The sequence below is a fragment of the Corvus hawaiiensis genome, chromosome 8, assembly GCF_020740725.1.
Source record: "Corvus hawaiiensis isolate bCorHaw1 chromosome 8, bCorHaw1.pri.cur, whole genome shotgun sequence".
Taxonomy (NCBI): domain Eukaryota; kingdom Metazoa; phylum Chordata; class Aves; order Passeriformes; family Corvidae; genus Corvus; species Corvus hawaiiensis.
In genome coordinates this window covers 26,351,660-26,405,557 of record NC_063220.1, presented here as the reverse complement: position 1 = coordinate 26,405,557, position 53,898 = coordinate 26,351,660, and the positions used below count along the sequence as shown (strand labels likewise).

The following is a 53,898-nucleotide window of genomic DNA, read 5'->3' as shown; positions in this document are numbered from 1 at the left end:
AGCCTAGATCACAGGCCCTCTGCACCTGGGCCCTGCACTTCCATACTCACCTCAACAACTGATCTATGCCTCAACACCTTTGTCCTTGGTGGTGTGCCCACAGATGCCAGATTAATTCCTGCAGCACTGTTTGAGTGCCCTTGAGTGCACCAGCCCTGTGAAAAATAAATAAGCAGCACCCAGTTGTATTCACCTTGACAGAAGAGGGCTGTTTTAAAATTGCAATAGTAACCTTTGGTTAAAGTTTCTGGTAAAATTTCAAGTTTCCTAGCTTTTGAGTGGTTGACTTAATGCTTTCAACATTCTTCTGGCAGAGGATTTTTAGTTGTTATTTTTGGGAAAAAAAGCCCCACCATAATCAAACAGAGAACATGAGACAAGCCATTACCTGGGTTCTAGATGAGCCCTAGAAAAGGTCACAGGCAGACCCTGGGCCTTTGCATCCATGGTGAGAACAACTTTAGCATTTAACTGCACCTGGAAGAAACTACAAGTTAGGCAAGTGTGACAAGAGGAGGAGGTTTGGCATGCAGTTGTGGGTTTCACATGCTGACTCAGGGCCTGGGAAACCAGGAGGGAGACAGAAGTTTTCTTGTGATAGACTCCTAGGAAAAACTGATGTAGATTTGATAAACTGCAAACCTTTCTTGTCTTGATTTTCATCAGCATATTAATAAGATGGAGCAAGTTAAATAGATATTTAAATACATCTTCAATTCTAATAAGCTTGTTTATGATTGCCTAATAGAATATTCTATATAACTACCATAGCTTGTAAACTATTTTCTGATCTTTCCTTGAACCACATATCACAGAGGTCTTGCAAGATCCAAGGGCACAGATCTGACAAAGAACAAACTATATCTGAGTATTGAGGTAACTTTTCTTCTGTTTCCACATCTATCAGCAAGAGCTTTCATAGTTTCAGTGGCAGTGAAGCAAATTAAATATGTTGTGAGTAGGCTGTGTTGTGCAGTGTACATAGGTAAATGCAAAACCTGCTAAGGACAAAGGTTGTTTAATGCTGCTTTCTTAGCTGCATTAGCTTTCTTAGCTGTACAGATGTGGTGTAATAGTTGAATGGGGTGTGCTCCTTCCATAAGCCTGTTTGATAGTCTTTCTTTGGTATACTTAATCTCCTGAAAGTTAGGTTTTTTCCTTCTATAGTGCTATTTACACTTCAGATAACCTTAAAAATTGTTTTCTTATTCTCTGTTTGTATTTAAATGCCCCCAACCCCATCTATATTTTCTATTTACATTGATTTTGTTCTGTTCTGCTTTTTTTTCCACTCTACCTTGTTTCCACCTTGTCCTGTGCTTTCTGCATTCCCTTTTCTCTTCCAAATAATTATCAGACTGTCCCCAGCAACTCCATTATGCCTGGGAATAGCAGAAAGAGCACAGATTATGGGGAGACATGAGGTCCCATTTCTCAGAGGAGGGCTGAGGCTATTTTTGCTGAGCATTAAAGACAGGAAGCAATTCAGGGAGATGTGGACACCTGGGATGGCAGACTTCAATACACATTTTTTAAATTAAATTATGAGCAGCATTTTAGAGCAGGAAGTCTTCATTTTACCTGTGATCTGTGCACATAAATGCTGCTGCCATCTTGCCCCACTGACATAAGTTACATGTGAAGGATCCAGGTGGACATCTCTAGATATCTCTGTCACTTGGTGCAGCTCAGCTGAGAAAAAACACAGAAGCTGTATAGAAAATAGAAAGCAAGACAATATTTCATCTCTTCAATAATTGTTAACAGCAAAACAGTATTCCAAGGGAAAAAAACCCCAAAATCTCTTTTTATGACCCAGATGAACTATTATTCCATATAGTCTGCAGGTGTTCTCCATTATCTGCAGAAGGAGGATAAATTCACTGAAGTCTTTACCATCATAACCAGTACTACCACATTTAGCCTCCTCAAGCCTCCTTGCTCTGCAGTGCTGTTCAGCTCCTGAGCCACAAGGGCAGAGATGGGTGAAAGCTTCATTCCAGATTTCACCTGGCATCAAACCTGGATTGTCACCCTGGAGGAAAATTCTGCCAAACCCTGGTTTCCTAGGAGGGGCTTAAAAAAACAATCCTAGTCCTTTTACCATTTCTTAAGAAGGTGCTACTCTAATTTTCAAGAATCCCGTATCTACTGTGTTTTAAAATCAGGTATGTTTGTGTAACTGTGGGCTAATAGGACTTTATAACAGTATGTTTCAACTTCTGGTAATGAAAAATCCCTTGCAATCTGATACTCTGAGGTACAGCTCACAATTTATACAAGATAAGGTAGCCCTGGCAGCCTGTGTCACATCCTGCCACTTAGGTTCACAAAAGGTTGAATTTGAACTCAGTTTTCTTGAGAACCATGGGCCTTGGTGGTTTTTTAAATCAAATTTCTACAAAATTCAGGAATCCACAGAAAAATTTGTATTTTCTGGAATTGAAGGTCAATTTCTTCACGTGTGGTAGGGATTGCTGGGGGCTGGTGTGAGGTTTTTGAGTGCTCAAAATTGATAATACTATTTCTAAACTGCAAAAATTAATTAAATTATACCATTTTAAAAGAGGATATCACTCTATACCAGAGACAATTCTTTATGAAATAAATATCCATGATTTTTATGGCCAAAGTCTTACTGTTAAACACACTGTAATAACTGTATTCAATTTCTCTTATGTGAGACATGGTCAATTTGCCTCAAAAGGCTTGGAAGTTTTGCCATCTTTTTAGTTGTACTAGGATCCTAATTCTTAAAGTCAACTTCTACTGCATTGGGGGAGCGACTAATTTTCTGATTTAAAGATCTTACCTTTATGTTGCACTTCTTTAGCAAATTGTTATTAATTAAATTATAATTCATTAAATTAAGAAAAAAAGGACTAACTTGGATTTTTCCTGGTCTGGTTGTTATACATCAGGAATTAGTGTTGCTCTTTGCACTTTTAAGGAAAGATCTTACCAAAATTATTTATAGTATCATAGCAGAACACAGAAACAATTTATTTTGTTTCTTCATGTTCCCAATGTCTCTGTCCATTAAAAAAATTCATTAATATATAAATGGAGAATTCAGATATTTCACAAAAAATTGACTGAAATGCTGTTGTTTCTAATAGTATTTGAGGGTATAACACCAAAACGCAAAAAAAAGCCGTATAGAAATAAAAAATAACAATTTCTGGATACTTTTTCTCTGTGGAACTGCAAAGAATAATCAAGCAACACTACAGATCAAGTGTGAACCATAAAGGGAAAAGTACTGCCTAGAAGTTCTCTGACTGGGTCTGAGGAACTTTTATTTTTCAGCAGCATGTATGAGTTTGAGTTGTTTTTTTCTCCTTTTTTTCTATAATAATGGCTAAAGCTGAAAGAAATTGGCCTCTCAGACCAAGGCTAAATGTTTTGCTTTTTGATGTAATAAACACTAGCTTGTGATTGGAAAACAAAAACCTTATTAACTGGATAAAAAACACCTGGGCGTCTTGAAGTCTAGATCTGTTTAGATATAGATGCTATATTGTGTTAAAACACTGGCAATATTTACTCATGAAGGATCTTAACGAGAGATGTCTATAGTCATTTTGTAAATCCCAATGTGGTAGAAATAAATTTTTCATTAGCTAAAGGAATAGGATACCCCAAAACTAGTTGGAGATCTGTGTAAATGAATATGCTTTTTCAGTTTAAAGAGCAAAAGATGATGTTGGTAGGGATTTTTTGGGGGGAGGTTTTTTCTGTAACACGATGCCTCTTTGTGAAGAGTAGTCCCTTTGTTCTAATAAAGAATCTGCATGGTTAAAAGACTAAAAAAATGCTAATGACGTTTACTTACTAAAATTCCAATAATTAAAATTTAAGAGGTAGTTTTAAGCAAACTTTCAACTCTTTCTAGCAGATTTAGTGTGGCTGGTCAGAGTTAAGCCTCGGAAAACAAAACGGCATTAATTTAGTCTTACTATTTCTCAGTGTAACCTTCAAGTCAGAATTGATGGCTCTATTCCCTTCCCATTTGACACTTTTAGCTAAAATGGTGTAATGGTCATAGGAATCAAAACAAGCCTCTTTGGAAAGCAGGTTCACACTTTGAAATCTGTCCAACGTGGTCCTGGTGTACTTTTTCCATTTCCAAATCCTTGTCTGCTCTCTGATGGTTGCTGCATGCAACCTGGAGGGGAATCACCCCTTGCCAAAAGTGTGCAAGAGGCTGAACCTTTCCTATTTGCAGGGCTTGAATTGAATGGGAATAGATCCCATCTCTTTTCCTCAGGGAAGGCTTGGGAACTTCACTGCCCAGAGTCAAGTCCAGCTTCCCAGGGGCTCCCTGCACAGAGACAAATGTGGGGAAGGAGGATGTGTTTAATGCATGTATTTTAAAGCTAATGCTATCTTTTTTTTTTTTTTTCTCCCCCCTTACATAGTGTGAAAATGACAATGGATGAGCCCAGGACTTCCTCACTGCAAGGTAAGAATGTGGGAATTTGCTGCTCATGGTACTCTGCTCAGCTGCCCCTGCTCACCAGCTGCCCGAACGGAGAAGCAGTGAAAATATTTTGTGAAAAGGTGCTTCTTGGTCCTACTGGATTTGAGTTGAGGTCTGTCTGTGCTGCTACTTGGTATAACCTCAGCAGACACGTTTGTGTTTGAACTGATTGAAGTGCCACTCTTAGCAGGCTTCCCAAAATATTATGTGCTTTGCTTAGTGTTTTGGGAAAAGACAGGTGACCTTCTAACACTGCAATCTCATGGTTTTCTGAGGCAATGTGCTGTTTTAGCAACAAAATGCAATCTTTAGCATTTTATACACATCTCTGTCTGCTGGAATCTAGTGCAATATTTCTCTCTGTGTTTTATAGAGAGTAGCTTCTGAAACTAGAAAAATTAACTGTAATTGGTAGTATTAATATTTTTATAAAACAAAAGTTAAATGTGGATGCTGATGAACCAGTGGGTAGTTCAATGTGACACAATACAGGCTCTGTAATTGAAAGCCCTGTCCGAAACATGAAACCATAATTGCTCCAGTGAAGTCAACATCTGTGCATCTCTTTTAAGGCAGGAACTATTAGGTACTTCAAAATGCTTCCAACTATGAAGCCATGGGCAAATTTTAACTTCAGCATTTTCAATATCCAAAGTCAAACCTCAGAATTTTCCTCTAACCTTCACAAAGTATGGAGACAGGCTGACATGGAAAAAGAATTCCGGGGTATTTCCAACCCTCCAAAAGAGACAAACACATCAGTTCAGGCACACTGTAATCACTTTAATCACCTAGCATATTTGGCATTTTCCTAAGGATAAAAAAAATCATGATTCATTTTATATTTTAGAATACAGAAAAATTGCAAATTTAATCAACCTGAAGCACAGAATATTTCATTATCTCCATGCTCTGAGATGGCTGAAAGGCCATTCTTTAAAATTCGCAGATTGTGAGACGATACATGTTGCATTTTTTGTCATTCCAGGTCCCATCAGTGTACATCTCCACACATTTCTCTTTCCCTTTGCCATCAGGCTCATGTTGGTGCCAGTTGCTATAATTCAGAGGCATGCCATTTATATACTTAAATGGACCTGAAGTCTCCCCCTTCCTAATGCCCAAGTATGCATATTGGTTATACTGTTTCACAATGTCCATAATAGCTATATTCTCCTCCTCATTCTTGGGAGCTGCAAGAGTTCCTCCAACCTCTTCACAGGACTGTAGTGCTGATGCAAAGTCAACTTTCTTCCCATTGCTGGCAAGCATTTTCTCTCCTACTTTTCTTATTTTCCCATTCAAAGCAAGCACTGAAACATGAAAAGAGTTAGCTTTGTAAATTTTCTATAGCATACTGATGTAAAAGCAAAGAGAGAAATCAAGAGAATACTAAAACTATTAAGAGGAACAGAGGGAAAAATTGAGAGCAAAGGATGAAGAGGAATAAAGAGCTTTAATTTTACCCATTGTTGTTTATTTACACACTAGTTGTTCATGAAATATATTATTTTGCTGCCTGTGACCCCCTGTCCTTGTCTCCAAGACAAGGATGTCCCACCAACAGCTGCTAAATATCAGCCCTGTTATACTTTGTGTACTTTCTAAAGAAGATCAGTTTGCTTCAGATTTGAGCAAGGGAAACAGGGAAATGATAAATTGTTATGTAAATCCCTTTTCAGCACAAAACAATTCATCACCTTTAACATTTGACTGCTGATAGATGAAAGTGCAATGTGGTAAAAACTGAGTTCCCATGAACCCTTCCCCTGCTTTGAATGAGAAAATGGGGTTTGGGGATGTAGTATCATTTTCAAATGCAGTTTCTTTCCTGCAAGTTGTGATTCTGTAACTAACTTTGCCTATTGCACTTAAAATTGACTATGAGCTGAAAAAGTAACAAGGGGAAGAATTACCAGCCTCAAGTCGGAAAAGTCGGTGTTTCAAATTTACTGAAGCATTGGGGCGTTCGGCGTCCAGAGAATCAGGTAGACCTGTGCAGATAAAAATAAAAGTTATACAATCAAGCAAAACTAGGCTCTGCTGATAGGAACAATCCCCTGGACAAAACCATTTTCCAGAACTAACTTGAAAATGTATTTTTAACATCAGCAAGTGTAAAATAAAAATTTTTCCAGTATGTTTTCACATTGTTGTTAATCTATATTAAAGCAAACTACCAAAAACCTCCAATCCTCTGAAATGCTGATAATTCTCCTCTGCAGAGAAGAGACTGAAACTTTACAGGTTTGAAGCCTTTTGTTATTTATATCTGTGACACTGGCTTTGCCAAAGAGAATTAGTTTCATTCTACTACTTGGTAGTGAACAGGCACAAGGGATACTTTGATGAGGAAAAAGTTTCTACGGCACCATACGATTTTCTTTTTAATGTGCCGGGTGTATGCTTTATGTTTATCTTACTTTAATGGGAGCCATAAACAGTGGTAGAGGGAGGTTTCTGAATAGACTGTGTGAAAGAGAGTCCATGCAGCACTGGTTGCTAAAGATGGGCACCCACTCTAAAGGTAGATTCTTTTTTCATGCCACTTTCCATAGGTACCAGAGGTCCCACATGTAGAATAGAGTCACTAATGTACTCCCATGATCACGATCCACTATTCACAGCTGAAACAATCAGCCATGTAGAAGCACAGAATGTTGCTGCATTCCCAAGCTACAACACTGCAACGCTTACTGCACTTCACAATCCATTAAAAAAACCCATATTTGACCTAATAAAGGGAGTCTGGGAATAATTTTGATAGTGCTTTAGCCTTGTATTGAAATAACATTATCTTCATACTTTAAGAAAAAACTGCTGTGAAAGAAGCAATTCCCTTGGTATTCCCAAGCTATTCCCTTGGTAAGTCAATGGAAAAGCACTACAAAGACCCAATTATATTTATATAAATATATAATATTTACATGTTAGTGTGTTGACAACCTGTTCAATTCCCCTCTTCCCCCCAAAGAGAGAGGAGACTGGTTTTTTAGAAAAAAAAATTAAACTGTCCATTTCCGCCGTTGTGTTTTCCTCCCTCTGCTTAACACAGCTGCTCCCTTGAGAGCACGTGTCCTCCTGTGCTGTCTGTTTCTAGTCATGCAGCCTTTGTAACAAGGATCTGTTGCAAAAAAGGCAAGTTTGCTTACCTTTCAGCTCGTCTCTTCCAGGGATACCAGGCAGCCCAGACATTCCTGGACATTTACTCAATGCATGGCAGGTCACTAACAAAGCAGCCAGTGCTATGAGTATGTAGGATGAGTAAGACAACATGATTTCTCAGGCCAGCTGAAAAAAACCCACACATTTGTCAGGCAGTGATTCTGTAAGAAATTGTTGGCATTATTTATACAGTTGCACGCTCTCCCCCACTTCATGCCTTCTTGAAATTTACATTATTTCCTTGTTTAAATAAAGTCTAGAGTTTGGATGTAAGAGATTTCCCAGATTTATTTTGCAACCATTGTGTAATTTATACACAAAACTCTTTCTTGACTGATAAAACTTGATATGCTTATTACAGGATGATAGCCACACGTTGGGGAGTAGTGAAGATAAATTATCCCTTTCACTGTCACTGACTATTTGTTGGATTAATCCTTGAGAAATGATAGGCTCAACTGTAACTGATCACACTTAAGGCATTAGTTGCCTGCAAGGACTATAACCACTCAATGATGCAGATGATATTAACCTGAAAGGCAAATCTGTTATAGTGGTAGTTGTAATGTTTTGGAGCTTGTCAAAGCACAACACTATCTAAGCACATTTATTTGGCATAAACTGATACTGTTTTACATGTGGGAAAAACTTTATAGCTCAATTGACATTCCTATCCTGTTTTGAACAAAATTCCACAAGCTTGAAAATGTCAGAGTTAATCTTGTAGAAAATGCAATTTTGCTGGTTGGTAATAAGCTTATTCATCTTATTTTATCCTTACAGCTAAAACAATAAGTAGGGTTATAATCTTAGTGCTGAGATAGCAAGACTAAAAAGCACTTTAAAACTACACATCGTGGGTTTACAGCAGAGCAAGTGGGTGTGCTGTGCAGCTGTTAAACCTGAAGGACTATGAAATACTATGGCATGGAGACACCCAGTTATTGACATCCTTCAGTTAAACGAACAGGAGATATAAAGAAAGGTTTAAGATGCCAGAATGGGTATCCATTTCTCATGTGTTGACTCATACAGAACAAATAACTCAATATCCATTACTTCAATTTTCTATTGGCACAAATTAGAGAGGACCCTGGACTGCTCTCTCTTAAAAAATTTCCATCTTTAAAAAAAAAAATCAGCATTTATACATAGTATTTTCTAAATCTAACTCCACTTAAAATTTAAAATAAAAACTTGGTTGGCTTGAATGCTGTAAGATTATTAACACCTAGGTTCATCAGCTATAACAAGGTATTTGTTCCAAAGTATATATGCCACTCAGAATCAAAATACAAGTTTAGTGCCATTCATTAAATGGGGTGAGCTTTTAAAAGAAAAAAACATTGTTTATTTCTTCCAGATTGACTTTGTTTTAGAAGACTTTTGAGATGCTTCTTTATCTGCATCAACACCAGCTTGTTTTTCTAGGGGAATGTCTCATCAAAGTCAATCCAATGGGACATACCCTTGAATATAAGAATATTCAATTACATCATAAATTTGCAGCATATGGAATCTGTGTAATTAATAGCAGTATCTATTCCACATGGTCTAGAATTCCACTTTAAAGAGTGTAAAATCAAATCCACCTGAGAACACATGTGCAGTGTTAAAGGTGCTGCTGAGCTTTGTTTGTTGAATCTGAAGCGTCTCAAGTTGTTTATCCTTTACTCTATTGAAGGTCAGCAGATGCCTCTGAAAATGCTGGCCAGTGACTCAGAGAGAGCAGATTATTAAAGACCCTAACAGAAACCTATCTTAGGTGGCTAGGAATACTTACATCCTTGAGATAAGGAAATGCAATTACAACATGTACCCTTTGCCTGGTGATGATCATTCAGGGAATTACATTTGAATGGACTACTGCATCCAGCTCATAATTGGATTATGATGCAGAGTCAGACTCTTGATCAGTTATATAGCAAAATGGAAAAAACCACAGCTCTTCAGTTTTAATCCAGTTTTAATGACCTTCATCAGTCATTACTATCTAGTGTCCTTCAGGCATCTCCTTATCTACTAAAATTGCTAGTATAAGCAAAGTAAAAAAATTACTAATAAAGGGAAATTTAATTTTAGAATGTAAATATGACCACAGAAATGAAAAGGAACGGGTTTGCCTTCTAGCTGAAATTCCTTGTGATTTATTAAAAGGAAATTCAACTTACCCTTCTGCTTCAAAGTGCAATGAAAAAGCAGTTCACACAAATCCCCTTTATATAGTGTCATGTTTGTTAAACGATATGGCTGAAGTGGAGACTGCATACTGAGGCCACGAATGAGCTTTTTTAGTTTTGCTCACATACTTGTTATGCAAATACTGAGTTCAGTTTTAAGGGTTGAGAAATTTCTTTTTCTGATGAGAAAGCCAAAGTTGTAGAAAACACAACCTAGAACTAACAGATAACCCCACATTTGTAGACACAAAATATATAAAAAAATGTAAAGTAACTTTCGGCAATTCTAGGCCACTTTTAAAAATTGCTGGTTTTACAAAAGCAAAAAAATGGCAGATGACCACCAGAGGCTCTTGTAAAAAGACAGATACTCTCATGGTAAACCTTAGGGAAGCTTGGTACCTTCCAGATAGTCTGAACCAGTAATCAGAATTCTAAAATTTACCTCCCCTCTCTGTATCTGATGTACTCACCTTACCTTAATATAATTTTCTGGCTATGTGCTAGGATACTCAGTGTTTCCAGGAGCTTCTGGTCTCTCTTGCATGTAGGGTACAGCTGATCCTCTCTTGGTCAGAGATGGATCTTGGAAAAAATCTGCATACATGCACAAAATTCTCAAATGGATATAATTTCAAGAAAAAAAAAGCAACCAGAGGTTTTGCTCCTCTGGTTTCCCAGAAATAAATATTGGGGTCTTTTAACTTCTGGTTCAGATGCCTTCTAGAGTGTTTGATCCTAGATAGGGTTTGTTTTATAAACCTCAGCAAGCCAACACATCAATTCCTTAACTAAGAGATAGAAGAAATACCTCAGCTTTACAGCTTTTCTGCATTCTGTCAATTTATACTGGGGTCTCTTAAGGATAGGATGTTTTCTATTTTTCATTTGCATTTTACAAAAACTGTTTTGTTGTAATCCCTAACTATAGTGTTATTCTTTCTGAATAATTCCAGCAGGATTCACAGCTTCAAGCTAACATCTTTAGGCTCCCTGTTCAGTAGTTAGGGAGATGTTTAATATCAACTGGCTGACCTAGCTAAGATAAAATACCAAAGGAGAAGATACACTTAGGATTCCCCTTAGAAGTAGTGTAGGCACTTAAATCCACTTCCATTCACAACTCTGAGCCTTGTCCTGTAGTTAAAAGTGCCCAGCATGGCCTGTTCATCAGCTCAAAACACCCCACAAATAGCAAACTGAGACATATCAGGCATCCTTTTCAGCAAATGATCAATTAACACTCACAAATTTACATTATAGACAATCTAACTTCAAGTCCTTCCTCTACCAGAGCTTTGAATGCAGGTGACTCATTTTACAAAACCTCTCACCCCACCAATGGAAACTATTTCTCCCTGTAGTCCAGATGAGGTAGGTGCAAAAAAAATGGTGTTGAGTGCATAAGATGTGGATTAGACAGTACTCAACAGATAAAATATTTTGTTCCAATTCCTGTTGCAGAATAGCACAGATACCAGACAGTTCAGCACACTGAAAGACAAGGGTAATTCTGTTTCTGGATGGCAGCAGACCTCTGGGGTACATAGGAAATTTCTTCAGTTCCAGGATAAGATGGAACTTAATGGATCCATATTTTGAGAAGCAATATTTTAAACTACTAGGTGCCCAAGTTTTTGGGCATGTTACCAGGACACAACCTCATAGCAATCTAATTTCTAGGCAACTCTGCAACAGTTGTAAGGGTTTCTGCTGCATCACTGAATATACAAGCAACTTTAATACATGAACGTGATAGGTCTCTGAAGATTTGTACTGTTTCTTCCACCTAAGACAGTTTATATTATGAAACAACTAAATAAAGAATTGAAAACATTAAACATGGAGATCAGCAAAGCCCCACCAGCTGTTATTTCTGTCCATTCAGGAAAGTGTGGCATGAGCAAAACATGGCTTATGATCTAGGAAAACCTTATCAATTATTTTACCAAAACTTTTGAAGAAAGATACATTTGACAACAGTTGTTCTCCCATGAGCCAGATTTTACTTACACAATGGAATCTGATAAGAAGTCTAAAGCATAATCCAATGTGAGAGATTACTTAGTCATTAGATATACTTTCCTTAGTTACGCAGCAGAGAATGAGAGAAAACAAACATACTCAAACAACGAAGAAAGAAAGTAAATATTTTTTCTGCAACCTAGCATCCCTGTAGAATAGCTACATGGATGGGAATCCACAATTTTGCAGGTAAACCTGTGTGGTAATGGCTGAAGGCCTTTCGCTGGGAAACACCCACAAAACTCAGCCAGGGAACTTCAATGGTTTCAGTGGACCCCAGGTACTGCATACCTCTTTCTATCATTAAGAAGAGCCATAATAATATGAAATATGCTGTGCTGCCAGTGAATTAAACCCAAACCCTGCAATGGCCTGCTCAACTATCAGCAAAGGAGAACTTGGGGGGAAAAAAGGACTCTGATTTTCAAGATGTCATGTACCCAAAAAGACTGCTTCTTTATATAGCAGCTCTGCATGCTACCTTCAAAAAACTAACTGGCAAGGGGGTTTCAAAACCAGAATTAATTTTATACAGCCTTCAAGCCTCTCATTTTCAGAACACAAGGTAAACACATTTTGCTGTTTTGAGGGGAGCTGATAACTAACCGATTATGATAACTTACCATATCCTGATCTGCATAAAGTTACACCGTGCTTTTTCACATAAAATGGTGCTGCACAGCCTTGCTAGTTTATTTTAGCAATTTGTGAGACCATAATCTTAAATGTGTCACTGTGCTGCGAGTTCCTGATAGAGACTCTCTGTGTGTGTCCTTGGCACAGCATCTGTGTGGTAAGCAGGTGTGGTCAATTCTCCATGTTTACCTCTTTCAAAACAACAGTCATTTTTTATATTTGTCTAGTATTTCCACTGTATCTATTTCCTGAGATTTAAATCATACAGAGTTAAGTGTCTATAATTAGTTTTAAGAGTGTTCATTGGCATCAGCTTAAAACCTCATCAGAAATACAGGGCACTAAACATATGTCACCTCTTAGGTCATGAAAAAATCCAGTAGGTGAAGTGCTACTTCCTTCCCACCTGCAATTTAATTATTGACAAAAAACCAAACAAGAATATGTCAAGTTCAACAGTCCCCCACCTTTGGAAAAGAAGAAAGAAACACTGATAAAATAGTTTGTATGCTTATTTACAGTGCACGGATGCAGGAATGGGAGGAAAAAATGTAGCGAGTGTGGCACTTTACCATGCTGCTAATACTGAGAGAAAATTCTGCATGTGTGTCCTAGACTTTAACTTGAGGATAAGCATCTTACAGAAAGAATGCAATTGCTGATGAGACTTATTGATATTTATGAGAAAACATGGCATCAGACAAATGCTGTCAGCTTAATAATGCACTGTTCTTTTGGGAAGTGGATCCCAGGGAGGAGATTTCTAGGTTTAAGTGTACACAGATGGATGGAGAAAAAGGAGGAATAATGAATATAGATCCTGAGTTTCCAAAAGGAAGACAGCAGAGATGGGGAACAGAGCTTGGAGTATTGGATTTTTAAAAGCAGGCTTCACCAGACTGAACTGAACAGCCCTTGCATAGTCTTGTTCTTGCAAAGTACAGAAAGCATAAGCTTATGAAAAAAAAGAAAGGCTTCAAGCAGACCCCACACCCCTTTTAATCTATCAATCTATTTTCTATTCTAGGAGAAGCAATTCAAACTATGCTGTGAAGAAAAGAGATGACCAGATTTTCAGAGCTTTCTTTAAAAAACCAGGCATGGTTCTCTCCTACCAAAAATCCTACAACTTAAACTGATGTTAACAGAGCTACTTGGCCTTTGCTTTTAGATTGTATTCCATTCCTTATTTCTCCTATACTTGAAATAATTGATTTAAGCTACAGACATCAGCTAAGTGGCCTCTTGGGTTTTGTGAAAATGGTAGGCAAGTTGTTAGACAAGTCATTTTGACTGAACCATTATTTCTATGCCTAGAAAAAAAAGAAAATCAACCAGAGCATATTAAAACAAAGGCATCATCAAGCATTTCTTGCTTTGACAAAAACAGATTTTGAGACTCAGCCTTCTTCCTTCCTTTGGGCAGGAAAAGCACTCTTCCCCTTCTTCCCTCCCATATTCTTTATCCAGGTTTAGTAAAAATTAAGCCACTCTATAATCAGCTTCTGTCTTGTCCTTTTATAAACAAACAGAAACCAGAAATATTTCATTCTAAATTCACAACCTTGTAATGTCTTCAAGTCTGTTTCTTACTCGTTTCAGAGCTAGAATAACTAAAGTTTAGAGAGATGGTATTCCTAGAAGCATTGAGGAGTCCTGGTTTTTTCCTCAGATCAATTCACCTTTGTATCCTGCAGGCCACATTACCAACTCTAATTCCTCCTTGCATCTTCTGCCCCAAGTAGCCCTTTTAGGGGAATACTAAATAACAGGATGGGACATGACTCCTAATCCTTGTTCAACAACATGACGAAATTACTCACTGCAGTGTCAATTAGGTGTGTCACAGTGGAGCAAGTATTGCCTTCTTTTACTGGAAACAGTGCAAAGAGCAGTGCTGGAGGTGTCCTGCCACTTTGTGTTCCCATAGAGATGAGCTGGACCATGTACCTCCTATCCAAAGTCATAATAGGAAGCAATTTATGCTTGAGCAGCCACTGGCCAACATCGCCTTGGAAACGTACGCTTGCAATTCATATCTTGCCCATATAAATAGCCACCTGGCTCTTTTTATCAATTTAAAATAATCTAGCCTGCTGATAGAAAAAAAATCCTGCCAAGCTCCTATTATGTTGTTATTGCTGGGAAATGGCTGCATAATGTCTCATTGATAGGTGTTAGAACATATGTATCGAAAAGCATTGTCAATGTTTTATTTGCAATTGAAATTCAAAGTCCTTAGGAGAAACTTGTTGTTGAAAACACATGGCAGAAAATACAGAGTAGCAGAAGAAAATAATAAACTCATCAAGCTGCTGTTTAGGTCTGATGGTCACAGTGAAATGAAGCTCCTTTGTATTTTACTGAAGGGACACAACTGCTAATGAATTCCCAGGAAACAACACCTATCATGGTTTTTATTGCTATTATGAGCTGAAAATTAAGATAACAGGTATTACAGAATTCCGATTTTCCACAGAATTTTTCAGGAGACTGAACACAAAATACTCTATGTTTTAGCTGATTGTGTTGCTGGAAGCACGTAGAGCTTAACATACAGAGTCTGCTTCTTTTACAATGGCACATTTTTAGATTCTAATTCGTGCAAAAGCAGAGGAACCCTTTATAGCAGACCGCTAGTAAAGCACTTCATCATTTCAATCCCCTGAAAAGCAGAGATCCTGAGCACCTGATGGGTTGTTGAGGCCCAGCGCTGCATCCACCCAGCTCCTGCAATTCAACGTGGTGGTTCTGTGCTGAAACCCCAGAGGAGTAGCTCAGTCCTCAGGGCTGGGGGCTTAGACAGAAGCCAGTGGTGCTGCACTGAGCCATACTGAGATGAAGTGCTGACATGCAAAGGAAAAGCTCTAAGTGCACAAGGAAGCAGATTAATCTCCTTACCTTTTATTGATACATCTGAGCTGACTTGAAACCATGTAAGGTGAAGTCATTGCAGAGGCTTCAGTGCAGAAATATTCTTGGAAGATTCCTGCAAGGGTAAACAAGAAAAGCTCTGTTTAAAGCCCATTGAAGTTCATCTAATAGATAAAAACAAGGAACAGATGAAGACTGAAAGAAATAGAGATAAAACAAATGGGAATGAGCAGAGTTCTACACACACAGATTCTCTCTCAAGAGATGGGAAGATCTTGAATGTTGCTTGAGGCCAAAATGATTCAAACTGAAATTTTTTAGTAGGTTATTGAAACACAGCAGACTTAACTTGAATGACAAATCAAAGAGAATGTTTAATAACTCTGAGAAATGTAATAACCATGAATGTCAATTACTTAACTAATAAAATATCATTTTGTTATTCCATGGGGGTCACCCCTTACACCCTTTATAGTAGCTTTATGTGTAGTTTTGAAGATTAAACACTATTTTTGTTAGTAAGACAAGAGAAACTCTACGCAATTATTAATAATCATTTCAGCTACCTATTCTAGTATAAAATATATCTTTTGTAGTATAATGAAATAATATTTATTATATTTATTTATAAATTAGTTTTGGCACTCTGCTTGGATTTGAGGAATCATTGTAGGCAGACTGGAATAGGCTTGTTTCTCAGGAGTGGGAGTCTACACAAGAACACTTCAAATATGCTTATTTTTCAAGTAGTCTCATTGTTTGTCTGCCTTACCAGACCGTCTCAGGGATCCAAGCTAGAAAATACGTGCAGCACAGGTTTTCCCCAGCTGCGCCTGCGTTCAGGCCTGTGCACAGCCCAGCCTACTGGTACAATGGAGTGCCTCTTCCATAAGGTCAGGCCATTTCCATTGTTCCCGTGGACAATCCTCTAAAGCTGAAGTGGAATTTAAGTATTAACTTATAAAATTTAGATTTAAAAACCTGGAGAACAACTGTGCTGCGAAATGTTTTGGTACCAGTGCTACCATGCCAGTAGTACATTACATTTCTCTAGCATCTATTTTCCCACACAAATGGGACCCAACTGTTTAATAACTGCCATCTTTTACATCTTTTTACCCTTCCTCAGGAACATGCTTTGTGACTGTTACAGAGATAAATGATGTAAACAATTATACTTTTCAACAACTCCCACAGCTGGCCAGAATAAAGACTGAATCCAGAACTATTCTGAGAGTATTTGACAAAAAGCAAACCTCAGGACTGCAGCACTAGAAACCACTGGAGAGCTCCCAGTAGCTTGAGACAGAGTGTAACATACAGTTTCCAGTGAAGTGATATATAATACATTTAAGCACATTTGAAATATTTCTTGAATAGCTTTTGCAACTGCTATTGTGTGATGAGATAACTGCTTTTCTTGCCATCCAGTCCTACCATATTGTTGCCAACACTTAATCCCCACTTATTAAAAATACAGGTTCTGCTTTAAGACAGAATTTAAAACATGGTGTTATAAAGAAACGAACATTTTCACTTTGCTTGTAGAACTTTTCAATTGAAAGGCTCTTAACTTTTTTCACCATTAGTCACAAAAGCTAGAAATGCACTTCACTCATGAAAATGAAAGATGAGATTCTCCAGAGGGTGGCAATTGCAGCTTGAGGCAAAATACCATGTACTAGAAAATAACAGCCCATACAGGACAATCAGAGGCTTCAAGATAATATTTGCTCCACTAGTTTTTGATGCATAAATAAAAGATCTACTTAGCAGGCTTAGGAAGTTCCATAAATTCCCCCTTTTTTTTCATTTTAGCTTCAGCTCTAGAATAAAAAGGTAAAGATGTAAAAGGATTTTAAAAGTACAGCACTTCCTCCTGTCTTTACCCTGCTTCTGTTAATACATGTAGTTGCTTAGGCAGGATGGAGAGGGTGTAAGGGGATAGAGAAGTTAAAAGGCTGTGATCAGTAGTCATTGTGGTACTGATCAAACCACTTCAGTGTGATCTATAGGCAATGTGGTACTGATCAAACCACTTCAGAGTGGGACACCTTTACAGAGGTGTCACTGGATACATAAAGTGCAAGATAGGAGATAATCAAGATAGTAACTAATATATGCATTATGATTTTGCTTAAGAGGTTTCAGGATGTCCAACTAAATTTGGTCAAATGCTGTGTCCACCTCAGCTAAAGCAGCTTGTGTGTTTTAGCTTCTCTTACATCAAAAGAAAACTTTGAATCATAAATGTGCTTGGGTATAATTCTTGGGGCAGGGTGGAAATTTGCATAGAACCTTTTTTTGTACATAGCTGAAGCACAAGGCAGAAGTGTCCAAGTGTTGTAGCAGAACAGTGCAGGTGGGAAGAAGGAGATATTCTGTTCAGGGCCCTCCCAAGTAAGCCCAGAAAGCCTGACAAGGAACGATGCAATGAAACACTGAAATTCAGGCTGCTGTACTGCTGAGCTGGTGCAAGTGTGTTTGCATGGCGCCCAACGTAGCAATCTCAGACTCTGGAATCAGACACCTAAACGTGGGTCAACTGCTGCTCTCACATTCTGTGTATTTAGTCCAGCTACTTGAAATTTGATCTGAATTTAAACACCCTGGAAGAGGATGCCAACCAGTTAGACACTGTAGAGTCTTCCTCCCACTACAAAGCTGTCAGAAGCTTCTTGCAGCATTAATTCACAAGCTCAGCTCTGAGGGACAAACTGTCCCACTAGCTGAAGTCATAAACCAGAAAGCCAGGAAAAAGCTCTTACAATTGTCTACCCTGAAGCACTGATCTAAACAGCTCAAGCTACTGATGTCTGAATCTTCACCAGAGTCACAGGCCATAAAAAGATATTTTAACTGCAGGTGCCTCAGGAAAAAGTCATTCCTGCTAGAGAGAACACAGAGTATCCAGTCATGCTGCTAGTGCTGAGAGGTTTGGCAGAGAGCTTAAAAGAGACACAAGACTGTGCCTAGGTTTCCAGGCAGTCCTGCATTATTTATTCCCCTGAGCATTTTTGGCCAAACTGTGACCCAGGAATGATTTTTCACTCCTTATGTCCCCCAGGTGCTAAGCCACAGAATGAAGCCATTCGGTAGTGCTGAAGTCACACTGCATAAAGCTTCTCCTCTGCATGTTTAACCCAAGGGTTTGATGCCCTCACAACAGGAAATGAGCCACAGCAAAGAACACAATTCTCTGCTCTAAGCATAAGTTAACCACCCATTTCCCCATATTTATGTGTTATAAGTAAAAAATAAAGCAGTAAGTACGAGTTGCTACTGATTGAATGGCTTCCTGTTTGCACCTTGTAGTTTCCACCAAAAATTGCCACTTGAAAACTAAAGAGAAGGAAAAGAGCTTTTCAGAGATTGTGTTTTTCTCACATGCAACAGGATAGCTCTTTCTGAGCCTACTTAACCTGAAATTGTGTTTTAGAAAGATAAACCCAGCAGCTGATTAAAAAATGCTGCTTTCATCCTGAATTACTTAGAAGCTCTGTGGAGGTCATATGAGTACTATATGAGTTGGCTCTAATCAGGGATAGAACAGCAAGTACAGATTAGTACAGATTAGTTTATAATTAATGCAAAATTAAGTGGTTGTCAGGGATGCCGATTTAAGCCTCTTGGAAGACAACAGAACACAATTTCAAACTGACTCTTTAACACCTACTGAAGAAAGGTGTCCCTCAAGAAAGAAAAGGTGTCCCTAACATCGGTTTTGAGAAAGGTCAAAACTTAGGGTACATATGATATCACCTTGCTGAATTTAAAAGTTTCAAGTAATATGACTTAGTAAGAGCTCATTTTCTGTTTCTAGGTGTGGTTCCAACCCTGTGGACTTTGGTCCAGCCTGAGATCAGCCTGCTCCTACACAATGGCCTTCCAAGGTCTCAGATTCTAGCAGCAGTACTCTGCTCCTCTGAGCACTGGTTCAGGACAGGACAGTTTACCAGGTAAGCCCAGACTAACAGAGCTACACTTTCACTTGCACAGCTGCATTTCTAGGGCAACTCCAGCAGAGATGGGTTTCCACCAGCGTCATAAAGAGCAGAGTTTGGTTTTCTCAAAAGGAAGGGAAGCTGCCAGCTTCCCTTCTGCCCAGGAAGTGTTACACTAAGGGGAGCTTTTCCCTTGAGATGGTTTACACCAGGGTAAACCTACATGACACGAAATACTGGAAATGAGAAGTGACACCAGAATGAAACCTAAAGGCTTAAGGAATGGGAGTTTATTTCAAGAAGATTCCAGAAGTGCACCTCAGATTTTCTACAGACACAATCCTTGTTGGGGCCAAATACACCTTTCCTGTACACAACCTGGTTAAAAATTTAATTATCTGATAACTTTGGACTGTTTGAAACTGAGCGTACAATAGGAATGTTTTCCCACTCTGCTTTTGTGAACTTCCAAGGTGTTTAGCATAAGAATACTTTTGCACTTACCTGCAAACCATTTTGTGGTTAGTATGGATACCATTTGAATGAAGCACAGTTCTCTCTGAAAATAAACATTAACTTAGGGGTACAAGAAGCTTCATAAATTTCTCAACTCTACTGGAGATTTGCCAGGAAAAAGAATGTAAAAATCAGTCTAAATTACACTTCAGAACTGAACTCTTGAGAAAGTGACTGATATGGCAATTAGGAATAGTATTTCTAAAAAAACCAGTTGAAATAAAACAACCATTCATATCTCCAAAATACTACTCCAGGGGTTTTTTTTCGAATCAGTAGTTTAGTCACTGTAACCTACTGGCCAATGCACTGGGGGCAAAACACTTCACTGCTCCTAGTCCAGCTCCAAATGAAATGGTATCAAAACATTTCACAGTGGTTTCTGGATACAGTCTCAAAATAGACTTACATAATCATTCCAAATGAATGCATGGGAGACTGAATTATCTCTGATCCCTAAACTCAAATACATCTTATAAATATTACATAATTTCCTGTGTTTTTAGATAATAAATATTGATTAAAAACTTCCAGGCAAAATTTTTAAAATGCTGTTTTTCATAGCTTCAGGACACCAATTAATGCAGAAAAGGAATGCAGTTCACTTGAGAACTGCAAAGATACTTTGCCAGTAATCACAAGGAGGACATGAAGCAGATCAGCAGCTAAATCATACTCTGGAAAATTCATATCCTTTACCAATTTCAGTAATTGCTTTTTTGCTGTACCTGTATAACCTAGTGCAGAGAAAAGAAATGTCATTACTTATAAAGGTAGACAGAAAATTAGGCAGTGAAAATAATAGCTATAAACCAGAAGAGTGGGGCATCAAATACTCCTCTGTACAGATACATTCCTATGCTCCCATGGGTCCGTAACTTGCCAGTGTAGACACAATCCTTCTCTCTGTAGAGGCACTCAGCTTAGTCTTAAACTAAGTGGAAGACAAATTGAAAATCTATTCCTCCACAGTTAAACACTTAAAGCCTTCAATGGAAACATTTTTCTTAATTGCTAGACTTGTAGTATTGGGCTTTGTTGTCATGATATTCACCCATTCCTAGTTAATACAGTCTGTAATTCTGTTTTTGTAGTTCACTTGAGTTGAAAGAAGCTCCCATCAAGAAAATCACAAAAGCCTGTAGGACCACTTCCCTGGCATTAAGGACCTATCACATAAATAAGGCCTTTTGCTTTTTTCTGCATGAGCTAAATTCCACTTGGAGAACATTTCACTGGCAGGCTTTTATATTTAATTTAAGACAAAAAATTTTCTGCTTTCCACTGCATCTAAATCTTGATTTATATCTCCTGTACCTCAGTTGATGCCTATAGATTGCCAAAAAAGATCACCTTGTACTCTTGTGATTTTCTACTGCACACAAAGCAACTTGGCTGACTGGTTTACTGTTTTATTCCTCTTTGTAGTTACAGCACAATTCATTTTCCCATCGCATGGGAAGAACAGCATGAAAATAGCTGAAACTTCAAAAAAGAAATTATTTCCATGCCAGTAGCTACTGCAGTGGACTTCTGTATTCAGATGATAAATACCACTCTAGGCTCTAAGTGATCATTATCTGTCAATTTTAGAGCTAGAATAAAAGTGCCCCAGGAGCAAAGGCATCACTAAATACTGAAGAAACACAGGACTGTATGCGCTGTGCATTATTTACATCATAAAAGAATGAATCTGAAACAGCATTTGGAGAGTAATCTCTCCAAGTTTACAGCTCACCTCAAAAAGGGAATAGAGAAATATTTTTCATTAGTTTCAAGATTAGTAAAAAATGCTTCCCTCACACTGCATTTGTGAGGAACTCAGGCAGAAAGAATCACCAACCCGCTGAGCATGCCATAACTTATTACCCTGATACCACTACAATAAACACATTTTAATTCATAATGATTGAACAAAAGAAATCTGTATTTTACTAGGAGATTCAAAACTGAAGGTCAAAGAGAGAACAATTATAAATACACCCTGTTTCTGGTTATTCCAGGCCACTTTTAAGGGAACAAACTGCTGTATCAACCACATAACTGGGAGCAAAAACTTTGGGTTTTCCTAGATTCATTGACTCAACAATTCACAAACAATTAATGACATTAAATTTCCCCAGAGTCTTGTATTACTGCGCAATCTTAATTTTTTAGATTATTTGGTTCTCCATCATTTCAGTTCTTCTAAACTACAGTCCTTTCATTCAGATACATGAACGTGCCTCCAGTTTGTTCTCCAGATATCCCCACAGAAGCCTGTTTTGAAGGTGTTAAAAAGCCTTGTAAAGCTGTGTTCTCAGCCTCATTCCTAGGAAAGGCAAGTGTGCTTCCAGTTTTGCCCAAAGGGATTTTCCTTCTTTTCCAGATGAGACAAATATGGTTTTTAGCAATACTCCTGATGTTCTTTAAATTCAAAGCTAGAAACAAATGGGAACTTTAATTGTATTATACAAGATATTGATTATGCTTTAGTTATTTATTGTACTTCAGAAGCAGCTGATACCAACTATAAACAGGCATTTTGGAAGTAGTAGGGCAGAATTCTGTAGAAGTCAAACAAAACAGACACCTGGAAATATCAATGCAATGCTTAAAGCACAAGTACCTGGAGAACAGTGGCTGATCCTGCAGTCCATGTAACATCCCCTGCCCTGTAAGTTGGCAAAGCAGTCCTTTAAGTTTGACAGGTCAGGTCAGGAAGGTTGTATTCAGTGAGAAATCATTTAAATATTGACCATTATCCATTAGCAACAGGAGAGAAATTCGCAATATTTGTTTCAACCTACTCTTTTTCACCCCTTCTCCAGCACAACCGCATCCATCATTTTACCAGGCCAAAAAGTAAACATACAAATGATTGGACCTTACCTTTTTTGGGTCTATTTCATTCAGCCTCCAAAACCTGTGCTTTTGTTTCCAAAGCAGTTACTTGTCTCTGCAAGTCATCAGTTACTATAAGTGGAAGTCAAGGCTGTTATTTAATAATTTATATTAAAACGACCACACAACACCTGTTTCCAAGATGCTCAGCTTTCCAGAAATCTGATGCCCCATGAAAGAGATATTTGGTTTCCAGAGCAGAAATCACAGGCCACACTGCAGATTTGTTTAGGGAATTTGTCCAACTGGGAGTGCCTTATCTCTGACCCAAGTGAACACTTTGATAGGCTTTGAATTCTCAGGGCTGCCAGAGTCATCTTCCGGTCCGAGGGAAAAGCCCAATTCTCAGAGGCAAAACACACATGTGAGCATTTTCAAATGAATTAAAGTTGGAGCAAAAGCCACATGAACAGGCAAAGAATAAAAAATGCTGTTTATAACATAAGATAGAGAGCTTAGTGTTTCACTCACAGGAAACAACAAGCTAGTGACTCATTCCAGACACTTTCTTCCTTCAGTTCTGCTGGGCAACTTGTCTCCTATACAACAGATGGTTTATTTTTCTGCTCCTCATGCTTCTGGAAATCACACCTTTCCTCAAATGATGCTATAGAAATACTAGTCACTAACATAAATATTTTTTGGAGAATATGCTAAAAGGTTGAAAATCACATTATAGAAACATGAGAAATTTATTTCTTACTTTCTTACTTTATATTCTACTTTTATTCCTCTCTCTCCTTGTGGTTCTAAAGTTCCTTTTATTTCTGAAGGTCCAACTTTTCCAGGAAAACTTCATAGGCCTGTCAATTCTTCACCTAGAGTTTAACTTAAAATTGTTCAAATGTTTCCTAATTTTTTCTCCCACTATGTTTTCTTAGTGCTTTAAGAGAGCACCAAACGCTGACTCCTTCCCCTTTCCTCTTCCCCTGCCCACCCTCAGGAAAATAAATACATCTCAGGAAAATTGAATTATTCCTGTAGAAAGCTTCATCTGCTTGGAAATGCATTACTTTGATGGAAAAGCCTTTACTACACCTACTTATTGCACTGAAAATCCAGTGAAATAAATGCCCTCATGTTGTTGCAGAGGTACACATTCTCTCAAACCAGAAAGCCAGTCTGGTTCAGCTGTATTCCAATCACTCATCACAGTATATGATTTGGAAAATGAGCTAAATTGCAACATTGAGGATTCCTCTCTGAAGCAGTTTGTTGAAAGATACTGCTGGCTTTACTTATTTCAACCATGGAATTGCAGAGGGCACACTGAGGAGTATGTGGACCAGAAAATGTCTATGCAGAATATCAATATATGGCACTGAAATTTGATGTCATAGTTCATCTAAAGTGATAATGTTGAGACTTTCTTTGTGATTGAAAAGCAAGTATCTAATTCCAGGGTGGGTGGTATATACATGATAACACAGACAGGATATGGTAAGAAAATATACAGTTTCATGTGTACTTATTAAGAATTTGGACAGAAACTGATTTAACAACTTAGGAGAGAAGGTGACTTGGTTCTATCACATGACAGAAAGCATTTGTGGGTCTATTTGCTGTTTGCAGCAGTGCATGAAAAAAGTTACCTAACAAATCCTACCTTGGGGGAATTCTGCTGTTGGGGCATAGAGTGTATGAAGCAATCAAGTTATAACCATCAGATTAGTAGGCAACTCTAGCAACCATGATTTCTGGTTTTGAGAGTTGGCCCCTGGAAACAAAAGGCAGTAATAATTTAGAAGGATATAATAGGAAGTGATTCAGAGTACAAATGGTGCAATCAGATTAAAATCTCGTTACATCTCTATTTTATGGGCTGCTGTGAAAATGTACAATATTATTTTTTTATTTATTAAAAGCCAAGTGTCTAGAGTAGCATAATAAATGCAGAAAGCATCTTCAGCTTCCTGAAATTGTGCAGAGCCTACAAAAGGCTAATGGGGCAGAAGAGAAGGACAGGAGTGAAAAGACAAAATGAAAGATTGAAGGAGGCATGAAACAAGAGTAAAGGGATGGTAAGGAGTGTCAAAATTACAGTATTGCTAAATGCTCATAGCTCTGTACCTGTTCTCCCTTTGCACCTTTGGGACCATCTCTGGCTAGTAGGACACTGACTGCAGGACCACTGCACTGAACTTCCAGGCAGGAATAAATTTTCTTTTCAGGTTTTTCTGTGTTACCTGAACTTCTTACTGTCAGCAGTGAAAGCCCAGGCATTGAAAGGATGAAAAAGAATCATTGTTAAATCTACAGTTCTGTGACAAATCAAACAGAGCCATTTCATAAATTTCTCCATTTACACTATTTTGAGGGGTTACCTGGGAAATACACTCCTGTCTTCAGGCAAAAGGGATAGTGTAGGAACCGTGTCATACAGCCCCTGATTGTATCTGTACATATTGAAACCTGAAAAGAAACAACCAAGCTTATAAGAGTCTGAAAGTCTTGAGGTCTAATGAAAATACCTCGTATCACAACAGTCATTAATCTCACTGTGCTACAAATTAATTACAGTGTTTTGTTCGTTGTATGTCTAAAATTACAGCATTTATCTTCATGCCAAATGAGTCATACAATATTCCAGTTGAGGATGAATCCTCAACAGCTCCTTGTGTTTCTGCTGGGACTCTTCTTTTCACAGCAATCAGGGTTGCTGCAATTGCTAAGCTCAAAGTGATTAAGTGCTTTTCTTAGAATCTCCACTACCTGCAAACACCCACAGCTAAAAGGACAAAATGTGAAGTGTGTTTAAGCAGCAATGATCTGAATGCTTCTCCTATTTCTCCTTTCAGATCCTGTATATTAAAAAGATACATTTCTCCTCAGGATTACATCTCAGAGCTGAACTCCTTTTGTATTCCAAAAGATCTACAATCCTTTGCTGCCCTCTCTGAGCAGAACAGCAGTAACAGATAGTAACATCATAAGGTAAAGCTCTGACAAGCTGCACCACAGTGATTGCCCTTGTTTTCAGTATGAGGGTCAAATGTAAGGCAATCATACCCCATGCACTCTGTGTTTAACTGAAAAAAACCCCAAATTAAACTACCACAAACGTGAGCTAGCAAACTTTTATAGTAAATAAGCCACATACTAAAGTCAAGTAGTCTTAATTTCTCCCAGTTCTACCAGTCAAAAAAAGAAGCCTAGGGAAGCACCATTTCATAGAAAGATTTGGGTAACAAGAGAAAAATCAAATCCAGCATGAATTCTGCTACTCACCTCAATTATTTCTCTTTATTTTGAGCTTCAGAAAATATTTCCCACAGAGAGCAGTTTCCCCTGTCAGGTTTCATCTGATAAGGTACCATATAGAGTATAATCACCAGAATATTACTGTAAGAACATTATAATTAGGATAAAAAGCAGAGGTTAAGGAGCACCATTTTTCTATATACTTCTTTGTGCTTCCTCCATTAGGCTCCCATCAAAGTCTGGAGAAATGGCACACACTAAAATAAAATAAGGAAGGTATTTAGCCAACTTGTACAACAAACTTGAATCCTGGTGTATATTTCTTATCCAATTTCATGGGCTCCAGACAGTTCCTAACTGCTCTGTAAGGATTTCCTTCTGCTGATTTTCTATACTATGTGAACTATCCAACACTGGGGAAGTTGACATTGCTGGTGTCTCCCTTGAAGGTAACAAGAGAAAGCTAAAAATAATGGTGCAATAAAACAAAATGTAAGCCTTCAGATAAGTCCACTCCCTACAGAGATTCGACCTCACACAAATCTCTGTTGGTTTTGCCTGACAAGAGCTAAAATCTATTTGCCTCCATAGTTTTCCAGGATGACTGCTCTAACCTTTTATTCTAGAAGAGCCCAAGGGCCTGTTTATGCTTTGGCAAAATGGTTGCAGGGTTTCCTAGCAATTAAATCATTTTCCAAAGCAATCAATGACAATCAGCTCCAACAATGGTTTAGATAAAAAAAAAGCAAAATGCACCAAATTTCTCACAAAAACTGAATAAATCTTAGGGAGCTGAAAAAGAAAAAAACCAGTTTTGGAATCCATGCTTATATTTATAGAAGGATAGAGAATTCCATGTGGAGAATCCTATTGTGTGGATTTAATCACAGTCTTCAGGTCCTAAGACTTATACAGAGATAATCTCAGCAGAGATCAGAATTGGGCTTTAAAAGATGCCCAGAAATGTATATTTTGAAGGTAACTGGTTTGGGAGTTCCTTTTTGAAGACAGAGGTCTCAGGTAATTATTTTTTTCTCTTTAAAATATGCTTTAAGCCAATTCAGGTAATGGCAGAGAAGGGAACCTGGAAGGGACAGCAGGAAGTCCTTTTTCCAGATCTAGTCTTGGAGATCACAGCTCTTGGTCATCAGCCCAAAGGCTGAGAACCTGACAGCCCTGTGGAAGTTAAGTAGTAGGAAACCTGTGTTTACACACCAACTAGGCAGGGACAGAATGCTGTTAGACTGTGGGATTATCTCCTCCTGACAGTCCCCCTCGTCAGCTTGCTGGGGGCAGCCTACAAAAGTCCCTTCTAACCATCATGTCTGCATCAACCTGCAAAGGCTGCATGGCCTCAGTACACTCAAACACTTACCCAGCAAAGGAACTCATTATTTACCAACACTTTTACAAGCCTGGCAGTCAGCACAACAGAATGCTGGAGAGAAGAAGTGAAACAGAATCCTGCTGAATTTTTAGCATGAGGACAAGCCTGCCAAAAGAAAAAGGTATATCCTCCACATTTCTACTAAAAGCTGTTATTTTGTGCTCTGTTTTGGGAAGAGGTTGCTCACTGCCTTATCTCCATCTTGCACAATCCTAATGATTGCCTACCTCAGTATTCCCACCCCTATTTACAGGGGCTGCATACGACAATCAGGAGTGAGCCCTTTGCTCTTTGCCTAGCCTTGGGCAGACGCTGGCTGTGTTACAGTACAAATGAACAACTAAAGAATCAGCACAACTGCAGGCACCGAGTTTTGACTGTAAGGTTTTTCCCCTTTATTCAGTCAGTGGATGCATTTTTTGATAACCTAGGAGAGGGAAGTCTGTTTGAGGCTTGCTTAACTGCAGTGAGTGCCTTTCCTGTGACAGAGTTGGCACTGTCCAGCTGGCCATGCTACCATTGTGTGGACATGGAAAGTACAGGAGCCAGAACAGTGTGTGCTAAGTAGCTCTGCAAAATTAATAGCATAAAATTTAATCCTGAGGAAGAGATGTTTCAGCAATTTTGCTTGCACAAAATTTCCTTACCAAGAGTAAGGTCTGTTAGATGTTTCCCGCTTTAAAAATCAAAGTTCTCCATCCCTGCAGCAGTGTCAGGAGGGGTTTTGTCCAGGATCCCATTTCTGGGGCTACTATTCTCTGTTCTGGTGGCTTCAGAGAGAGAAGTTATAGGCTGTCAGGTTGCCTTGTATCTTTCCTATTCAAGAGCTAGGACAAATTTAGTGTCTTTAAAAATATAATGAACACATCAGCTACTTATCAGACATGATTTGATAAAAACATTGTAGAGCCAACATCATTAAAAAGAGATTTGGAACTAGAGATCTGTTGGATTTTTTTAATAAGAAGCTGAAATTTCCATGCTGACCTTTGCTGTTTTGGCCAGGAAGCAGACCTGAGATCCATGTGCTGTCAACACACGGCACCCAACTTGTAACCTTGTAACCCACAAAAATGTCTGGTTTGTTGTACGACTGTTGAACTTCCCTGGAGGCTGCTTGCCTCCAAAAGCAGAAGTATGAAGCAGACAGGATTGTCAGCAATTTCCCCACCCCTAGGCTCTCATTAGGTCAAGACACCATCTTGCTGAAACATAGTTCTTCCACACAGCAGAAATTTTACTCAACTCTGTCAAACCCAGCATGTTTATATAATGTACAAAACTGACAGGACTATTGTAAATTTCTGCATTAAGTGACAAATATAAATCATAAGGGCAGATATCTTAGTATTCACAAACTCTTACATGTTTTTCTTCACTGGGTTTGTAATTTCTTTTTCTATCTGCTTATCTCTATACAGCCTTCTCTTCCTCCAGAATTATTTGGTTCTGATTCCAAGTTTGCATACAGAGTTCCTCACTATTTAGATCCTTGAATGTACCTTCTTTCTGCATACCATTCCTTGGGTGGAGTGGCCTTGTGTCTGCATATTCTTTAATATATAGTGAAACTCTGCAGATTTCCTTGGAGATGGAAGCAGCTCAGCACAGGAGAAAACTTGGCTTTTGAAGTTTCAGACTCTCCTTTGGAGCCATCAGTTTTGAGTATTCTTCACCAGCAGCAATATCATATGGGAATAACAGAAGTGGGAACTATATCCAATTATTTTCATCACAACATAACAGGGTGACAGCTTCTAGACACTTGCAAAAGAATATATGGCTAAAGCACTGGATAGAAATGCACAGCTACCTCACTGATTCACTTTGATGTCAGACCATCAGAGTGCTTTTATTCTGAAACCAGGAGTTCACAAAGTGTTTCAGACTTTTCATTGAGACAATTACAGACAGGTTTAAAGACTTTTGAAGAACAAAACTCTAGGAATAACCCTGTTTCAGAAAAAACTCAGAGCAAGCATTATGAAGCACGATTCTTAATAGGTGCTCATACAGGGAGCGTAATTTGAGCTCTTAGAAAAATACAAAATGGAAGCTGTCCCGTGCAGGATCATTTTCTTCTGAATTAGTAGAGATTTATCCCTTGCCTGTGCATCCTACCGTGCATCTGTGCTTCTGCACAATAAGAAGGATGGAGCAGAGCTGAAGCTCTCTGTCTATTTCTTTTGACTTGTCAGCCCCCCAAAGGGACTGTGCACATGAACACTTGCTTTCTGTTTTGTTTTCTATCTTATAGAAATAGTCAGCCCTCATTCATGATAAAATCTTTGAGTGTCCTGTGACTGCTTGGTATATTAAGAGCAAGGTAAAAGCATCAACTGCTTGTGAGAGAGTAGGGAATTTCTGTAGTAGGACTCACTAGGAATAATGCCACGGGAATTACACCGTTTGCAAGGCTGAGCATAGTCTTTACAGAAGCTGTTAAGAAAGTGAGACAGTTCTGAAGCAGGCTAGACCAAAAAATCCAAACAACCTGCTTAATTCAGAGGAAGCTATGTTTGAGATTCAAAGTTTCACACAGGATTCCTCACTCAGAACACTGACTATTAAGAACACCTGTACTGAGCTACTCCTCCTCTTTGTAAAGTTTGCTGACTGAATTTCCTGTCATCTGAGGTAAAAGAGATGCAAGCTTTAAAAGCATGAGATTCTGAATGAAGATAAATAACATCAAGATGCTGTTCTTTTTCCAGTCAGCTCTTCTACTTTACTTACATTGTAGAAGTTTGACTATAAAGTCAAACAACTTCTCTCTTTGACTTCATGGAGCTTTAAAGGATTTTACCTTATACATTTGTAATGTATCTGTATGGGACATCACTCACTCCATAAAAGGTTTTATCCAGCACCAGGCCACTTTTCACCCAGCTTTCTCTGGCTGACTCCTGCAAAGAATGCATTGCTTAGTGCAACCAGAAAACTAAGCACAGTGTAAAATCTTTGCATATTCATATCTTTATACTTGAGAATATCTATGATCTTACCCCCGTATCAAAAGAATTAGGGAGCTAGAGAGACAGAATATTGCAGGTTTTTGTCTGCTCCACTACACCCACATAAAAAGATAAATTACTGTGCTCCATAATAAAACCTGAGTTTACACCTTGGTATTTACTCAACTGAATCATACAAAAATATGTTGATGCTGATGTAGGTATACGATGCTGAACTGTTCAGCACTATATTGCTCTGGGCAAGAAGTGGTTAAGTCTTGCCATCAAACAGTAGCAAAACAAAAATAAATGCCATTCATACAAAGCTCAGAGCACGTTATCTAATTATTGGGCTAAAGGGGTCTATACACTGTTGGGGAATTTCTGTCCTTCATTCAACTTGGACGAACAGGAATATTCTCTCTCTTTTCCTTTGCTTCTCCTTCATCTACTGTAAATGAGATGTAAGGGGAAGGGTGTTCTTTTCTGTTGAGACTTCTTCAAACACAGGCCATGATGAGGCTGTCTTGATGCTTAAGGGCTCATGAAACACCATCTCTGATTTCCAGCTCTTCCCTCTAGCTGCAACAAAAGATGCAGAATGGCAGCTTTTACCGAAGTTGGATGAGTTGTTCACATTTGACAACTGATCTGTCACATAAAGATTTCTCAGAGGTTTCCATCATTTTGCAGCAAAAATTTATGAAGCGGAAGCCTCCACTAGCATGCAAGAGCTGACATCCACATACAGTTTAACTATCAGAAGCTGTAAACACATTTTGCTTCTCAGCTTAAGGGCACATTGAGAAAGGCTTTGTTAAGACTGAGCAGATAAGAATCCAGATAAGAATCCCCTGTAGATTTAGTAATAGAGGGTAGAGTCGGCTCACACTCAAGATCCTTTAATGTGCACAGCAAAACTTGTGAAGCATGGTGTAGATACTGAGATTACCCACCGAGGTTATGGGATCAATAAAGTCCCTATAGTTCTTAATGATTTTTATTATTTCAGCAGGAGTTTTCCTTTCTGCTTCTTGAAATTAACGATTCTAGAAAAGATTCAAAGTCATTAGCAGGGTCTTCAGGACCTGCATTTCAACAGCTGATCCAAAAGTACTCCATAGGGGAAACAACAGAGGCTAACTAGGCAGGTGGAAGCACAGCCACCAATAAATAAAGTGGCCTGTAAGTGACCTCTGGTGGACAAGAATAGTGTTAAATTTCCTTGTATTTCTCAAGAGGGGAGTTTATCCATTTAACTAGCTTACAGCCATTCAGTTGAATTTCATCTAATATAATAGAATAATCAAAACCATTTTCCTCTTGAACAAAAAGAATTTGATGCAAAAAAAATTGGAAACTAGTACAGGAGTGGTAAAGTTTTGAATGATAAACTTTAAAAGCATCTGTAACAAGGAAGATTCTTTATTGCTGTGTATATGCCATTAACATTATACCACTAAAAAAGTGAAGCTAAGACAATCTTTCAGGTGATATAAAACTCACAAGCAGTTTCAAAGGGAACAGAATTGTCTTTTGAGGACATGTTAATCATTCCAAAAAACATTTCCCAGGGTGGGTGAGGTGGTGGAACCTGTTGCTTCCAGCACATGCAATGGCTGATCACAGCCACTGTACTCAATCATAAGAGCCTATATAGCTATTTATTACAGTGCAGAATATCCCCGAGGACCTTATCCCATTTCCAACGAAATATTTTTTTAAAGTATTGTAAACTTGGGAATTCATTTTGATCTCATGGCTTGAAGAGGCTCCCAGCTCTGGGCTTTGGGACCTCTGTTTGCAGAGCACATGTACAGTCTGACAGACCATAAAGTCTGAGCAGATCCCTCTAGGACTACAAATTCCCCTTTGGTAACTGGACTTGTTTTCCCTTCATACCATTTCCCAGTTTCCACAAGGAGCTAGAACTCTGATGGCTTCTCACGTGGGTATAACAATAGACATGGGAGATGATTTGCTGTACAGAAATAACACGCTGAAATTGTTCCCTAGGAAAACCAGCATGTCTTGGCAACAGTTGTCCTGGCAACTAAGTCTCCTGGCAGAGGACAATGGTCACTGATCTGAGGAAACTGATCCGTGAGTCATTTTTTCTGAGAGACCTGAGTGGCTAAGGAATAGAATGGGAAACCCCCCAGCATTTGGTTTCCCCCCATCCCTTGCCTTGACAGGAAACTCTCACCAGTCAAAGAGGTTATTTGAATGGTTATGGAATTCTGCCTCTTGGACACAGATCCAGGACACACTAATTACAAGGCATACTAATTACAAGGCATATTAATAGACAGCATCCTTCCAAACACCATTGTTTTTTCTTTTCTTTTTTTTTTTTTTTTTTTAGCTAGTCATGTTAGGAACTGTCTTAACTCTCTACCAGGGAGGAAAATTGCACTGGAAAAATCACAGCAGAATATATCAGCACAGTCATAAAAGTACTAAACAGAGCACAGATAAAAAATGACAAAGGACATTTTTGTGTAAGTAGATTTTTAGAAGACTGTGAAAGATCTGAAGGCCTGTATAGCTTCTGATTTCATATCTTATGTGGAGTGTGGCACAGGTGCTTATCAGGGCTAGCAGAAAGACTGTGCTGCACTTGTTAGTGCACAGGCCAGACCTGACCCCAAACAAAGCCCAAGGCTCATAACCAGGAGCTCAAGTGGCTGTCCTTGGCCTCAGACAGTGTGCCTGTGTTCAGCAATCCCTGACTGCCTGTTATGCCATGATTGCTCTTTCTGCTAAAGTGCTCTCACTGCAAGTTGTCCTCCCTTTGGGACAAAGCACATGCTCTGCTCATTGCTGCTCCTGCTCTAAGGTATTTGCCTGGCACTCGTGGACTCAAATGGACAAATGTAGAAATGCCTCTGTCCCAGCACCATCTGCACACACACACACACCAGGTGTAAGTGTCACTTCCCAGCCAGAGCATGCTGTTCCCTCTTCCCTTACACTGCCAGCTCTGAGAGGCTTGAGCAGTTTGCTGCAACATCTGGAAATGTCTGAAGTCTTCAAGAGGGTGAGCCTCACGTGGGCACAGCCAGGGGCTCTCCTGCTAGGAAAGGGCTGCAGGGATGGCAAATCTCCCTCTCAGGGAGGACAAGCAGCCCTTTGGCCACAGAGCTGCTGTGGAAATCCTATCACCCAGGAAAACAATGACACAGAAAAAAGCCATTTCATTTTCATGGGCTTGTCATCCCTGAGCTGTCCCTTTCAAAGCACAAGTGTGACTGGAGTCTCTGGGTGACTGAATGACCAGCAAGGGGTTGAGTGGTGAGCAGAAACTTAAGCTACCACGATTTGGAATGGATCAGTTAAAAGAAATGAGAAGTACCTGAATCCATGCCAGCTCTGAAGGGCCAGTGGGAGGCTGAGCAGGGCTACACCAGGACACTGGGGTCCAGAAACAGCAGCACTTCCAGCAGGTGCTCAGAAACTGATCTGAAAGAAACATTTCTGTTTCAGAAAACATGACTTGGTAACAAAATTATTTCCTCCTGAAATATTTCTCAAGGTTTATTCTACTGCTTTAATCTGAATTATGCTAATCCATGCGTACGATGATTCTATTTAGCTATGAATATTTGGACACATACATTTTCATATAGGAGGAATGCAAAAGAGTTTATTAGATGATAGCACAACCATTGCATGAATTCAATATTTGCACAAGAAGCAGAGAAATGTTTTTCATCAGTTTATGCTTCTCTTTCCATTACCTGCACAGTAAACTCAAACACAATAAATGTTTCAGGATGCTATTAGGCAGGTGGACTCCCAGAGATTTTCAAGGAGATGGAAAAAAGCACCTCAAGCAGTAAATCACACACCTTGAAAATTACATAGTAAACACTTGGAGACATATAAAATCCCACTTCTAACCGAAACGAGTAAATAACTTGAAAAAATGAGCTCAGACATAAAAATTATGAGCTGACTACAAATGATCTGCAAACACATTAAAGGCCTATATTTGTTCAAATACATTATTCATAAGAAATAATTTGAGTTGTAGTTGTATGCAGTTTATGTTGCATAAACTTAAGCAAATACTTGTAACCAAAAGCTGATTTAAAGAATTAATGAGCAATCTAAATAAAACTCTATTACTAAATAAAATCTTCCCTGATTTGCAAAGCCATATGCTTCCTTTAGCATATACATTAACGAGCATATCCATTAAGAGCTGAGGCTTGGAATGCTGTGATGGAGACAGAGAGCTTGGATCAGATCAAGCTCTTACTAAGCAGGACTGGTGTGAGGTAAACAAAAGGAGAAACCACTGCTTCTGAAGTGTTCTTAAAGTATTTGGGGTTCAACAGCAACACGAGGCAACTGAATGCTCATGCTAAACAGCTACGTTTCTTCTCTGGGATCAACAGTTTTGAATTTTTGGTAAACAAATAAAGAGAAGGGGACATGCAACTTTTCACCTCTGCTAATACACTCTCACTGTCTATTGCTGCACTCCTTTGGACACTGAATTCATCAGTGAACATTTCAGGCTGAGAGGCACTGCAGTACAGTGTGGTACATCTGCAGTTTGAATTGCTGTACCAGTGCTTGCTACAGAACACTATGAGGGGTGGCTTGACTCACATTATCTGCAGTAACTCCATACTCCTCTGTACTAACTCTGAACTAAACAAGTGAATTATGCTAAAGCAATACTGATATTATTATTCTGTAAATTCTCATATTATATAGAAGCCTTATTAAACCAGATGCTTTTGCACAGTTGGAGATAATGGGGAATGTCTACAAATTAACACCTTCTCCAATTATTACCCTCCAAAATTATTACCCAAATAGATGAAAGAACTAGTCTGGCTTCTGCAAATAGTTGTCTTTTAAATCTGAATTTAATAAAAGTACACAGGCTGCTTGACCAAGAGTTGAGACACCGCAAAACTTTCCTTTGAGTTTTTAGACTGTGAATTCAACATATATCAGGGATAATGCTGAACTAAACTAGAAAAAAAAAATTGAACGTCTAATATTTACAAACAAATTAATTACTTAAAATTACTCAAGCAGAGTAGGTCCTATCACCTACTTTCCACTAATATCTATCAGTCCTCTTGTATTCACTTCAGCCAAAAGCATGAGTGGTACAAATAACTTCCTATTCTGTCTTCACTTACTCATCCTCTTTATTTCAAAACCACTTTTAATGTTCTGAATAGTTTTGGAGTAGTTTCCCAGCTTAGTCATGGGGCAGAGGGTGCTGAGCAGACTGACCTCTCTTAGAGAAATGCTCCAAGCCTTTGTTGCCTCCTTGCAATGTATAGGCTGTTACACAGTGGATGGACAACAATAAGCTGTTTCTCCCCAGTGCCTCCTCTGGAACACAAGGACAACAGAGATGAAGTTTTGCCTTTTATAACTAATACACAATTTCCTCACATTATGGACTAAACCAAAATCTTTGAAAATTTGTTTGGTTTTAACCCCCTGCCCACTAGTTTGGCTAATTTATGGAAGCAAACAGCTAGCTGTTGTCATTTACCTTGATAGCACTGCTTCTCAGAAGTCAAAGCCATTGTATTTCTACAGTAACTTTCCACAAAATGTGTCTTGATATCTGAAAAATATTTAGGGAACGAATCCTAACTGCTCTTAAAAGGTAGCTGTCAAAAATTTGAAAGTCATGAGCATTTTCCAGACCCAGGATTTTGAAACGCTAGATCTTTCCAAAGAGAGCGAGCCAAAGATATCTTGATATGATGACAGAAATACAAAAATGGGTTTGTTAATGTGTCCTGACAGCACTCTGGGAGTGTCCAATACCTCTCAGTCACATCCCATCTGACAGGGTCTTTGCAGCTCCAGTGCACTAAGAATGACTGTGACTCTGTGAATCACTTCTTTTGGACAGTCTGAATAATTTTTAAACCACCACTGGTTTAAATACAATCTACAACACCAGCTGAAGTGTATAACAGAACAGGATCTTCTGGCACAGACTGCTTCTGTCAGGAATTGCTCCAGTAGCTGGGCAATAACTAAGTTTCTGCAGCACCTTAGTGCTACAACTCAAACACAGTTCTCATATTTTTGTAAAGTTTGGTGTCCCAAAGTTTTCAATTACCTCAATGAAAGCTGTGAGTTTTCAGAATTTTTGAAAGCCTACCACTTTTTTTTTATGAAACCTTGTTTTTTTAGCTTAAATAGTATTCTGAAAAATATGGAATAAATCCCCAACAGCTTTCACACACACAAGAGAAGACCTAAAAAACAGTGATCATTTTCATACAAACTTTTCTAAGCTTATTTTAGATAACCATAGGCTACATCACAGCTCTTCAGTCATATGGGAATTGCTTAGCAAATGACAGCTAACTGAGGTCATGGGAGGATTTATTGTCACTAATATCACCTTACAGTAAGAAGGAATGTTCCTTTCCTTTTAGTGAGTCACCAAACACAGTTTCTGTTTGTCTAAAAGTGATAAGAGTAGCACACAGGAAAGTTAATTTTCACTGATGACAAAGTGAATGAAGGGAGACTCATGTAGCTGACAAACATCAATGTGAAACCCAAGCAGGAATGCTAAAGTAGTGAATTCGTTACTGAGATGCAGTGCAGCCATAATGGGGACATAGTTTATGCAATATAATAGAAAATGTTACACATGATATATTGACAATAAATGAAACTGTGTGCACATTTATACCAGTGACAACCCAGGGACAGGTAGATTAGAGTTAGAAATTACTAACAGTGTCCGTGTTTTCACTTACACCTTTGTCCACTGTTCTCTCTTTACCGCTCTATCTATTTCTATTGATCTCAGTTTGCATGTTAGGATTTTATGACCTCTATGCTTCAGCATTTTTCCTGCCTGTATATCATCTATTTCAGGTGATGGTTATGCTCAGCTGCTATTTATTCTATAGCACTACTCTCTGCTGTCTTCCTTGGAGAAGCAAGCAGCCCAGCAGCTTGGCAACAAAGTGCTTTTGATATCTCAAGTCACCTTCAAACATATCAGGTTTTAATAATTTTCCACTAGCACTCCTGCCTTTTGGGAACAGGGGAATGAGGAGGACCCAGAATCACAATACATTTAAATTACTTTCAGCGCAGCAGAGCAGAGTGGCACCTTCTGGGAGCCTGCTGAGCAAGGCCACCTTATTTCCCTAAGTGACCCATGTGTGAGAACACGGCATACAAACGCATGGCTAATTTGCCAATTTACTTTGATATCAGTGCAGCTGAGTACTGCTATTCCAAATGAAGAGTTTATAAATGGGTTTCCAGCTCTGTAGCTCTCTGAAAGATCTAGGGGGTTCAGGATCAAATGGGTCCTAGAACCAGATACCCCAAGAGATGGCCTTTGCCTCAGCACTGGTGGTACTAAGACCCTGAAGAATTACTTCTGTCAGATCTCTGAGAAAAGTGCAGTAACTCTGGGAAATGTTATTTTGTTCTTGGAGAAATATTGCATTTCTTGTACACATTAATTTTTTGTTGTTTATGCCATCAGCAGTCACCACCAGGCATGCAACAACTTGGCTGTATCCCTCAGCTAAGGGCAAAATAAAAACTGTCCAAATCACCTGCAAACCCAAGGTCAATCTGATTCAGCTTTCAAAAGGTAACTGCATGAGGGAAGCATCTAACAGAAGCTGCTCTACCTATGCTACACCAGTTCCTCCTGTCTAAACAAGGACCTTATCTCAATCTGGAAAGAAAAAGTGGGCCTTTCTTCCCTGCTTGTATAACATATTTGTTTAATTTACCTTGTCTGTCTACTCTTTTTATGGGCCTTTTGCTTTCTTTAAGAAAAGGTTGAACCCTGCCACCCAGCTCTTCTAATGCTTTTGACTGCTGTCATTTTTGCTCCACACAGTCCATGTTTTCTAAGAAGAACCTCAACACTTCATGACCCAATGCGTTGAATCAGAGAAGCTGAAGAGAAACAGTGCAAATGAAGCAAATAATTAGTCTGAAAACTTTGCAAACATTTGCAGCTTCCTCTTAAAACCCCTAGACACAGATTGTAACTAGTAAAAGGAAACCCTGGTCTTTTACTACAAATGCAAAGTATAATATTTGATACTTATGGATCTTAACTGGAGTTCCAGAACTGAATATATTCAAGAAGTTCAGACATTTGCATTTAGATCCTGCTTGAATAAATTCCTATGATTGCTGAGTGGCCCTTTAAGCCTTTCTTTTGGCCTCAGTAAAATTATTTAAGCACAAACGAGGCATTGCTTTCTGTGCAGTTTGCCCAGGCAGATTTTGGAAAGTTGCCTGATGGAAGGAGGTAAAATAGTAAAAAGACTTCAGTGCTATGAAGTCAATTTCTTCTTTCATCACAGGATAATGTACACAGAAGTCAATTTTCCACATGCACCAAACAACTGCACTGACCTACGTATGCTGGAAATATATAAATTATCATTTCAGAAGAAAATTAAGTCTCTCTTCTGAAATAAAATCAACCCCTAATACTGCATTTATTAAGAGGGGTTTCTGTGGCAAATAGCAGCTGCTATCTGTCATTGTTTGGAATCACAGATTTTACTACCTTATTTCAGAATCCATTGAGTATATTGGAAAATGTGACGTGATGATATTCTATTTATAGCTGTGCCAGCATGATGAAGTAGCATTTCTGTAAGGTATAATTATGGTGAGTTAATACCAGCCTTATTAGAAGCCTGTCTTGACTTTAGTCTCTATTACTAGCTAAGCTTGGAGGCTCCTCTGACTGGAAAATAGCTGCCATTTCATCTTGGTCTGCCTTTTTTATCCTCCTTACCATCTCTGCTGTTCTCAGGAATTCTGCAAAGTGCAAACATTTGCACCTTTTCCCTTTTCTTTTCATACCATGGCATTAGATATTTTTGGCAGTGACTTTTCTAAAGAGGAAAATAGGGAAAGAAAGACAAAAAAACGTATTATTCAAATACCTCTCTTGAGAGTATTAAGAACTGGGTGCAAATATGGCATATTTGAGAGGCATTTTTTCCATCCTCCCCAGGCTTACAAGGAAACCACAAGTACTAATGCAAAGCCATAGATAAACAGAGGTAGGATATATAATTATGAAAGACTTTTATAAGGGGCTAATGCAGTGACTGATTTGCGAGGTAGAAGGGCAAATTTGCCTCCTCTTCTCCCACTGAAGCTACAGTGGTGATGCACGAGGCTACTTGTCTGTGACCAGATATTGTGTCTCCCTCATCTTTCCCTGGCCCTCTTCAGCTGCCTGCCAGCATGGAGGAACAGATGTGCCCCCATCCATGTCAAAAAGCTGAGGAAGGGGTGGCAAGTCTTGCTTGCTTGAATCAGAAGGGTTTAAATTTTTCTGCCTAACTAGCTTCAGTGGAGCTGTAAAGCACAGTGCCTCAAGGTTTGCTTTAAAGGCACTATTCTTCTAGCCTTTCTTCAGGCAGAGAGATGGATTATGTGACTTTTCACAACCCTTAGTAACCCTCTCTTCTACACTTTTTTCCACTGGTTTAATGCCTTAATAGTACTTTCTTACAAGCAGCTTCATTTCACGAGTACTCAATCTCTTATGACACATACATTTGCATTAGAGTTCTACTTTTTGCTCAACTTGGTAGTGGGAAATTTTCAGATCTTCTCTGAAGTTAAATTTCTTTCTTCTAGCCCTCTAGAAATATCAGATTTCTGCAGAATTTAACAGGAGTCAGAATAATGTTATTTATGGGCCCAGAAAGATTTAGATTGACTGATTAGCTTCTTTTAGTTTTGACACAAGCATTTTTAATTGCCTTAATCATGAGCAGAAATCCTTTAACTGCAGGTCATATTGAGCATGCTTGGTAAGGGTGTTGGCTGAGCATGCCCAGATAGCCAATGAACTCCTCATTGTTAATTACAATTTATACTGAAAACCGTTCTTAAGTCTATAGAATTTCCCTTATTTTGGCCTTTCATGCCTTTCACTTCCTTCTGGCTTATATTTTAGGAAAAAAAAAGAATTTACATGCTTATAGACACTTCCCACTTCAGTGTAAAATATTGAACTGGGGTATATATCAGACAGCACCATGTTTTCCTTAGAAAAAGGTATGAAGGACTCATGAAAAACTTTCTGAAACAACAACACTAGCAACAGATTTAATTCTCTACCGGACCAGAGCATGCTTAAACATGGTAACCTAGAACTGAAAGAACCAGAGAATAATAATTACCTGTGGAATATTCCATTCTCATTTTACATGCTGACTTCATGTTCATCTAGTCTTTTACCACAGAATCGGATGAAATCAGAAGATTTTATAAACCTTCAGATTGGCTGTGCTCACAAACCTTCTATGCATGTTTGGAAGGGTGAGGACTGTACTAAACATAATTTCCATGAAGAATAGTTGAATGCAGCTGCCAGTGAGACAAATTGTAGGAAAGCCTCTTTATTGTACCTGTGTCCATTTTGACGCCTATTTCCTTTGTTTTTCTGCTGTCTTAGCCTGGCTCTGCATTCTGAGCAGGGACACAGCCTGGTATGTGTTTGCAGTGCTGGGGCTGTCACTTGTTCCTGGGACTGAAGTGCTCAGCACTGGGTGCAGCAGCACTGCTCAGTCTGGCCTGCACGGGGTTAATGACCTAATTACTGTAAGAGCTGATGGCTCTCTTTAGCTGCTCATGCTCCATAAGGTAACTATATTAAATCAAAGGGGGTTGATCATCACTTCTTATTTTGAATGCCTGCTTTTTAATACATAAAATGAATGCTCCTGGGCAGCTCTTAAATAAACCCCTTAAGAAAGATGCCATTAAAACAAACTTTAATTGTAAAAATTGACTAAAATGCAGGAACCCACAGTGGTAAACTAAGGCTCCATCACGTGACACTGAGAGCCTTAGCCTGAAAGTACTCCCAGGTGCTTTTCCCCTTGCTCAGAGCTAAGGGTCTGTGAAGTCCCCTGAAAATAGGAGAACTTCAGAGATGGGGCAGATGTCCAACATGCTTGGAAGCCTTTATTCATTGAGTGATGAGCTTCTGATGAGGGCTTTAACTGATAATTTTGGGGGTGTTTCTGCTAAGCCATTAAAGCTCCAGTGAAAGCAAAATTCAGCCCTTATAATCCTGTCTCGATAGTCCTTTTTGCTGTTTTACTTGTTAGCTATAGGTAATGCCCAGTTGCATCTGAGCTCACAGTTGCTCTGGATTCAGCAAGTTTGTTCAAACAGAACTGCACTAAAATCCAATTTCAAAGCTTCTGATTTTATAATTAGCAGCCAAAACCCATACAGACTGGATCTCTCAAATACAAATCCATTTTCCTGACTGTGAAAAGAGGTAGACATGCACAGGTAAGCTGTTTTGTGTGAATGACTCCAATGTATGTCAAGAAAAGAATTTTAAACTCTCAATAATAAGATGGTGAACATTAACATATCCTCTGTAAATCAGGAGACCAGAAATATGGGTTACTTCAGACACACTTAATGGGTGCCACCTATTACGTCAAATTTAACATTATTACACTAGATACGTCATCAGAATTTTATCTATATAAATACAGATTCTGAATTTAAGAAAAACCAAACCTTTTTTGAATGCAGCTCCATTGAAAAAAGACAAAACGAAAATCAGAGGCAGAGAGTGCAGTCAGTTATTTACTCCATGATTTTTGTTGCTTTGCAGAAGTTTCAAGCAGAAATAATTTTGGAGTTCAACCTCCCATTAGCCACTAAGCAGTTAGTAGAATGATCTCAAATTCCTCCCACATGCCACTTTATTCTAGGTACATTTAACTAATTATTCTAAACAAATAATCTAATTTTTTTTTCATGGTAAATAAACACATTGTCCAAAGAAAAAACAGCAGCTGATAACTAATTAACTGATATGCCTAATTCATGGTGTAACAGAGACTAAATGTATGTCATAATCAGGCTTCCAGAGTATTAGATAATACCAGCAACAACGCTTCTGAAAGTTCTGCCCACAGACATTCTACATTTGGGGGGGATCAAAAGTATAATGAAAGCAAGGAAAATATTTCTATGGAATGGAGGAACTCTGGCTCATACCTCTGTCAGAGTCAATTTGAGTGATGCTGTACTTAGCACTAAATACAAAATCTGAAATGCAAACAGAAAAGATTTTTCTTCTGCAATATATTCTCCTCAAGTTCATGGTCTTCAGATCCCTTCTGGAATTCCCAGCATTTTTTACCCACTCCCCATTGTCATTTTATCATCTTTGTATAAAGCAAATATTTAATTATGGGCTTCTGTGGAAGACATTCAACAGAGATATCACTACCTACAGCAGAGTAGTGAAGGAACTGATGATGCTTCTTTTCAGTTTCATACACGATTTTTCCCTGATCAAAATATCAGGTTTTATGATTTCACTAATTGATAGCCCAGTACTCAGAAACATCAGAGCTGAATAATCAAAATATCATTAGGGCTTTATAAGGCTGTCTACGACAACTACTCATTAGAGGATTTCAGGTGTGTCTTCTGACTATTTCCACATATGTCTAAATTGCAATGATTTAGTCCTTGAGCCCTGATTAATAAAAGCAGGGTGTGCCAAGTTACTAACTCAGTTTCAGTAACTATGAGGCCTAACATAAAGGTTTTGAAAAATGACAGAGAAGCTGATTTTTCTTAACCCATTTTAAAAGGAATAAAAATCTTGGCAGTATATGAAGCCAGAACTACTCAGGCACCTAAAAATCAGGTCTTCTCCTACATGTTTATCAGAATAGAATATTGACCCCAAGTCATTCCTGTGGCCTCAGGGGAGATCGTGCTTTACAGGTTGCCTTCATATATCTGGTTACAGAGATTCTAAACACAATAGTTTCTACCTTCTAAAATCTGACAGAAATGACAAGCCTGAATTTATTTTTAACACGTTTGTTAGAACTAGGTGTAGATTAGATCTTAACCTCCTATTTTTTCCTTATATTACTCTCATATCTGATTTAGGTTTAAAATCATCTTCTCATCAGAGATAGTATTTTCAGGGAAACCTGGAGAGTTTCTAGTTCTGCTTTAACCTGTTCAAAGACCTTGCAAGAGTAGGCTAACAATCTAATAAAAGTGGCTCTAGATTTATGACCTGTGTTATGCCATGTGTGAAGTCACTGACATTAAAGAAACACTGAGGAGACTCTAGTTTAAAGAAACGTACTTTGGCCTCTAAGCAGCTACAACACCACCATGATGACATGGTTGAAGTCTAGTGCTTACTTGAGTTTTTTAGCAGGTTACAAGACATTAAAACTCAGGCAGCCAGCTTTACATTAGCCAGAAACAGTTCTCAAATAAAAATCTACTAATAATTTCCTGACACCAAGAAGAGTGTTTATGATGATGAAATCAGAATATGCCAGCGATGTATTTTACTATTTATGTATTCTTGAGCAAAATATTTAAACAGGTTTATAGCACTACATAATTTAAATAGCAATCCTTGGGATCAACTTAAGAAGTTAGAGCCATGAATAAATATAAAATAAATAATTGCATATTCAAATATATCATTTCTCCTTTAAAGCGACCCATCCCACGTCTTCATTAATACACAAACACTGGGCTGGCTGAAAGTCTGAGCAGGATTAGGGCTGGCAGTTATCCTTTAGGGACTGCATGAGGACAAGAGGATGTGAAACTGGTGGCAGCAGTATCATTCAGCTGCTGCTTGCAACCAGGGTGTCCTGATGCAACATAAGGCACATACATGTTTCAAAACGCCTAAGGGGAAGCTGAACATCTACACCAGGAATTACTTGCATACATACAAACAGAATTTCCAGCACTCATACAGCTTTTATTCCTTTGGTCTTTCAGACAGGTCCTGTTAAATTCTAAATGTTTGAACACTTCCTCAGATTTGAACTTTGTTGTTTCATGTCTGTACAAAGAGCCACTTTGTTGAATTTGCCCCCTAAATAATTTATAATTTGTAGGGCACATTTTAAACACTGGAAGATCCTACTCCTATCCTGTCATTTCCATGGTACAGAGCTATTTGTACAACCACAATCTTTAGGTAGGCAGTTATTTTTAAGAAAATGAATTGCTGTGTTTGTAGCCTCATGCACATGCTTTAAAACCAAGATTTCTGCAATATTTATGCTTGGCAGTCACAAATGCATACTTATCCCATAAATAATTTTGTACCAGCTCTAACAGTCATTTATTCCTCAAGTTTTCTGTTTTAATAGCACAAATATGGGAAAGGAGAAGAATTAAAAACCAGTGCTAGTGTTCAAAACAAGGTATGAGCACATACTGCAATGGCTGCATAAAAAGAGCTCCATGGTTCATATCTAAAATGCAAATGTTTTAAGAAACAAGACTTGGGCAAGTTATGTACTGCTTCATCTTTAAAAAACTTAATTGAGAGATAAAAGACAAGTAATTTTCAAATTTTGTATTGAAAGATCCTCAAAATAACCCCTTGCCTTAGAATCAGGCTCTTCATTGATACACAGGCATGTGTACATGTACTCTATGGGTGAATTAACAGGAGCTTCGGTGTCTTAGCTGTGCCAGGTTACAGTAGGCAGGAATGGTACCTGCTATACTTGAAGTTATGACCACAAAAGAGACCAAAAATAATGGAAAGTTTAGTGTTGACACAGGAAAGAAGGAAAAAGCACCCTGCATTGATTGCTGCTTCATGTGCGGCAGGTTGTTCTGTATGTCATCTGGCTTTTCAGCAATGAAGAACAATTATTTACAAAGGTCACAGATTCTCCTAAAAATTGTCCTCAGTACAATGTACTTCAATTGGTGTGGGTTTGCTACTCTCATTTAAATTAGTTCTTTTGTTAATACCCTTTCTGAATAAAACATGGACTACACTGGGATTGAATAGGGCGATCCCCTGCCTGTCCCCCCTCCTTCCTTTCACACCCTGTTCTAAAGATGCACAAAGATTAAAAAAAGAAAAATTATGGATATATATGCATGTATATTAATACACATAAATGCATGTAGACAATAAGTAAGTTGCTAGAAGGCTTATGCTTTGACAAAATCTCATTACCCTAGGTTATCACAACGGCTGACCCTTAAGAACAGACTTTAACACTGTTCTTGTCAAATGTTTTCCACTGGAACTGTTTCTATACTTCTCAGCCTCTGACAGCCTTCAAGAAATCTTAAATATATAGCTTTCCATGTAACAAACCAGGCTACAACCTGACCTTACTAAGTGTAGTAATTAGGAAGTGGGAAAGCTGAGTTTACAGTAACAGGAATTTTTCAGAAGAAACCCAGGAGAACAAACTCTAGTACCAAGAGTAAATCTTGGCAGTCCAGCACCTTTCCCTAAACTCGAAGAGAAAGACCACCCAATTTCTATTTCCAGTTACCAACAGATATCAAATGGAGATTACAGGATTGTTGCTTTCTGTTCCATAGAAAGGACACTGCTTCTCAATTCTTTATTCTACCTTACAGCAGCGATTGACAAAAGCAAAAGATCACATAGGGCAACTAAAATAGTGCTTCTTCTTCCAGGCAGAGAATGAGAAAGAAAGAGAGAGAGATCTGTGCAGGACAGTTTATATGACTGAAATAGCTCAGCAATGTTGGTTCTCTGAGCTGTATGGAGGCCAAGACCTTTTGGGCAGGGCCCATATTCCTTGGGTCATTGACTAGCTTTACCTGCCACAGCTTATAAACTCTCTCTTGATCCCCTCCTCTCCAATCAAGGCCTCAGAGTCAGTAGAACCCTTTCCGTCAAACTCTTTCCACTGTTTCTTTTCCCTCCCCTGCGTTTGCCCAAAATTCCTCCTTACCCTATACAACTTGTGCAGAGTTGGTACATTACAGTACTTTTTTCAACCATTTCTAAGTAATGCATGTGATATTGCTGACTTTAATCAAAATTACATGTACTGCTCAGTTACTCAACAAGGTCATGCTTCCTGCAGGTATTTTGGTAGTCAGTGAAACATTTGTTGTGATTCAGTCCATTCTACCCTCAGGGTTTTACTCACAAGATAGACACTATTTCACTCAGTACTCCTATAGAACTCTATCAGATGAATCCTTTTATCTTAAAAAAAAAAAGGGACAGAATTAATATTTTGAGCTTAACACATCATTTCTTTTTCCCATGGCTGCAAATTAAGGAAAGTCCTAGCAAACCTAGATGGACCATTAACTATAAAAAGTCATCACCAGGGTTCCATTTCAAGCCAAAACTGAAAGATCAAGTGGATAAAGTAATCCCCCAGGTGAAACACTTCAATACAAATGAGGACAAGCAGGGTATTCTGCTGCTCAAACATCTGATGACTGTAACTTCCATCTGTGCCTTGCTGAATTCTGGCAGCAGGCTGGATTGTTTAGTCTATTATTGCTCAGCCAGCAGGATGACTTTGTTATGGCAGGAGATGTGGGACAGCTTCCTCAAATAAAGGCAGGTATCAGAGCAAATTGGGAACTGAAGAAACAGGACCTGAATGATCTTATGACTGGCTTGTCTATAGACAATGCATCAAATAGGGATTGGAGTAATTTGTGCTGTAGGATATTTAGATTTTGATTCAGCACATATCACTGCCTCTTCAATCAATGGTGGTTTCTTACCCTGATGTACTGGGAAAATGAAGCCTTTTCTGTTTAATAATGAGGAGAGGTGTTTCTATTGCCATACAAAAATAGTAGAGATGAATTAAACATTACGCCTTAAATGAAGTGTATTCCAGACAAAGCATAATATACGACATTCATGTTTACCTGAATCAGCAGCTGTAAATCCTTCTTTTGAAAATACTTGCTGGCACTTTGTCTCTTTAATTCAAATATGATTTTAGATGCAATTTAATGGTTGAAGATCGTACATGTATAAGCAAGCCAGAATTTCATTATTTAACGATGTCCTTTAATTATAGGATTAATCTTCAAAGCATTGTGAAGTACATTTGCAAAGTCACAGAGAGAATAGAAGGCTTATAGAGGATAAAAACCTCACCACATAATAGGTAGCAATGGCATAAGTGAGTGGTGATAATGAAAAGACACACATATGCTACAGCTATATTTATACACCAAGATTACAAGGCATATGAATGAAGGAACCTTTATTCTTTTGTCCCTTTGCACAGGCAAAGCCTACTGTGGCAGCTGTCTGTACAAGGCTACTCGAACGTTTCGCAGTCAGCTCTCTCCTAAAACTGCATGCTATGCATCAGCTGGGGTCATCCTCAGCAGGGGAGCCTTGAGGTATTACAAACCTTCTCAAGTACAGTTCTTCTTCTCAATAGAATCAGAAGGCAGGAACTGCCTTATTGTGGTGGACACCACAATTATTTGAGACTATTAAGTTAAAATCTCATCATTTTCTTTCATTTTTCAATGAGCTGCCCCAGATGACACTTGGTCATCCTGAGCCCTCTGACCCCTCCAGTGAAAGAAAGAACATATTACAAACTAATCTGTAAAACAGTTCAAAATTATTTGGGCTTTGGTACAAAACTATGCAATGCTGGAATATTTGTTACAATATCTGCTGCAATTTTGCATAAAAAAATAATATGGTTAAACCCACTGATTTTGTAGTTGACTGACTAAGAAAAGAAACAATCACTACTGGACTCCCTAAATTTTGTGTCATGAATAAATGATCTACCTTGGAAGGAAACAAGACAGTTATCTCTTTATTAGAAAGATATCAGATCTCTTCCTTTGTCTGTCATACTGCAGGTGTTTGACCTCAGCATCTGTGACTACATTATGTAGGATTTGTTTTTCTGGTATTTTTCCTTCATAAAAAAGCATAACAATCAATCTCTTGACATGAAACCAAATATAGTGATATTAGGAATGCTGAGCCCAAGTTATTTGAGGATATTAGTTAATTAGCCTCTGATGGAATTAATCTCTGTGCAAATAATTAGCATAAAATATATGCAATACTTATCTAAAATAAGTAGCTCATTGGCCATATATCTAGCTATGTACATCATGCAGGATATACTTCAACACACTAATATTTCCTTTATGTATACAAATCAATTCATTATTTTCCCTCTTAGGCACTAAAAAAATGGTGACTTATGCCCAGAAGCTCATGGTATTATTTTAAAAATTTTAACAATTTTCTAAACACAAAACAAAAATACTCCTTTGATTCATTTTCTATAAACTCCCATACTGCTCTAAAGTTCAACTGTCATAGTTACATGCTTCATGAAACAGCAGAAATCTTGGGGGAACATATCAGTGTAGGAGAGTGAATGGATCCAAATAATTTGGTCAAACATCAGGGGGAATTCAGAAAGGCAGCCAGGGCAGGCAAGAGAGCACATTTTGTGTTTAAAGCAATGCTGCCTGCTCACTTCATCTTAATACTAATGGAATATGGGATACCAACACCCTCACTCCTCCCTGAGCACAGCAGAAAGCTCCTGGCTGGAGTCCTGACTCTCTTCACAGCTCTGCTGCAGCCTCCAAATGCCCCGAGGAAGACCAGTGACCACCCAGCAGTAACAACTGCATGAGTGCTACAGAGAGAACCCAAAATGTGCCTGATGTATCCCTACATCAGTGCTCCAGCTGCTCGAATGTAAGGAGACACAAATGGATCAGAATGACGTTTGTTAAAAACCGACACAAACCAACCAACCTGCTGGATAGGGAAACCAATTACAGAAAACAATTCTTTTTATTCATTCAGTGAAACCCAAACCCAACAGATCTGCTATGACGCTATTGCTATGCAGAATTTTCTGGCTGAAAAATAATTATGCTCACTAAAAGGCAGCCAGTGTCCATACTGAGATACATGCTGGAGACTGAACTGTTTGTGGAGACCTCTCATGTATTTCTCATACTCTGTGTCAAGTCCTACCAGGGGACCATGCAAGTTAGCAGAAGCCAAAAAGGCTAAAATACTCACCCTTCTCATTGCAATTCCCTTAATCGTTTTTCAATACTCTGTGTTTGTTTTAACACAAAAATAACATGTTCAGTTTTTAACTGGTTCTTTGTTTTCTATGTTCTCCTCCCAGTCTTGGTTTGGAATGAGATAGCTGTTAGGAAGCTGTAGTCTCCACAATAAAAGCATGTAACTTTCCCTGGTTCTTGAGCATTTCTAAAGCCACAAATTTGTGAGGTTATCAGGAGTTTCTAGATGTGTCTTTTACCTGAAATTATGGAGCAGAAAATAAAGTTGATGAAAACATTAGCTGTCTCTCATCACAAATACAGGCTTTAGCCCAATATTTCCCTCCCTTTTTTTTATTATCAGACAAAATAAAAACCTAAACACAAGTTTCTATGACTATGAGGACTCAGAAAAATAACTGTGTTAATTAAGTGGTAGTTTATAAAATTCTAAGCACAGTTCAAATAATACCAATCTAACAGACAGCATTAGCTGGCCATAAAAGTAGTATGAAAAAAACTTTTACAGTTTAGTTTCCATTATTTTCAATATCAAAAACCAGAATTTGTAACTCAAACTATCTTTCTTAGATGCATCTAGATTACATGAGATTAAAGCAATTGCAGTTTAAATTACTATAATGCAATTACCATAAATTGTTACATATCTCAAAAATAGAATTTGAATTGAACTTGAGATAGGGAAGGAAATTATACTGCTGCTAAATTTTAGGCATTATTCTAGCCATCTAGAGAACAAAGACGTAATCTATTACTTAGTGTATTGTATTTAATAAAAGCCATTAGTTAAACTGAAAAACTCATAAGCTGAAAACTCATAAAACTGAAGGGAAGAATATCTGAATGCCATGGCATCCAAAATTGCACATACACATGTACTAACAAACTCTATCAAAGGACTGTGGATTACTTCACTCCTGAAAAAATATGCTTGCTTTGATCTGTTCTCTTAATCATTCTTGATTTTTCACCATGAACACTCTGTAAAGTTTCAAGCACAACCAAGGAATAAAAATATTCTGGTAAAAACAACGGAGTAGTAGTACAGTACGACATTCATCCAAAATCCCTTCATTTTCTTGCTTCTATAGACAATTACCCAGAATTCTATGGAAAATATTTCTCCCTTCATTTGTGTTCAGTACAACATATGTGTTCAAGCATACATTCATGTGCTGTAGACAGAAAACCAGAGTGGTGAAAGTGAGAGAGGATCTGTTTTGGCTCAGGAGGAATCTCTCATCTGCTCACCTAGAATCACCTCCATCAGCTTCATCAGAACTCCTGATCACCTCTAGAAGGAGACATTCACAGCCTGGCAGAGGTTTTGTGGCTTCTTCCTCATCTAATATAAGATTTTCCTATAAAACTTGTCTTTACGGTGCTTCTAACTAGTATGCAGAGATGATCATAGGCAGAAGAAATCTCAAGATAGCTCTCTGTACTTTGGAGCCAAGGATATTTAGAGCACTAGCTTCAAGTCACTGTGGAAAGAAAAGGAGAAAATTAAATCCATAAAACAAATGTAAGTTATTATATTGATAGAAAAGTCATTTTGCAAGTAGTAACTAAGGTTCATGTTGAAACTGGATAAATAGTCAGATAAATATGGAAAACTTAAAATTTCTACATATGGAGTATCCTAAAGACCAGTTGCTGACAGTAATTTAAAACACCTAAATTTTTTTGTGTGTGTTTTTGTTTGACTTGCCCTTATATTCTGCTATTTCTTCATATACATTCTCTTGGGGTATTGCCCATATTTTTCTGTAACTTTCCCCCCTCTGCCTTCCCATAGGCTTTTGCAGGATGCCATGCTTTCCTGGGATGCTTTTAATGCCTGGCCTTTAATATAAAACAAAAAAGTTCTGTATCTGTCACTTTTCCCCCTTTCAATCAAATTATGTCATAGTTTCCCCTTGAGAACCAGAAGTACAGACAGGAATGCCTACTAAATTAACATGAATTTCTGATATGCTAGTTTATGAACTGTTTTTGGTTTGTTTTTCCCAAGAATATCTAGTTGCCCTTTGAATTTAAATACATATTTAAACAAAGTACAAAGTAACATCTCCTTTATCAGATTAAGATTTTGACAACAAACTTCTCTACCACACTTCTCACAATGCTCTTGGATTCGCTGCAGTTTTTATGCTTCCACAATCCAACATGGTAATGGTCTGAAATCGCTTCTGTATGCCTGCTAAGGTGCTGGAGGAACAGATTAACACAGGTGTGAGCAAAACAGATCAATGCCATCAAAACACTCAGCAGACGAGTCTGCAGTGGTGGAAGATGAGGAGGAAAGGGAGGTACAGTTGATCTGGGCTGAAGCATCCCTTGAACGTGACCGGGCGGTAATTAAGCTCTTCAGAGTGTTTATTCAGCACGCAAGGGCGAATTCCTGCATTCGGGTCTGCAAAACACCGGCTTGATTTTCTCCGGGCCTCCTGCTGCTGCCATCAGGCAGGACCGGGGAAAAGCGGGCTGGGAGAGAAGCTGAAAACACCCGTGCTGGTCACTGCGGAGAAGGAGGCGGCCGGAGCCCGAGCGCTGGGCGTCCCCGGGGAGCGGCTCCCGCAGGGGAGCGGAGCAGGCGGGGCTGCGGCCGCGAGGGGGAGCGGCAGCCCCGCGGTTCCGCACCCGGCTCCTGCCGCCCATCGCCTCGGCCACCGCAGGCACCTCCCGGAGCAGGAAACTGCGCCCCGATGGTTCCCGCAGGTTGTTCTTTGGGAGGCTAGGCGATGCCGCTGCCCTGCGGGAGCGATGCTGGAGCCGTTCCCGGCTGGAAGAGCCGCTGTGCCGAGCAGCGGGAGAAACCAGAGGGAGAAACCAGCGGTGCACACCAGTCTGGGCCAGCAGCAACGGGGTTGAGAAGGGATTAATTGTCTGTGTGCGATCTGCTTCCCTGCCATGAGTGGTTATATATATGTTATATATAATATCATTCCTGCTGGCAACTTAGACGCTGCCAGGTTTTAGTAACAGTCAGAAAAAATTGGGATTTCTCCCTCAGCTTACTAATACTTAGATTTCTTGGCTCCAAATTATGCAGTGCTTTCTAACCTCAACAATACAGATTAAACTCATGAAACACCCACACTGACGTCCTGCCCTCACCGATGTTCCCTCAAACACAATTATGCTGCTGCTGCAAAGAAATTTATTCCAGATCCACTTGCGACAGTTCCGTGTCAGAGTTAAAGCACATTGCTGGGGACAGTGCAAAACTTGTCTTCATTAGTACACCTGTGTCCTGTGTCTGGAGCACAGAGCAGTCTCCAGCACCACTGTTTTGATGAAATGTACAGCTGGTACCTTTCAAATAGATTTGCACACAGAACATTGTGGTCTCTCTGAAGGACTGTTTTACGTCTGAGTCTCTAATCTGAACGTGGCACACATTCTGTCATCCCCACTTCATTTTGGGAACTGAATTTCACTAGGTTCCATTACAAGCCTTGTGCACTGTGAATTTTAAACTCAAGCAGCGCAGAGTCATGAAACTGTAAATGAAGATGACGCTGTTATAGCAGCAAAGTGTGGGGGTATCAAATGGCTCACACCCTTTCCTTCTCTTATGCTGTCTTTATGTCATATTTAGTTGTTAATTAATTAGACGATAAGAATTAAAATGTCTTTCCTCTCTTAGCAATACTTCTGCATGAATTTTAATCTTTATGCAGCACAGAGCTCCAAGCTGTGCCTGACATACAGCTGAACAAGGGTTATGTTGTTACATTTAAGTCCTAATCCCTTTTCTGCTTAAGCACAGACAGACGTATTTAATCTATTTAAATTTGTCTTAATTGCTTGAGTCCATAGAAAGCTGATTGTACTTTCTGCTTTAATTTGGGTGATTCCAAGAAATTAATATGCACTGAGCTGTTTCCCTAGATATTGCAAACTCGTGTTAGCAGTTACAGTGACTAAGCAGATACAAAGCACATTCCCTGGTGATGTAAAGACACCCCATGGTGTTTGACACTGCCTGGTTTTACCTTGATATCTGAAGACAGACGAGGCCCCCGTCATGCTCTTAAGTTGCAAGCAGTTGCAAGCAGCCATCTTCTACTCCTCTACGCCACTTGTTCCAGCTGATATCAATCCCTTCTCAAGTGTGGGATCGATGTCAAGTTGCCTGTACCTGATTTTCAGTCTGAACACCATGTGAGGAAAACTGGCTGCCCTTCCTTACACAGTTGCCCAGAATAAAGTAATGACATTGTCATGTGTCACCTGGACATTTCCCCCTACCCATGCAACACTATGCTCAGCAAAAGAACTGCATTCTGTGCTAAAAATATATCTAATGAAAATAAATGAAAGAGAATGCAGAATTGCCTACAAGATATCCAGATGGGCAGCCTACTTATCATTCTCGTTCAATCCTCCATATGAAAGAATTTTTATTTATGTCCTCTTGTATTTCTTTTAAACCAGAACTTTAACAATTATTTTTTGGCCCTATTGCATATTACAAATAATTCCCAAGATAATTCTTTTTCCATCAAAGCATTAGTTTTTCACCGTGACTATACCCAGCTTAAAATTTAAACACTAAAGTCATATATTGTTTCTCTTGCCTAATTAAGTGTGAAATATTTTAAATGGAACACTAATGGAATAACATCCTTAAGTGTTTTCCGTAAATCTTCTGGGATTCAAAGTCTTCATCACAAATACATAAAGGCTACTAAAAAACTCTCATATAGTAAGTGCTCAAAACAAGCCACTGTGAACTGAGGTATCA

The 53,898-nt window shown here is 38.7% G+C and overlaps 2 protein-coding genes across 4 annotated transcripts; both read right to left on the bottom strand.

Annotated features, from left to right (window-relative positions):
- Nucleotides 1–5,245: 5,245 nt before the first annotated feature.
- Nucleotides 5,246–22,781, bottom strand: LOC125329697 (pulmonary surfactant-associated protein A-like). Of its 3 annotated transcripts, XM_048311988.1 has the most exons (5): nucleotides 22,695–22,781; nucleotides 15,391–15,478; nucleotides 7,636–7,774; nucleotides 6,400–6,477; nucleotides 5,246–5,796 (listed from the first exon to the last, which is right to left on the bottom strand). In XM_048311988.1, the coding sequence occupies exons 3-5, from the start codon at nucleotides 7,757–7,759 to the stop codon at nucleotides 5,420–5,422; spliced, it is 579 nt and encodes a 192-aa protein (XP_048167945.1). In that variant the 5' UTR covers nucleotides 7,760–7,774; nucleotides 15,391–15,478; nucleotides 22,695–22,781; the 3' UTR covers nucleotides 5,246–5,419. The 3 variants fall into 3 exon arrangements, with proteins under 3 accessions (XP_048167945.1, XP_048167946.1, XP_048167947.1); XM_048311989.1 differs by lacking the exon at nucleotides 22,695–22,781 and having other exon boundaries at nucleotides 15,391–15,588; XM_048311990.1 differs by lacking the exons at nucleotides 15,391–15,478; nucleotides 22,695–22,781 and adding an exon at nucleotides 14,313–14,382.
- LOC125329424 (mannose-binding protein-like) lies at nucleotides 20,382–51,684 on the bottom strand. The gene is given in 10 exon segments (XM_048311370.1): nucleotides 20,382–20,560; nucleotides 22,695–22,779; nucleotides 23,418–23,499; nucleotides 24,748–24,904; nucleotides 25,031–25,118; nucleotides 25,935–26,008; nucleotides 33,604–33,710; nucleotides 35,511–35,612; nucleotides 49,138–49,384; nucleotides 50,397–51,684. Coding segments are annotated over 5 exon segments (558 nt in total). The 5' UTR covers nucleotides 25,086–25,118; nucleotides 25,935–26,008; nucleotides 33,604–33,710; nucleotides 35,511–35,612; nucleotides 49,138–49,384; nucleotides 50,397–51,684.
- Between the last annotated feature and the right edge of the window lie 2,214 nt (nucleotides 51,685–53,898).

Coding starts and splice junctions, on each gene's coding strand:
- LOC125329697 (XM_048311988.1), bottom strand. CDS start 7,759: ATGTTGTCTTACTCATCCTACATACTCATAGCACTGGCTGCTTTGTTA. Junction 6,478..7,635: donor TGGAAGAGACGAGCTGAAAG/GTAAGCAAACTT, acceptor TTATCTGCACAG/GTCTACCTGATTCTCTGGAC. Junction 5,797..6,399: donor ACTTTTCCGACTTGAGGCTG/GTAATTCTTCCC, acceptor TTCATGTTTCAG/TGCTTGCTTTGAATGGGAAA.